Source organism: Gracilinanus agilis, chromosome 5 (assembly GCF_016433145.1).
Source record: "Gracilinanus agilis isolate LMUSP501 chromosome 5, AgileGrace, whole genome shotgun sequence".
Taxonomy (NCBI): domain Eukaryota; kingdom Metazoa; phylum Chordata; class Mammalia; order Didelphimorphia; family Didelphidae; genus Gracilinanus; species Gracilinanus agilis.
In genome coordinates, this window is record NC_058134.1 from 202664757 (window position 1) to 202736845 (window position 72089).

General features: G+C 38.3%; 3 protein-coding genes across 3 annotated transcripts in view; 1 reads left to right on the forward strand and 2 right to left on the reverse strand.

Annotated features, from left to right (window-relative positions):
• Positions 1-3142: 3142 nt before the first annotated feature.
• NDUFA9 (NADH:ubiquinone oxidoreductase subunit A9) lies at positions 3143-24690 on the reverse strand. Its single transcript, XM_044677266.1, has 11 exons — positions 24614-24690; positions 20482-20652; positions 19512-19609; positions 18469-18560; positions 16585-16726; positions 15468-15570; positions 12923-12990; positions 11520-11596; positions 8075-8170; positions 5715-5781; positions 3143-3434 (listed from the first exon to the last, which is right to left on the reverse strand). Exons 1-11 carry the CDS (start codon positions 24660-24662, stop codon positions 3264-3266), a joined length of 1134 nt encoding a protein of 377 aa, XP_044533201.1. The 5' UTR covers positions 24663-24690; the 3' UTR covers positions 3143-3263.
• Positions 24691-46384: 21694 nt separating this feature from the next.
• On the forward strand, positions 46385-60393 carry AKAP3 (A-kinase anchoring protein 3). The gene is made up of 3 exons (XM_044677514.1): positions 46385-46483; positions 50775-53138; positions 60238-60393. Exons 1-3 carry the CDS (start codon positions 46385-46387, stop codon positions 60391-60393), a joined length of 2619 nt encoding a protein of 872 aa, XP_044533449.1.
• A 2422-nt stretch (positions 60394-62815) lies between these two features.
• DYRK4 (dual specificity tyrosine phosphorylation regulated kinase 4) overlaps positions 62816-72089 on the reverse strand; it is a 41908-nt gene continuing 32634 nt past the window's right edge. Inside the window, exons 14-16 of the mRNA XM_044678437.1 lie at positions 69879-70008; positions 65531-65703; positions 62816-63093 (exon numbers count right to left, since the gene is read on the reverse strand). Coding sequence (XP_044534372.1) covers positions 62816-63093; positions 65531-65703; positions 69879-70008 — 581 coding nt within the window. The remainder of the gene's footprint in view (positions 63094-65530; positions 65704-69878; positions 70009-72089) is intronic.

The window sequence follows — 72089 nt, forward strand, 5'->3', positions numbered from 1 at the left end:
AACTATAGAATGTAATCCAGAAATCTACACCAAGATACACACACACACACACACACACACACACACACACACACACACATGAATATATATGTAATTAGAGATTTGAGGGAGATGGGAATTGGAATTGGGACTTCATTGGAATGAGGCATTTGAAAACAGTCATAATCAAGTCTTCATTTTTTTGTGTTCTTCTCTGAATACCTAAATTTTCATATTAACTGATGTTTGGTAATTGCAGAAAAATCAGAATAAAGGGGGAAAATCATTTTCAAAGTGTGATTCTTACAGATCCTGAACACACTCATGCTTGCTAAATGTGCAGTTTCCTTTTTAAACCCCTAGAGTGCAATTTCCCCTCAAGGAATAGAAGGATTAGCATAGATGCACAGGAATCAGGTGGTAAAAGGCTTCCTGGTCTTCTGAACTGGCCTTTTCCCACTGCAGCCAGATTAGCCACAATGTCTGATTGTCAAATTCTGATGTCATTGTAATCCAAACCTGCAGATTAAAATCAAATGTTCTGGGCTAAGCCTGACTTAGACTCAGGTGGAGAAAGACAGGATACTTAATGGATAACAAAAGGAAGTTTGCTGTGGAGGTCTTATTCTTTGTGACTCCAAAAAAGGGTTTTCTTAGCAAAAATGCTAGAATAGGGGCACCTAGGTAGATAAAAGTGCTAGGGCCCAAGTTCAAATCTGACCTTAGCCACTATCTAGCTATGTGCCCCTGGGCAAGTGATTTACCCCAATTGCCTAGCCTTGCTGGATTTAAACTTGGGTCTTCCTGACTCCAGGCCTCCAGCTTCCTAACTGCCTCAGTCAGAATACTCAGTATTATTTCCTCAGAAGTAATAATATAAAAAGGATATTCAGAGAGAACACAGCATGGATTCAGTTCGGTGTCACTACTCTGATTCTTCAGTGACCATGGTGGATCATGCTGGCTTTTGCCCTCAGATGACTAGGAAGCTGTGCCAGGAGGTCAAGTCTTAAGTCTACAGGCCAGTTAAGAATCAAGGATGTTTCAAGAGCTTTTAAAGAAATACTAGCTGTCTGTAGGGGTAGATGTTACTTCCATAACAGGGGAAATGGTGTGGGAAAGAAGCCAGAAGAGAACTGGATCAACAATGGAACTACAGTTGGATCTTTAGAATCTTGTTTGCCCTCTGGCTCGGGAACACAAAGGATTTTCTTTACCATGTGGCTATTTCAGACAGTTCTGAAACTCTTTAACTCTTCTGCCTATACTGAACCTAGGCCCATGTTCAAGTTAGCCCTGGCTAATGCTAGATACAAACATCCACTATCAAGAGCAATTTTTGAAAAACAGTTTTAGGGATGACAGTGACTATGGGGTTGAATGGCAGCCTAATTAAGGAAATTGTATACTAGGTTACTTGTTTTATAATAAATTACTGCTTAAATGGTTGTCAGAATATGGATGTGCAAGGTGATAGTCAAAAGATTCTGTTGTTTTTAAAAGAGCCATTCTAATGTGTGTCCATTGTTGTTTATGATAAGAAATGAAGTATAAAAATAAAGGTTTGTGAAACTGGAACTCTTCCTCTATATGTTCTGATAAGAGAGCAAGGAAAGAACTCATCAGGGCATGTTCAGTGAAAAGGTAATCTGTGGCAAAAAATTGGAAAATGAGGGGATGTCCTTCAATTGGGGAAAGGCTGAACAAATTGTGGTATATGATGGTGATGGAATACTATTGTGCTATACGGAATGATGAACTGGAAGATTTCTATAAAAACTGGGAAGACCTCCATAAACTGATGTGGAGTGAAATGAGCAGGACCAGGAGAACATTGTAACAGCAATATTGTGGGATAATCAAATATAATAAGACTTTGCTGCTAATAGCAATGCAATGATCCAGGACAACCCTGAGGGACTTATGAGAAAGAATGCTACCCACACTGAGAGAAAGAACTGTGGGAGAAGAAATGTAGAAGAAAACATGATTTATCACTTGTTTACATGGGTCTATGTTTTAGGGTTTTGGTTTTTAAAGATTACTCTATTACAAAAATAAATAATATGGAAATAGGTTTTGAGTGATATGTATAACCCAGTGAAATTACTTGTCAGCTCTAGGGGGGAGGGAAGAGGGGAGGGAGAGAACATGAATCATGTAACCATGGAAAAATATTTTTAAAAGAAAAATTACATTTAAAAAAGAAAAAAAAAAGAAAAGGTACACCCTGCAAGGAGAGGATAGACTTTAGGCATCTGAGGCACCTTTCTCTATAGAACACTATAGCACTGAGCAATGAAATGATGCAATTTGCTCACACTGAACTATATTTTAGAACAACGGTGTTTTCATTGGAGAAAAATTAAACTGCAATGAGGCTTGCCAACTTTAGTTCTTTTTTTTCCTTTTTTTTAAACCCTTAACTTCTGTGTATTGGCTCCTAGGTGGAAGAGTGGTAAGGGTGGGCAATGGGGGTCAAGTGACTTGCCCAGGGCCACACAGCTGGGAAGTGTCTGAGGCCGGATTTGAACCTAGGACCTCCCTGTCTCTCGGCCTGACTCTCAATCCACTGAGCTACCCAGCTGCCCTCCCCTCCCCTCCCCACTTTAGTTCTACAAATTCACTTAGGACATAACTAGTGTTTGAACTATGAAATGAACACAGGGAGAAATATTGACTACTACACTACTACTACTACTACTACTACTACTACTACTACTACTACTACTACTACTACTACTACTACTACTACTACTACTACCACCACCACTACCACTACCACTACCACTACCACTACCACCACTACCACTACTACTAGCTAACATTTATATAGTGTTTACAATGTGCTGGGCAAACAGGTGCTATTATCTCTATTTTACAGATGAGGAAAACTGAGGCAAATATAGGTTAAGTGTCTTGTCCAAGGTCACACCACTAGTAAGATATGACTTCAGATCTTCCTATCTCAAGTACAGCACTCTACCTGCTATACCACCTGGAGTGACTATGAAATCTTTCAGAGCAATCTTTACAAAGAGGGGTATATTTTGATCTGCCTGAAGTGATTTTGTAGTAGTACAAAAATAGGGGGACTAGGTTTTTTCTCAAAATTCTATAAATGTTCTATAAGTCATGAATGAAGATGCAGATGCTTCTAAAATTAATCTTATAAGCTTTAATTGAGAAATCTGATCCATTGGGCACAGAATTCTCTGAAGATAATCAGTTGTTGGGCAAGTTACACATGAACAAATGGAAAACACAAGACTGCCTGGGGAACATTAGAAGCTGACTGTTTTGGCTGGCTTTGTTTCATCTGGTTCAGCAGACAACCATCGGTAAGTGCGATGACGTCGAAGAACTTCAATGGCTTTGAGTTCTAAGGGAGTGGGCTCAACACCAAGGTCTTCTAAGCCAGGCAGATGAGGCAAATTCTTGTCACTGATGTGAATCTTTGAATATATAAGAAAACAAAAGATCCATGAAAACAACCAACATCATCAAATTGCCCATGTTTGTCCCCAGTAGTTGTGCCTCTTCATCAGGCAAGGCCTCTCTACTCAACTCCTAAATGATAGGTTGCCAGAATTTTATGTGGATTTTATCCTCTTAAGCATTTTTCTGTTGATCTTTCTTATGCTAAGCATACTTGAACTTGTTACTGTGGCCTGAAGAAAAGCCTTAAGGAGAACATGCTAATAATCTTCATGTATCTGAAAGGATATCATATAGAAAAAAGAGATATTAGCTCCACTAGGTCCCAAAGGGCAGAATGAGGAGCAATAAGAAGTTCTAGAAAGGTAAATCTGGACCCTTTATAAGGAAAACTTTCCTATCAGAGCTGTCCCAAAGTAAAAAGAGCTATCTCAGGAGGTAGTTCCCCAATTCTGGAGATCTTTTTATATGAAAGCTAGATAAACACATCTGGGGTATTGAGGTAATTTCTTTTCAGGTACGATTTAACTAAATAAACTATGAACTCTGAGGTCCCTTCTGACCAAGGAGAGTCTGTGATGCTTTAGATGTCATCCTAGTTAGATGGGGGAATGAATCAGGATCACAAAATAGACTTAATTTCCTAAGAGATCTCAGAAACTGTTTCCAACTTCCTCATTTTGTAGTTGAAGAAACAAAGGTCCAAAGATTGCCTACCTGGTGATTTAGTCAAGTTCACACAACTAGTAAATGTCAAAGATGGAATGTGAACTCTAATACTTTCACTCCAATAGCAGCATTATTTCTACTAGATCTAGATTCAAATCCTACCTCAGGCACTTAACAGCTGGGAGACCCTGAGCAAGTCACTTAATATCTTTTGGGCTCAGCTATTTCTGTAAAAAGAGGGGGCTGTCCTCAGTCTCTAATGTCCATTTCATATCTAAATCTATGATTCTACCTAAACATTTAAGTGGAGAAACTAAACAGGGGTAGGAGAAGAAATCTCAAATGGTCATGGGGTCTATGGCTGACCAAACGGGAAGAATGCCCACTTGACCATTTATATATGTCCCATAACAATACCGAAGTTCATCCTCTTGTTGGCTTTTAAAACAATTCTAAGAACAGTCTGGTTTCTTAACAATATCATATAAGTTAATAGCTCCTCTTGGGGAAGGATGCTTTCTATTTCTGCATTAATAAAAAGTGTTCAGAATGAGGGAGGTCATGGCCCCAGTCTTATTAGAACTGGTGAGATCACTTTAATAATGCTGTATTCAGTCCTGGGAGAAATATTTATGTCCAGGAAAGAGTGACCAGGATGGAGTGGGGATTTGAAAGTGGGTCATATGAAGTACAACCAAAGGAACTACAGATGAATAGTATGAAGAGGAAAAGATCTGATGGGACATCACATCTGTCTTCAAATACTGAAGGACTGCCATGTATAAAAGAGCTTAGATTTAAATCCTTATATGGTAAAGTTATAATGAAACAGACTATTACCTTCAATATAAGGAAAAAATTCTTAGAGTTGTTAATGAATGGCTTACCTCAGTTAAGAAGTGACAATACTACCTAACCTCATGGCAGTACCCCATTACTCTAAGGCAGCAATGGGCAAACTTTTTAAAGAGGGGCCAAAGGAAAGGAAATGCTCATCTGTCAGTCTGTTTCCAAGACAACTCTTTCGAAGTTTCATTGTATTGTATCCTACTCATTGTATTCGTCAGAATAGGAATAATGTTGCTGGGGCAGACAGAACATTTCAGGGGGCTGCATCTGGCCCATCGGCCATAATTTGCCCATCACTGCTCTAAGGGTTCAAGCAGAGGCAGGATACTCACTCAGGGCTACAGTAGAGCAGAGATTCTGAAACTAGTGTCTGTCAAGTTTTTTTCTTTTATTACTTTTATTAAAGTATTTCAATGTAATTGGTTTCTTTGTCAATTCTATTTTATTTTATGCATTCTAAAACATTATTCTGAGAAGAAGTCCATGACACAAAAAGGCTAGGACGCCCTAACAAAGAAGAAATATTGTGATTCTGGGTTTCAGGAATCCTTTGCAGCAGTAGAAAGCACAGCAGGAATGTAGTGATGGTAACTGACGATACTTTCCTTCCACTAGGTATGGAATGCCTGAAATTGTGACAAGGTAAGCTACAGAATCTATCTCTGCTCACACATCAGCAGCTAAGCCAAGATCAGAATAAAGTAAGAAGAGTATAAGTCAATGATTTTCACAGTCTCTCTCCTACAAAGTACAGAGGATTCCTGTAAATGCATACTTACTCGCTCTATTTTGTCCCTTGTGGTCCAAGGTTCAAAGGGACTCATCTCAAAGATTTTTGCCACCAATCTGGAAATAAACACAAGGTATATGAATGTTCTGTATCTCTGTGCAAAATAATTATAGCTAGCTGGAAAGAATCATGCTGAAAGGTTGCTAACTCTTCGACTTTACAAATGCTTTAAAATTTTTTTTCACTTGCGCAAAAAAAAAAGTTCTTTACCCCACCTTTGATCTCACGTCTACCACTTATTTACCCAGGCTATTTAAGCTTTGGGACTTAATACAACGAGGGGAGTTGTACTAACTGGCCCCTGAGGTCCTTTCTGATTCTGCCTGTAAAAGGGAATTCTTTGTTCTCTCTCAGTATCCCTTTCACAAGTGTAAACTCAGAGAGAACAAAGAATTCCACTTTGGGATTCTTTCTGGAGCAGTACTGCCCTGGACTGGCAGCCAAGTGAATCTCTTCCTAACTCCAACTCTATCTAGACAGCCCAGACCATGCTTCATTCCATCCAGTCATTCACTAGAGCCCAGACACCTTGCCAAGTGCCTGGCTGCCCCATGTATACCTACCACTTTCCCTTCCTACCTCTTACTAAGGGTACTCCCTTATTTGGTTATTATTATAACCAAATCAATATTAGCCTAGACCAAAGCTCCCTTTACCACCACATGACAAATGTTGTAACACCCAAGTAGAAGCTGCTTGAGGGTAGGGAATGTTCCATTTGTACCTCAGTGCCTAGTATATTGTCAGGCACACAGCAGACATTCAGTAAATGCTTGTTTACTTACTGATTGATGCTGTCCCAGGTACACTGACTTCTGATCCCCATGACCACCCCCTTCACTCACAAATTGTGTAAAGCCTTTAAAATAAATTACACCAAGTATTCAAACAGAAGGCACAAATGGATCTCTTCAAATTTAAGTCCTGGAAATTTGAAGTTTTTAGGTGTTCCACAAATGTGAATATATATGACTTATTCCGATGGCCTTAAGCCAACATATAATTTAAAAGAAAGATATAAAAACTAAGTATAAGCTAACCAGGACAGGAAAGAGCTATACTTTTTGTTGAATATTAACAAGCCTGTCACTGACGTAACCTGAAGTTTCCCCCTAGATTAATTTATTAATTCAACAAGCTTTTATTAAGCACCAGGCACTGTGCTGGCAATTCAATGTGAATTAAGGTTTTTTTCTTAGATGTCCTTAAATCAGTTTTAGTTGATGTACGGGAACGTGGGAAAATAAGAAAGAATTCTTTCTTGGCCAGGACAAGCAAGAAGTCCTTACAAGAGTGTTTCTGTAATATTCTTCAGGGGACAGAGTGCTCTATACGAAGTTGCAGAGAAAGCCCTGGACTTTGGGTCAGGAAGATTTAGGTTCAAATCCTGTCTCTTGACACTTACAAGCTGTGTGAACCTGGGCAAGTCACTTAACTCCTCTGTGCCTTGGTTCTCTCATCTGTAAAATGAGGGAGTTGGACTCGATGGCTTCTAATATCCCTTCCAGCTCTAACTCTATGATCCTATGATTCCAGCTTTAGAGAGTCCTAGAATTGAAAAGGGCAATTTATTAGGCTTTCAAACTCTCTGATTATGAATATTTGGGGAGATATTTCTATTTCGTTTGGTTCTACCTTCATCAAAAATTTTGTTTCGAGTTTGGGTTGAAATCATTCACAAAGGCCTAACAAAAATAATTAAATGAAAGTTATAAACCTTCATATCTGAAGACTGAACCCTTGAGCAGAGGTGAAGATATGGCAATCATGAAGCCTAGGTTGAAACATCATGGGTCCCTGATCCATTAACTCAATGCCATATCTTAGAAGTGAGAACTTGAAAATCAAAAAGTCGCCAAGATTACTGTCAAGGATTTGCTTTATTTTCTTTTCACATAATTCACTTATTTCCTGAATCTCTTCCTTTTGAAAATAATAGGTTAAGTTTTGGCACACCCAAGCATTTGTCTTATAAAGAAGGGACCAACTTCCCCCTGCTTAAAGGATATATGAAATAGCTGGAAGTCTCATTATACCCGATGTGAAAAGAGAAACTATTCCATAACTCAAAATCACTGGCTCTCCCAAAAGTTAAGACTCTAAGGGTTTGCAATTTTAGCTGTTCAACTCATATGATGGGTTAAATTTTAATATGCACATTGTTCTCCATTTCTACACTACCTCAGTTTCTTTTTTTCTGATAATCCTAAAATCCTTTTACTTAGAGCAATTGGGCAAAGTTGCAGAAATACAAAATTAACTGTGACTATGCCAATACCATTCTAAGAGATGGCAAATACTTGCATGAGTTTCTTTCCAGAAAAGGATTCCAAGAAATGTTATACTTACTGATAGGCAAAACGTGGTATGCTATATGGAAGGTATGGTCTGTGAGCCACAGCAAAGATATACTGCACGAAATCATATAAGAGGTACCGATTCGGCCTACAAAGACAAAAACATTTACATTTACTCCGGAATTGCTCTTCTTACCACACTTTTCTTTGATGCTTTTTTTTAACTACAGAGATTTCATGACAGGGGAGTTAGAATTTAATTAAGTAAGAGCTCTATGAATATCTGACATGATCCAGAATGGGAGAGATGATTAGCAAAGACAAAAAGAAACAAAAACTTAGTAGGTTCCTTCAAATTTACACAACTTAACAGAAGTGTTTTAAAATCCTATTAGGTTGTTAACATCATGCTGTGGAGGTGGTCATGGGTTCTCAAAATTAATGTAAGTGAAGCTCAAGCTGGAAAAGTTTCTAATATAAACTCAGTAAGTGACATACAGTATGTATGCCTGTCCCACTGTACAAAGTCCATCCTAGCTAAGTGCAATGAAGCTTATTTCTAGAAGTCTGACCACAAGATTATGACTCAGCTTCAGAAACTCAGCAAGACTGCCTTCAAAAGCAGAGAGGGGTTGCAATCTACATCAATGGAGGGAGTACCCATATCAGTGAAATGGCAGAACCATGAAGTAGAGAATGTATGTGTCATGCAATCATTCTTATAATAATTCAACTCTTTAAATGTGAGTTATTATCCTATCAGGAGACTGTCTTCTACTGTCTAGTTGTAGTGGGAAAATTTGTAACTTGAGACACCCTCTCTTTAGTTTGGCTGGTCCACACAGTTAACAAGTACTTATTCATTAATATGTGCCAGGCATTGTTCTAGGTGGGGATACAAAGATACAAAGACAAAAAAAAAAAAAAAAAAAAGAAGAAGAAGAAGAAGAAGAAGACAATCCCTACTTGCATGGAGATCATGTGTTATCAGTACATATATAAGTACTTACTGAACAAACTAAATAAAAGGTGGGGAAATATAAGACATTAACAATTGGGAGGAATTGTAAAAACTTCAAGGAGCAGGTAATGCTTGGCTTGCAAGAGAAGGATTCTGTGGGGCAGGGGTGTTAATGAAAAGGCACAGAGCAAGGAGAAGGAATATCATGTGTGAGGAACAGAAAGTCAATCTGCCTGGCCCTAGAGTGAGAGAGGGAAGATGAGGCATCACAGGGCTGGAGTGAGAAATTGGGGCCACGATGTAAAGAGCTTTCAAAACCAAGCAGAGGTGTTTGTCTTTGATCCTAGAGACAAGAAGGAGCCAATGAAATTTATGGAGTGGGAGGGCTGGCGTAATCATGTCTTCAATGAAAGAGAATCGCTTTGGCAGCGAGAGGGCACACTGGAGATAAGGAAATTGATTAAAAGTCCTTCTTCAAAGTATACCCAAGAGTTCAAAATTGTATGCTATAGCAAGCCCCAGCAGGGCCGAGGTATATCTGCATTTTCAACCTAAGTCTAACAAACAACTATTCTGGCCTCGGAGAACTGTGAAAAAATTAGTGAGATACTATGAGCTGAAGAGAGTATGGGAGCCTTAGAGTAGGCAAAGGATGACTGAGGACTAAGCAAGGTAGCAGCTATGTGATTAGTGAGAAGTTCAACCTGAGAGACTGGAAACTGATTGTATATGTGGAGCAAGGGGAGGGAGAGAGGGGGAGAGACAGAGAAAGAGGTAGGGGGAGGAGGGAAAGGAGAATTTGGGGAGTCATCTTCACAGAGAATATTCAGGAGGAGCAGAGAAGTCAAGGTTAATTCCTTTAAGGCTCACTTCAAATTCTACTTTATGCAAGAAGACTTTCCTGGCCCTCTAGGTGGCTAGTGTCTTCCCTTCTGAGGTGACCTTCCATGTACTAAGTATCTTATATGGACTTAGTTATTTATATGTTTTCTTTCCCAATAGAATGGGAACTCCTCAGGGTCAGGAACTACTTTTGTCCTGCTTTCTCTTTTCGGCACTTAGTATAATAAATGTCTGAGACTGACTGAATTCTAACTGTGGACCTTGGATAAGTTACCTAACTTGACTGGGTCTGAGTTTTCTCATTTGTAAAAAGAGAGGGATAAATTAAAAGATCCCTAAAGTCTTTTTCAGTTATAAAATTCTATGCTTTCTAGACCCCGATATCTTAAAGTTTATAGTTCTTCACAGAAAGGCAGTTGAGTTTTGTTCTTTTAGATATTTCATAACATTATCAATCCCAGTGATGAGCTAGAGCTTGGGATCTAAAAGTAGCTGAACATAAACTTTGATACAGCTGGTACACATTGAGAAAAACATATAACCTTTTTGTATTTAAAAAGGATGAACTCCTCACTTAACTAACAAAAGCCAAGTCTGAAGACCATGATGGTTCAGCAAGTCCAAATGCTGTTCTGTCACACTATGCCATCTGATCTGGGGAGTACTATGACAGTGACACTCAGTAAAGTCTGAAGAAGTATTGATAGAACACCACAGGCAACTGTTTGTTTTCTCCAGTGTTCATTCCCTAAAATTTAGCCCTTAGGAAAAGCATTTAGCATTACTAGGTTCTTAACTTTAACCCCTTGGGTATGGAATTTGGGATTTTACCAAAATGTCTTTATTTACACAGTTTCCTGCTAAAGACACTGAACTAGCTCTCTTTGTTACTGATACACCCCTGGAAAACTGATTAATCCAGTTTACCTCACTGGCATCTCAGGTGAAACTAAAGAGTCTCTCTTTCCCCCCTCTCCCTGTCTCTGGTCTTCCTCCCTATTCCCACAGGTTTGGCGTAAGGTTGGGGAACTGTATAGTCTCCAATTCCTTTGGAAGTTAACACGATGCAGAGAGACTAAACTAAACATTGAGTGGTCAATAATTCAAGAATCAAGTAATAAAAATCTTGACTGCCTAACTTCAGATAATCACTTAACCTCACTGAGACTTCAGTTTTCTATTACCTTTTTTAATGCAGAAAATATATATATTTTTTATAACCACCAATCCACTAAAAATTATTTTCTTGGAAATCTTGATACTTTTTGAGATATGAGCATGGGGGCGATGAAATGCATCATGGATTAGGAGTCAGAGGCCCTGGGTGTGAGTCTTAGCACTGCCATTTGATGCCTGTGTAACCTGAGCAGGTTACTGAAGTTGTCTGGCCTCAGTTTCTGTAAAATAAGGAGGTAGACTCCAGGGTGTCTTCTAGTTTACAGTATTTATCCTGTCCCATTGGGCATACGCTGAGGTATCCCAAAGGCATAACCTATAATCATTATATTGAACCCATTAATGACCTAAGAAGTATGAAAGTGAGGATCCCCAAATTAGTTCCCTGGAAAGAAAGAACAACAGAAATAAAAGGCTAATAACACCAGATAGACGAGGGGCACTGTTTTCAAGAGATGAGATTTCACTATACATTTTGTCCAGCAGAATTTAAAAATTTCAATTCAGAATTACCTACCCAGTGATGGCATAGGTCTTCCCTCGGGCATCTGGATCCTTAATAGCATTGACAATGGCTTTGGATACATCCACTACCTATGAAAAAAAGATTCATGTTAAAACAACCCAATTATAAAGATCACCAACAATCTGAAATGATTAAAATAATGACACTGCCTATTTTCAGAAAGCTTCTTTAATAAGAACATTTCACAAATAACACCTCACTTCTCCTCATAATAGGTATGTGGTTTTGTGGGAAGAGCACTGAATTTGCGGTCACTGGGCCTAGATGTAGATCTAATATTTATTTCTACTTTATTAGATTGAAAAATGAAACATACTCTGTAAAGCATATTGAAAAGACAAGTCTCCTCAGCACCATTTTAAAGTTTCTGGCCAAAACCCCCAACCAAAGGTGAATGAAGAATGATGAAGTGAGTCAAGGGGTTAGAGTGAAACCAAAAAACTGATAGCCACCATTTTGTCATACATTAAGTACAGTTTAAACTGGAACCTTTCTGCATTGTCATCCTTTCCATTCTGATCTCAATTTATGTTCATCTTAGACTGTAAGCTCACTAAGGTGAGTATCTCATATTTAGATGAATCGCTCATCTCAATAAATCTGGTAACTCCTACCCCAAATTGTATCATCCTTGGCAGCTCTTATCTATATCTTCCTGGAAATCCTCTGGAGGGATTACCAACATGCTGGAAGCTTTTCTCTGGTTCTCTTGACATTGTATAAGTTACAATGGAGCAGACAATTTGTCTCCTAATTATCCCTCATTCCTGCCCTATGACTGCTGGTTCATTCCTTTCTGGTCACACACATCTCTGATGATATCCAATATGTCACTTCTGTAATACAAGTCTCAGTTGGTAATATACCATAGGCTACCATGGGCCTATTATGCACCTCTCCATTGTCCTTGGGGTGACCCTCACCATATGAGATTAGGATCATATCTTTGCATTTGAATGTAGTGTAAAATCAAAATTTAAAAAGATGGAATGCATACTTGCAAAATAATTGAGTAATCTATCCTCTCTTCGAAAAATGTCAGAGGGCTTCAGGATACTGGCTATCAGAGTTCTGTTTCGAATGAGCCTATGATTTCACTGGTACACAGCTCCCTCAGTGAGGAAACATCCTCAGCCAAAACAATGACAACTGCTTTGCACCTTATAGTCTTAGCCACTTGATTGAACTGAGAGGTTGAGTGACTTGCATAGAGTCATACGGCCAGTATATTTCAGAAGCAGAAACCAAACCCAAATCTTTCTGACTTTGAGGTTCATCCTATCCATTATATTATATTTTCTCTTGTGGCCCTGTATTATAAAAATTAGGTGTTAATTGAACTAATAAAGGTTTGCAGAGGGAAATTCCTTCCTCTTTCCAAAAAGAATACCTACATATACTGGTTGTTTCACTGTATTTCTCCCCATCGAAATGAGAGGAACACCACCAAACCAACGGTTGTCTAGCAGAAAAGAACAGAGACAATTATAAGAAAGTGTGAATGACTGCACAACATCTATACATGTACAGTTGTGTGACCAATCCTACTGAAGATACTAAGAGAACTGCATATAGTTTTCTCTCTGAAGAAAAAAAAATTCTCTCAACTTATTCTGAAGACTTCCTTGTGGGTTGGGCAAAAGATAGCTTTTTCAGATGGCAAACTTAAGGAGGCAAAAAAGGCTTCCCAAGATGAAGATTCAGAAAGAGATCTATCTCTATATCTTATGTTCTACATGCTCCAATGCAAATTTTCCCAAAATAATTGGTCCACATCTTTCTTAGGAGCATCCAGAGCCACTAAGAAAAGAAGAAACTCATAAATTTTCATACTATCTCTATGCAAGAAAGTCACACTAGCAGGGGAATAGTAGAAATTAGAATCAGAAACTAAAGCCAGAAAGTCTGAGGCCACTTTCCTTCACCCTTCCCCAGTCATTCAAGTTGAATGACTCAGTAACACTAGAAATGCAACAAATAATTCATTCTCTAGAGCAGGGGTTTTTAACCTACTTTTTTAGTGTCACAACCCCGTTAGCAGATTCATAACACCTATAAACCCCTTTATCAGAATAACATTTTTAAATGTATAGAATAAAATACAAAGGGAATCAATTATACTGAAAGTGTTATCAAAATACTTTTAAAAAGTTAATAACCAGGAGAACATTATACACAGCCACAGAATTAATGCTAGATGAATAAGCTGAATATTACCTCTAAAAAGTGAACAGAAAATTGAAACGCAAAAGACTTAATTTATATGTACATGTAGTACTCCCTGACAATATCTTCTGTGATGTGGGGAGGGCTGGGACACTTGTGAATGGGATTTATTATGTAAATATGAAGAAAAGTAAGCTAAATATATAGATTTGTGATTTCTTTTGGGTACCTTCTTTCTCTTTGTATGTGGAAATGCTTGTTTTATAAAATGTGGAATAAAAAAATAAAAAATAAAGTTCATGGAGCCCAGGTTAAGAACAACTGCTTAAAGTATTCTCACAACTGCTACGACTAATTTTCTCTTGTGACTTAAGTATGATAGCTAAAACAGTCTTGTGAGTCAGCATAAAATATACCTCAGCCCTTGAAAATATTTATATGATCCTGCCCAAACATAGACAATTAATTGTCAGCTCTACAGCAATAACTTAACATTACTATTCCCCAGAAATTATTATTAAACAAGGAAATATACCATTATATAGGAAATCTCCAGTGTGTGTGTGCGTGTGTGTGTGTGTGTGTGTGTGTCTGTCTGTCGGTCTGTCTCTCACTTAAGATTTATAACCCTGGAAATTGCCTCTTTTGATGAGTAGCCATAAGTACTCTACTCTCCTATGACTCCTTTGGTTCCCTCACCCCGATACCCCACTCCAATATGCTGCCCCTTCCTTCTCACTCTGCCCCAGAATTAGAAAAAGGAGAATCTGGATGGCACAAATGAGAAAAAGAGGTGAGGCAGAACAAAGTGTAAGGTTAGATTTAACCCCTTCTCTTCCATTCTACAGCTCATTCAGTCCACAGCTTACCTCCACTTAGACAGTATCCACAGGCCCATCTTGCTCTTCATTGCAGAAAGTCTATCTCAAGCCAACCCTCCTATGAAGACATGCCCAGAACACACTAAACCTATATAAATTTACCTCTGAAACATAAAATTCTACTTTATACAATTTTACAATTGGAAGGGCCCTTAGATATAATTTAGTCAAAACCCTTTTATTTGCTCTAGGAATATCTTCTCCAGAGTCACTGACAAGTGATTGGTAGCTTTTCTTAAACACTTCTAGTGAAAAGGAACATGTTACCTCAGAAAGCAGGTCATATTTTTGGCTAACTCTATTAGAAAATTATTCTTTATAGTTAAGTCAAATATATTTCCCTTTACCTTTTACCTTTCTATCTTAGTTCTGGCCTTTGAAGCTATACAGAGTAAGTTTAATCCCTTCTTAATATTACCTTTCAAGAAGAAACTAAGGTCTCCTACTATAAATCACTCTTCTTCCTTGTTAAACACTTACATATCCCTCTAATAATTTCTTAGATGATATAGTTGAGTCTCACATCATGATCCCCCATAAAGAGTTTCTAATTAGAAAACATCCCTTTCCACATGCATCTGACATTATGGAATATTTATTTGTCCCTAAGACCTTGTCCTAATCTTAGCCAGGAAATCTAGATGCCATTCTCTTACTATTGATGTGAAATACATACTTATGAAAGGGGAGAAACATGAGTATAGAATTTTATATGTAATGTCAAATAATTTTGATGTAATAGTTGATTTTGCTGAACTGCTTTTTTTCTTTTAAAATATTTGCTATAAGACAAAGTAGGTAGAGGAGAAGGTCGTATTCACAAATGAATGTGGTGTAAAATGAAAAGGCATCAATTTTTAAAATTCATTTTTAAAAAAGATGAAATGCATACTTGCGAAATAATTGAGTAATCTATCCTCTCTTCCAAAAATGTCAGAGGGCTTCAGGATAATGGCTTCAGGAAAAGCCTCTCTCACTGCTTTCTCTCCAACAGCCTGTCCAAAAAAGAAATAAAAACAAACACTGTATAAAAAATGAGTAAAGCTTCTACTCTTTTTTAGCTGGTAGGCTAGGCCAAAATTCCCTCTGAGTAATGTACTAACACATAACTGTCACAGGAAAATTAGAAACCTTCAACTTCAACATCTTTAGGAGGTCAAAGTGCTGGCGAGTTAAGAAAATGAAAGGGTTCTAGCAACAAGAAACTTAGAATACATACTAAGAACAGCAAAAGAGGAGTGGGCCAACAGAACAAATACCACTGATTCCCAGAACAGTCCGACATGGAAAAGACCAGGGCAGAGAAAACATAAATATCAATCAATCCAGGAAAAATTCAATCACTTTCTGGTCTTTGGTACCAGCAATATTTCATGGTTACACTGGATTTTCTGTGAATACTCTAAACACGAATGAACAAGCTTTAGGTCTATCTTGGTTTTAATCAGGTTGGGTCCACTAAAATTCTGCCAGAACAAGAATGGCATCTGAAAGCAAAAAGGCTTAGGTGTCATGGGAAGAGATACTAGCCTCTTTCTTGAATGTTCCAAGTTCTAGTCCTACATTTTAATTCCAAGAATATTTTCTCATTATCAGTACCTGAAATGTGGCCCAAAGCCACAGAAACACTACTATATTATATAAATAGAGCCAAGAAAGAGAAGCATTTCTTTATTCTGGATAGGAGATCAAAAAGATACTGGAGCCTACTTGAAGATATAAAGAGTCCATTTGGACAATAAAATAGAAATACAAGAAAATTAGCCAGTCCAGAGATTTTGGCATTCTAAGTACATTTTCCATAGAAAAGCATATAGTTAACAAAGCTATTTATATAGGTGACTTCATAGGACATAGTAGTCAGACCAGAATTAAGAAATATAAAGAATCTCAGTGGGGGTTTGAGATGGTTGATGGGATCTGACCAACAGGAAGCTCTTCCTTTCCCATCATGCTTTAAAAGAAAGACACTAGCCCTATGACTCACTTCCCAGTTCATTCTGACTGACCTTATTTCTCAGGTATTTAGAAGTGCTTTTGATATCAGCATTGAGATGAGAAACATGAATAAATGTTTCTACTCCAGCTTCTTTGGCCACCTGGGCTATTGACTCAGGAATGTCTGCAAAGACATCTGTAAAGTCGAAATTTCTGAAGGAAGGAAAAAAAGATGTCGGTAAGAAGTCAAGAACTATGATATCATGGCATAGTAAAAATAGTGCTGGACTTAAGAGTCAGAAACCTATGCTTCATGTCTTGTTTTGGCTTTACCAGTTATATGAGTAAGCCATTTGAGTCTCAGTTTCTCTATCTGTGAAATAGGTATAATCATATCTACACTTTCTATTTCATGGGGTTGTTGAGGGAAAAGCACTTTATAAAAATTTTAAGTCGTTGTTCTTAATCTTTGTGTGAGTTGGACTCCTCAGAATGTCTTTCAATGCAAAAATAAAAGATTACAAAGGATACGAGTTATTATTTTTTTAAAAAGCTCATGGAACAAAAACAAAAATATAAAATATTATTATTATTATCATAAAAACCAACTTATGTCTATCTAAGACTTTGATTTTCACAGCAATGTTTATAGCTTTTAATAGACAAAGTGGCTGTCAAGCAGGAGGAAGAACATTTTTCTTTTCATCCTCTTCAATAAATCCAAATGTGCTGATAACCAATCTGACAAATCTAGCTTCTATCTCCAATCAACTTCAGCCGCACTATGGAACTCACCATTGACTCTCAAGATTATTCCATCTCCATAATCTTGAATTCTGAAACCTTCCTCTTGGTCCTAAATATTCTGAGAAAGAACACTATTTCCCCAGCATGAAAGGGGTTACAGGAAAGTGATTTAGTGGCCAAGATGGGAAAAATGAACAGGTCTTTGCAGTAAACCTCTATTATTTGTTTGATGTGAACTCCTAGAATTTTCACATTCAAATATCAAATTGACAAATATGTTCTAAAGCCAAATAAAGATAATTTTTGGATTTTCCATGACTGCCTAATTATTCAAGAGCTAACTATAACACCATGCCCCCAAGTTTCCCTGATACATTGAGTCTTTATAATGTAATCATAGGGTAAGATACACTGGGCTCTTAAGGCTCTATGAGACTTAGGACAAAGGACTTTCTTTTCTAGGACCTAGAGTGTCTTTGGCTAAAAAATGAAGCAAAAACCAAATCACAAATACCCAAAGGTAAAGTTCTGGTCATTCAGAGAAGAGAATGGCCTCTTTCTCTGAAAAATTTTTTTAATTGTTGCTACCAAAATATGCTGCTTCCTCTGGTAACTGAAGGAAAGGGGATTGCAGAACAATATGGCTAGGGCAGTTTCCCAGGAAATCTTGAAGCCTCAAAGCATGTCAGAACATCATATTATCTATGATACTGTTATTGTAAATCTGAGTTTCTCACATATTCAAAAACAAAAGTGTTATCCTTTACAACAGCCTGAAGATATAGATAGCTGACATTACTCTCGGTCCATAAAAGGCCATAAGGCCTCTAAGAACAAAGAAGTCTATATACAACTGCTACAATAATTAGTAGTAGGAAAAAAAAAGGATTAAGGAAAGATTAGTGTTTACAATCTTATTCCTTCCCATGCAATTTTGCATTTAACGTATTGTTAACAACCTGTTTAACAAAATACATATTATACTGTAATAAGTGCTGTTTGGAAATTGTCTTATGTTTTATCCCTATAACTACAACCACATCTTAGATATCTTAAAATTCTTTTGTTTCTCTTACCAGTTCAGCATGGTGTCAGGTAGAAGACCAGTACTCAAAATATATACTGACAAGACAACCCCAACCCTATTATGTGTTGATTAAGGAAACCTAGGGGGAAAAAGGAGCTGACCCTAAATCCAAAGCACTTACCTAGTTTCCCAGTCTCGTCCTATGAGATTGATGACAACATTACTGTGCTCCAGTGCCCTCTGGATAGAACTTTTGTCCTTGGCATTCCATTCCTGTTAATAGCAGCATCAGATCAGATCAAAGACCAATGCACACAGTCATATACAAAATAGCATTACTACACTTTGAAATCTGTTCAGCTGCTTATTACTGCATATGCATAAAAAAATGGCATTTTAGAAGGCTTATTTAATATGATGAGCATGGTTTCCTGGGGTCTTTATCATATAATCATAGGGTAAAACACACCAGACAATTAACGAATCCTAATGCTCTAGAAGACTCAGGTCAAAGGGTTTTATTTTATTTCTCTAAACTCCTCTTACATGCAGATAAAATCAGTATTTCCCAAGAGGAATAGGTAGGAAAAGGCATATATCTGCAGCAGCAGCCACTATGGCAACAAAAAAACAGGAATCAAAGTGGATGTGGAAACCATCAACTGTGAATAATCTAACAAGTCATGACTTATGAGTATAATGAAATATTACACCAAAAAGAAATGACAAAAACAAAGAATTCAGAAGCATTGAAAAACTTGTAGGAACTGATATAGGGCAAAGAAAGGAGAACCAAGAGAATAATATACACCATGGCCTCTGTAACGTTAACTAAAACCACATTAAAAAATGGCTGAACACAAGTTAATTAACCAATTTCGGTCCTTAAAAATAAATGGTGAAATATATTTCCCTTTTCTTAGTAGAGGTAGAAGGTCAAAGGAGAGAATGTTGCATAACCACTTCAGGCAACCTATCAGTCTCTCTGGCTAAGCTGCATTTCTTCATTATAAGGCAGGGTTAATGGGGAATAAGGTATGTCAAGAAATGACTGTGCCATTAAAAAAAAAGAAAGAAGAAAAAGTTAGCCTAGAAACTGAGTGAGCTTCTTCCCTTTGTTTAGAGGTTGCCTTTGCCCTCTGATCTTGGTGGGGGAAGCACTGCCCTGTTTTTTCACTTAGCCTTTGGAATACCTCATGTTTGTGATATTTATTATGTTCTTACCAGAAAAATAATCTGGCCAAGGTCACCCATAGGTCGAAGATATGTGAAATCGTAAGGTTCACACCGATAGGGAACAATAACCTGTGATCCCATGCGTCCTAAAAAGGCAGAAGAGATGGACTGAAATGAAGAGCAAAGTATCAATCTACATAGCTCTGAGCATAAGCAGGTAAATCTTTGGGGTCTACTGGGAAGAGTAAACTGGGAAATAGCTATTAAAAACTTTCTCATCTCAGATTTCCTGCAACCACGTTGACTCTCCCAGAGAGAGTGGGAACTGGTTCAATCCAACCTGACTTCAAACCTATTTTCTATTTTGTATACTTTATCACCTTTCTATCCTTCACTTAGGATGCTCACCAGCCCCTGGTTTCAAATTCCCAAATTGAAAATGTGATACCCTTTACCTAGAAGCAAGAGGCTAGTTAGATAGACAAACAATGAAGTTCCACTACCATACCTATATTAAGAACACTTTTTCAATAAATACTCTTGGCATATCAAAGACTGTAAAGAAAAACATTCCATAATTTTCCTTCATTGTCCATTTTTTTTTTTTTTATCTACCATCCCTTACTGTTAAGAAATAATGAACTCAGGGGTCAGCTGGGTAGCTCAGTGGATTGAGAGCCAGGCCTAGAGACTGGTCCTAGGTTCAAATGTGACCTCAGATACTCCCCAGCTGTGTGACCCTGGGCAAGTCACTTGACCCCCCCATTGCCTACCCTTATCACTATTCTGCCTTGGAGCCAATACACAGTATTGACTCTAAGATGGAAGGTAAGGGTTAAAAAAAAAAAAAAAGAATGAATGAATGAATGAACTCCATAATTCTCTAAATGCAACACAGAAGTAATATTTAACATTTCTGTAGCAAAGGCAATATGGACAGAGTTCAGAATTTTACATCAGGTAATACCATTAAATGACAGATGAACATCTTAGAGACTATGAGCTCAGACTAACTTACCAAGGTGATTGACGACATAACGACCCAAGAATCCTGTTGCTCCAAATACAGTAGCCACAATCCCACTGACTGAGGAGCGTCCACCTTTCCCATGAGGTATAACAGCATGATGAAGGTGGCGGTGAGACTGGGCCAGAAAAAGAGATGTGGCTACAGCAGTTATGCCAGATCCTTAAACATGACACGAGAATATACAAAAATAAGCCAGAAGTTAACATAGGAAAGAACATATAAACAAATATTCCCCCCACTTCACCCCTCCCCGAAGCTTCCAATACACAATGAACTTGTTACTAACAGTAAAGTACAAGCTGGGCACCCAATACCAAGAGCTATTAGACATGGCCTCCGCTTTAGGAAAGTGCAGTTTTGTTAAAAAGACTGAACTCATTAAAGACAACAATGAAATCCCACTCCCATGCTTGTTCCTTATCTCTGTTGTTTCCATCTACCATATTCAGTCAGTTTCCCAATGTTCTAAATAGCTTTGTCTCCAAAACTCTGTCTTTATGTTGATGGGTCACCAATGTGGTAAGTAAACAACTACTCAACCTCCAATAACATTCTCCTCCACTCCATTTTTGCCATAGAAGGGCATGATTCTCTATTCTTCCTCCCACTTATCACTGCCTTATTAACTTTTTTTTCCATATTTTCACAGACCTCATCCTTCTTGATCTTTCTTCAGCCTCTGACATTGTTGATCACTCTAGATTTTTGGGACATTACTCTCTCCTGGTCCTCCTCCTACCACTCTAACCATTTTCTCTCAGTCTCCTGTGCTAGATCTTCATCTTAGGTTATACCCATTAAACGTGAGTGTCCCGAGGGTTCTCTTCTAGGTCATTTTCTCTTCTCTACATATATTATTTAATTTGGTGATTTCATCAGCTCACATCAATTCAAGCCAAACTCCTAGAAAAATCTAACTATTCCTTACCTTCATTTTATCTCCTCTCATGTGGCAATCAAACGTTTTGACCTTACCACTCAACTAAAACTGCTTTTTCCAAAGTTACCAATGATCTCTAAAATGTCAAATTCTTTATGACCTTGCTGCAATATGTGCCACTGTTGACCAGCGTTTTTTCTCCAGGATAGGACAACACTGCCTTATTGGTCCTTCTATTGCTGGTATATCATTCTTGTATCCTAACTGTGCACATACACCAAAACTCTATCCTTGGCTCTCTTTTCTTTCATTTCTGATACTTGGAGGCTTCATCAGCTGGGATTTAATAATAAACTTTATGCAGAGTCCCCAGATATACATATCTAGTTTACCAATGCTGACTGAACATTTTTTGACTCGTGTTATATAAAGGGTAACATCATCTTTTCAATCACCAGGTTTGTGTCCTGAATAGTCCTCTAACACTCTTGTCACCTTCACCTGCAGAGTTGCCAAATCTTATCCTTTCTATCTCAACATCTCTCACATCTGAATACTCCTCTACTCATCAGCCAGTACATTAGTTGTTGATGCTTATGACCTCTTGACTGGACTACTTGATTATGTCCTAACTGGTCTCTTTGCTTCAAGTCTCTCCCCTCTCTAAACTGTCCTCCAAATAGCTGCCAAATGATCTTCCTAAATTTGTATAGGTCTGACCATGTAATTTCCCTACTCAATAAACAACAATAGAACACTTTCCTGCTGCCTCTAGGATAAACCAGAAACTCCCTTGTTTAACATTTAAAGAGAATCACAACCTAACTCTTCAGATTAGTTATAATTATTCTCTACTATACCTTTCTGACACTCTACAGGCCAGTCAAATTGGTTTCTTGGTGTTCCTCACATACAGCACCCCATCTCTAGTCTCTTAACTTTTAAATCAACAAGCATTTACTGAGTGTATAATATGTGCCAAGTACTGTGCTAAGGAATAATAATAGCTAACATTTATATAATGCTTACTCTCTGCCAGGTGCTATTATTATCCTCATTTTACAGCTGAGGAAACTGAAGCAAAGTGGCCAAAGTGACTTGCCCAGGGTCACAAATCTAGAAAGTTTCCGAGTTGGATTTGACCTTAGGTCTTCAGGAATCCAGGCTCAGCACTCCAACTACTGCTCCACCTGCCTTAAAGCAAGGAGCTAAATTTGTTCTAAGGAACTATGGAACAAAGACAGAGGATGAAACAAGTCCTGTGTAAATGGAGCTTGCCTTTATTGAAGTATAGACTGAATAAAGAGGATAAATACAAATAAAAACAAAATAACAATATAGAGAAGAATGGCAGCTAAGGAAATCAATCAACAAGTATTTACTAAGCACTTATTATGTTTGAGCCAGGCATTGTGCTAACAGCTGGGGATACCATGAAAAATCTCTTTTCTGAAGAGGCTTTCAAAGGTCTGTAGAATATATATAAAAAGAACATAAATACAAAATAGTTAATAGAAAGTAAACAAAAAGCTTAGTAAAACAAAGTTGTTAGCAATCAGAGAATCAGGAAAGGGTTCATGAAGTAAAACCTTGGATTTTGAAGGGAGAAGGGTTCTACAAAATGGAGACGAGGTAGGTATGCATTCCAGGAATAGTATCAAAACATTTTGACTGGGATGGAATGTTACGTTTGGGAAACAGGGAGAGGGGAATAATGTGTGGCCAGATGTCTGCTTAATAAAAAATTAGTTTGATAGCAGTGTGGAAGATGAACTGAAATAGGAAAAACAATCAATTAGAGGATCTTTGTAATAATCAAGGTGAGAGATGATAGTGGCCTGAATCAAGGTGGAAATGGTGTCAGATGTCAGAGGTCAGATGATGTGAAGGTAGAAACACAAGATTTAGGAAGTGGTTAGATACAGGGATATGGGAAAATGAACAATTAAGAATAATGTTGAGGAACCACCTATAGAATTACTTACTCTAACTGCCAATAAAGGGAAATGAGGTAAATCTGGCACAACTAAGTTCTTGGTGAAACCCACACTGATTTTTAGTGATCAAGGCTCTCATTTCTAAATGCTCAAAAACTATCCCTTAAATAGCATGTTCAAGAATTTGGGGAGGAATCCAAGTCAAGCTGATCTTACCTTCTTTCCCGTTCTGTGTTCAAATCTCTGGGAATACAGAAATTAAAAGGGCTCTTCCTGCCTTGAAGAAACACGATCTACAGAGGATGGAATCTGCACAATAAGTAGAATGCGTGCAGCTGGGTGGTTCAATGGATTGAGAGGGAAGTCTAGAGATGGGAGGTATTGGATTCAAATTTAAGTTAAGGCATTTAATCCCCTTTGCCTAGCTCTTACTGATCTTCTCTTGTAACAGAAAATCACTATTGATTCTAAGTGGCTTAAGTTAAATTCTAAGACTGAAGGCAAGGGTTTAAGAAAAAAAAAGCAAAAAACAAATTAGAATGTATGGTAGAGAATGATTGGAGCAAAGGTAAGATCGAGACAAAGTGCCTAAGAAAATTTGGGAAGGCTCATTTAGAGGGAGGGAAAACTTCTAAGCTAATACCCTCTCAATTGCTCTTTCTAACATTACTAATCATAGAGAGCTGGTAAAGTACCTGTGGGAAGAAAAATATCCAGCTCTAGAAACTCAACATCACTAGAGAATTGTGAAGAAACAGCACGAAGGAGATAAGAGTCAGAAGAACTGGACTCAATCCCTGGCTTTACTGTTTCCTACCTGAATGACCTTGGGCAAGTCATTTCACTCTGGGCCTCAGTTTCCTCATCTGTTAAAAGAGGGGACTGGAGCTGATGGTTCTATTTCTGTGGGAAGGACGGCTGTAGATCTAGAATGCCAATGGAGTGAAGATAAAGGGCATGAAGTAAAGTGGGGCAGACCAGGAATGGCCTTAAGTGCCGGACTTCGTATACAACTTAGAGATAACGGATTGGGGAGCAAAGGAAAGGCAAGGTCAGTCACTCTCCACTCCTTTTTCTTCCCCTCCCGATCCGTCCTCTCCTCCCGTTCTCTCCCACGGCCTCAGGACCAGAATCGGGCCGCCTGCAGAGAGGAAGAAGTGGGTCAAGGCAGTCCGAGGAGGGAAGGGCGGCCCAAACACGGCGAGGCTCGGTTCTGGGACTATGCCTCAAGCGCAGAGCGGAAGGCACGCGGGTCAAAGCACCACAGCCTGGAAGCCCGGCTTCAACCGAGGGTGATACTTACGTGACATTGTCAGGACTCTGGGACTCCGGGCGACCAAGGCCGCCGCCATGATCTCCCACAATTCCACTTTCCAAGGATGTACGTCACCTGATAGGGGCCAAACTACCTCACTCAACTCTCTGTGCGCAGGCGCTAGGGTCAGCTGGGCTGAAGCTGAAGCTGAAGAGAAGTTTGTGTGCGCCTGTGCGGAGGAGGTGGGAATTTATCTATTCCCAGGCTGGCAGAAGAAGAGACTTTTTTGTGGGACCGCGGCGGAATTGTTCCGGGACTCAGGGGAAGGTCTTCCCGATTTGAGAAATTTGTCTGCGCTTTGGGGAATTGCCAAAGCAGAGGCTAAGGCGTCTCTATTCGCAATCTGAGAGTGGAAGGAGGAGAAAAGAAGGGATTAACTGAAGGAAAAAAAGGATAAGAAATATATCCGAAAGAAACCCTAGAATGTCTAGCATAGTAGATTCTTAGAGCTGGGACTTCAAAAGTCAATCAATAAGCATTTATTGGGATTTGTGGGGTGTTCAAAAAGGACTGGGCCCTCTAGTTTTCAGAGCTGCTCAACTACCTTTATTGTCCGACTGTTACCCATCTCTTTCACCTCTAGCTCCAAGAAGCTGTAGCATGTGTAAAATCATCTAGGCAGGCTGGCTAAAACAGACTTTGAGGTGCTTAGAGCTTGGTCAGACATCAAAGAAGCCAAGGTCATCCACTTCATCCCCGTGGTCAGTATTTACTGCACCCCTGTGAACACTAGTTGTCGTGACTTGTCTTGCTAAAGATTTGATTGACTCTGGAAGAGAGAGTGAGGTTGATGACTTCGTGCAACTCTACTTCACAAATCCAAATCATAAACAAGTCAAAACATCACCCTACGATTTCATTGGTCTCCTTTGAAAATGAAGGATAAACAAGTATTTGTGCCAGGCAGGTAGTCTCTTCAGGCAGGCTTAGAACTCCTAAATTTTCAGTGTAAGATTTGTTTACATTTCAGATACCAGCAAATGCTACAAATGCAGGTAGGGGCTTGTTTTATGGTTTTGTCTATTGTCTAGATTTAAGAAAGTAATAAAGAAAATATTAATAGTGTAAGTTAAACTTAAAAATAGGTCTATAGACATTAAAAATGCTCTAAATAATTTATTAGATAAGAGCAATTTAAAAACAGACCCATAAGATTGACTAAAGTAGTGGGGGAATTGACTAAAGTAGAGGGGATGTGAAAAAATTGGAACTCAATATATTATTGGTGGAATTGTGAATTGATCTAATCATTTTGGAGAGTAAATTGGAATTATGCCCAAAGAGTTATCAAACTGTATATCCTTGACCTAACAATACTGCTATTAGGTCTGTTTCTCAAAGTCATCAAGGAAAAGAAAAGAACCAATATGTTATTTTTTATTTTAATTTTTGAAAACTTACCAGCCGTCTTAGAATTGATCAGTTCCTAGGCAGAGGAATGGTAAGAACCAGGCAATTGGAATTTAGTAATTTGCCTAGGGTCACACAGCCAAGAAGTGTCTAGGGCCATATTTGAACCCAGGATCTTCCATCCAGGCTTGGCTCTCAGTCCACTGAGCTACTTAGCTGCTCCATCTTCCTCTTTCTCTTAGCAGTAAACCTTTAAGGGAAGAAACCCATATTGTTTGGGTTTTTTTTTTTCTCTTTAATGAAAGAATTACAGAATCTTCTAAACTATTTCTAGCAGCTCTCTTTATGGTAGCAAAGAACTGAAAAGTGAGGGGATGCCTATCAGTTGAGGAATGGCTGAATAAGTTGTGGTGTATGATGGTAATGAAATACTATTGTGCTATAAAAGAAATGAGCAGGTTGGTTTTGTGTGTGGTTTTTTTTTTTAATCCTGAAAAGACTTGCATTTAAACAATGAAGAGTGAAATGAGCAGAACCAAGAGAATGTTGTTTAGTACAGTAACAGCAATACTTTTTGAACGGTAGCTGTGAATGACCAAGCTATTTTGAGTAATATGATAATTCAAATCAACCTCAAAGGATTTATAAAAGAAGATGCTATCCACCTCCAAAGAAAGAACTGATGGAAGTATATATTTATTGTAGGGTTTCACAAATATATCTATAAACAATGTTTGCCTTTTCTAATGTGGGTTTGGGAGGGAGAGAAGGAAATACATTAATAAATTGGAACTCAACAGTGTAACGAAAATCCTAATCATAAAAAGTTTTAAGTAGATTCTGCACACATTTTCCCCGCAGAAAGACATTGTTAAATATTTGCCAACCCTCCTATGCAAGCTCATAGCCTATTGTCACCTAGACCATTCCCATACTTAAAGTCATATGTTATGTAGGTAAAAATTAATAAGCCTTGAGAATAGATTGGATATGGGCAATGAAGGATAGTGAAGGTTTAAGAATGACTCAGGTTTGTGAGCCTAAGAAACTAGGAAGATGGTGGTTCCCTCAACTGTAATAGAGAAGTTTAAAAGGAGGAAAGATTATGATAATGTGTAATTTGGGGCATGTTATTTAGTTTAAGATGTCTATTGGGCATCCAGTTTGAAATTTCTCAAAGGCAGTTGAAGGTTAGGGCTGGATAGGTAGATTTGAGAATTATCAGCAGAAAAGAAAACTGAATTGAGGGGAGCTGATGAAAGCACCAAGTTAAATAGAGGAAGAAGAGAAGAAGACCCAAGAGAGAACTCTGTGGGACACTCATGATTAATGGGCATAAACTGGATAAGAATCTAGCAAAAGAGGCTGAGGAAGGAATGGCCAGATAGAGAGTAGGAAAAGCAGGAGAGAGTAGTGTCCTAAAAACTTAGAGAGAAGAGAATTATAAAGGAGTAATCCACAACGCCAAAGACTGAAGAGAAGTCATGAAGGATGAGGAGTAAGTAAATTGGATTTGGCAATTAAGAGATTACTGGTAACTTTGGAGAGAGTAAGTTCAGTTTAATGACAAGGGGAAAAGCTAGACTATAGAGAATTAAGAAGAGAATGAGAAGAGAGGAAGTAGTAGCACCTGTTATAAATGTCCTTACCAAAGAGTTTAGCCACAAAAGGTTGTCCTTGATAGGCCAATAGTTTGTAGGGATGAATGGATAGATTAAGTGAGAGTTTTTTGAAGATAGAAGAAACAAAAGCCTATTTGTAGACAGTAGAGAAGCAGCCAGTAGATAGGTTGAGATTAAAGATTAGTAGGGATGGCAGAGGAAAACATCTGCTGTAGGAGATAGCTAAACAACTACATATCCTTCAGTTCAACTCAACTGGCTTCTAAACACATTCTACCTTGTAAATCTTTTCAAAAATGAGTGCCCAGAACTGAACACCATACTTCAGGTGTCTTGCCACCTCTAAACCTTTAAATCTTTGACCAGAATGAGTATAGCAGGGACTATTACCTTTCTCTATATGAGTAAAACTTGCATTTCTTTGATGTGCTGAGTCTAAAGACAGTGACCCTAGAAGTCTTATGAAGCATTCCATGAAACAGGAAATTAACTTTCTGGCCTTAGACATGCATAAAGAACTACTATTTATTAGGCTCTTCCAAAGCACACCAATTCTTTCAAGACCTTAAGTATTTTTAAGAGAGGAAAATGAGGGATTGATTATATAGGTAGGCAGATAGAGACAGACAGACAGACAATTTCTAGTTTTCTTATATAGCAGTCATGCCATCTGTGAAAAGAAATAGTTTTATTACCTTTTGCCCATTCTGATTTCTTCCATTTCTTTTTCTCTCATTGCTTTTGCTAGATTTTCTAATACAGTATTAAATGATATTGTTGATATTGGACATCCTCATTTCATGTCTTATCTTATAGGAATAATTAATGAAAAAATGCAGAGATATGGATGCCAAACTCATATTTCAGTTGTCTCATATTTCATTGACTTATCTCATCTATTTTTTTTACTTGGAACTCATCATTAGTATATAATTATATAAAAAACACAAAAGAGTATGACATTTCATTGATACCTGACTTCTTAAAAATACTTAATTGATTCTTTTATTATTCCAGGTTGGGTGATCCCAAACTGTAAAAAATATCTTATAATTGGAGAGAGGAGCCAAGCAACTGGGGTGAGGGGGAAGAATTGTGGGTTTTATAAATGGAAGAAGAACATTTGAAGGGAAAATCTTGGAAAAGAAATGAGAGTTATGGAAGAAAGAATTAGAAAGGGAATTAATATAGTTAGCACAAGAGGTATAAAACCTTGCCCAAGGAACAAACTTTTTGAAATTTCAAATGGATCAGATAGAAGCCAATGACTCCATGAGACAATAAACAAATGTTAAATCAAAGTCAAAAAAGCTGGAAAATAGAAGCATAAGATTTTACAAGAAAAATAATTGACCTAGAAAACAGATCTAGAAAAAACAATTTAAGAATGATCGGATTATCTGAATGCCATGACAAAAAAAAATGAACCTAAACATTCTATTTCAAGAAATTTAAATCTAAAAAGAAAACTACCCAAATATCTTAAAACCAGATGCCAAAGGGAAAAACAAAAGAATCCACTAGTCCCCTCCTGAAAGAAATTCAAATGAAAGCTCCCAGGAACATTATAGTCAAAATCCAGAGCTTCCAGGTCAAAGAAAAAATACTGTAAGTGGCTAGAAAGAAAGAATCCAATTATCAAAGAACTACAATTTAGAACACACATAATTTAACAGCCACCAGTGTAAAGGTGGGGAGAACTTGGAATATGATATTCCAGAAAGTAAAGGATATGGACTTATAGTCATATAAACTTACACAGTAAAACAATGCATAAAGCTATAAGGGGGAAATGAACCTTTAATGAAATAGAGATTGAAGTTTAAATGCTGGTGTCAAAACAAATTATTTATTTGTTTTTTAAACCCTTACCTTCCGTCTTGGACTCAATACTGTGTATTGGCTCCAAGGTAGAAGAGTGGTAAGGGTAGGCAATAGGGGTCAAGTGACTTGCCCAGGGTCACACAGCTGGGAAGTATCTGAGGCCAGATTTGAACTTAGGACCTCCCATCTCTAGGCCTGGCTCTCAATCCACTGAGCTATCCAGGCTGCCCCCTAAGTCATGTCCAATTCTTTATGATCACTTTTAGGGTTTTCTTGGCAAAGATACTGGAATGGTTTGCTATTTCCGTCTCCTGCTGATTTCACAGATGAGAAACTGTGGCAAACAAGGTTAAATGATTTGCCCTGGGTCACATAGCTAGGAAGTGTCTGAGGCCAGATTTGAACTCAAAAAGAGGAGTCTTCCTGACTCTTGGACTAACATTCTATCCACTTTGCCACCTACCTTCCCTAAATCAAAGTAGTCATTTTTAATTTTTATTTGTTATTATTTGTCTCATTTGTGACATGACCCCATTTGAGGTTAAGCAAGCAGTACTGGAGTGGTTTGTCACAGAAGTAATAGAGTCTAATAAAACAAGGTCTAGGAGATCTTCAAAAAAGAATAGAAAGAGGGGGAAGAGAAGGAAGGTCAGGGAACATTATCTCACATATTTAAGATAAATAGAAACCTAAACACACAAGGAAGAGAGGATGGGGGGAACAACTTTATGATATATATGATGAGACATAAAAAGAGATTGAGAAAGAACAAAGAGGTAGGAGAGAATATCCAGAAGGAGAAGGATAATCAAAAGTATTACATGCAACAAAGTGGTCAAGAAGTCTGAAGGCCGAGAAAAAAATCAAACTTGGTAATTAACAGATAACTGGAGAGAGTAATTTAAATTGAATAATGAAGCAAGATAAAGAGATGAAAAATCTGAGAGTTGTTGATAGCATGGAGTTGAATTGATTATTAGATTTTGAAGGAAGAAAGGTGAAGTCAGAGCACAGGTAATGGCCTAAGAAAGTACTGAAAGGTAGAAAGATTGAAGGTAATGATAATATTTAGAAAGAGTGAGACATAAGGAGAAATGGATTGTTGGGAAGTTGTATCAGAATTTTTTATTTAAGAAATAGAATACTTGTAGGTAATAGTGAGATCTAGAGTGTAAATATCCCTGTATTTGGCTGATGTAGACTGAAGGAATAGATTAGGTCAACAGCACATAGAAGTTAACTACCATATTAACCTAGTGTTTGATAAACCCAAAGATTCAAGCTTTGGGGGGTCAGAACTCACTATTTGACAAAAACTGTGGGAAAATAGAAAACAGTATGGCAGAAACTAGGCATAGACCAACATCTCACACCATTCATCAAGATAAAGTCAAAATGGATGCTTAATTTAGAAACAAAGGGTGCCACAATAAACAGATTAGGGGAATACAGAAACATTTACCTGTTAGACTTATGCATAAGGGAAGAATTTATAACCAACCAAGTCATATAGAACAGTGATGGGCAAACTATGGCTCATGGGCCAGATGAGGCCCCCTGAAATGTTCTATCCAACTGAGCTATTCCTAATCTGAAGAATACAATGAGTAGGATACAATACAATGAAACTTTTAAAGAGTTGCCTTAGAAACAGACGGACAGATGAGCATTTCCTTTGGCTCCCTCTTTAAAAAGTTTGCCCATCACTGATATAGAATATTCCAAAAAATAAACTGATTAATTTAGATTATGTTAAATTTAAAAGTTTCTGTACCAGGGCTATAAATGGGAGATCCTGGGTTCAAATATGACCTCAGACACTTCCTAGCTTTGTGACCCTGAGCAAGTCACTTAACCCTCATTGCCTAGCCCTTACTGCTCTTCTGCCTTAGAACAAATATACAGAATTGATTCTATGATGGAAGGCAAGAGTTTAATCTTAAAAAGGAAGGGAGGGAGGGAAGGAGAAAGACCATTGAATTAGGTAGTAAGAAGATCATTGACAATGTTACAGAAGTTTCAGGAATGTGTTGGGAGCAGAAGCCAGACTGCAATGTGTTAAGAATGGTCAGTGGGGAGGTAGAGCAAAAATCAGATGGAGATCAGTTCTGCAACTTTGAAAGGGAGAAGAGGCAGGGTTAGCAGGTGGATAGGGCAAAAGGGTCTAAGAAAGGATTTTTAGAATTAGGAAGACCAGAACATATTTGTGGGCAAATATGAGAATCATTGAAGAGAAGGTACATGATAGGAATAGCTAGATGGCTCAGAGGATAAGGAGCCAGGCCTGGGGAGGTCCTGGGTTCAAATATGACCCCAGACACTTTCTAGCTGTGTGACTTTGGGCAAGTCACTTAACACCAATTGCCTAATCCTTATTGTTCTTCTGTCATAGAGCCAATACTCAGTGTCAATTCTAAGACAGAAGGTAAGGGTTTAAAAAAAAGATTCATCATAGAGAGAAGGTGACTATTGGAGTTTTGAGGTTCAGAAAGAAATGGGATCAATGTTTTCCATTGCTTTCCTTTACTGCATTTAGTCTACTGCTTTTAAAAAATAAATCAATCAAATTTGTGTTATAAACAGGCCTTGATGTTCTAAACTAATGACAGAATCAGAGCTGTTGGAGCTTGGGTAGATCATCTGGTCCAGCACTATTGTTTTAGTGTGGTAAGGTATTTCTGTTATTCCCATTTTACAGAAGAGCACACTGAGACTCAGGATGATTGGAATTAAGTTGCTAGAAGAGGTTTTAGACACTGAAAGGGCAGGGTTAGAATTTTTCCCAATTACATGTAGATACATTTTTATTCATCGTTTTCTAACATTTTGTATTTCATGTCCTCCTCCCTTCCTTCCCCCTTCTTCCCAAGATAGCAGGGAATATGATATAGGTTACACATGTACTATCAAACAATATATATTTCCATATTCATCATGTTGTGAAAGACACATATCAGTTATATAAGAAAAAACTCACGCAGGAAATAAAATGAAAAATGGTAGCTTTAATCTGCATTCAGACTCCATCAGTTCCCTCTGTGGCAGTGAATAGTCTTTTTCGTCAGGAGTCCCTTGGAATTATCTTGGATCCTTGCATTGCTGGTAATAGTTAAAATTCATTCACAGTTGATCATCATACATTATTGCTTTTACTGTGTACAACATTCTCCTGGTTCTACTCCACATTGCATCACTTCATATTAGTCTTTCCAAGATACTTCGTTTGTTTTTGTGTGTGTCTGTCTAAATTGCCCTGTTTTATCATTTCTTAAGACAAAATAATATTCCATTACAATCATATACCACAACGTATTCAGCCATTCCCCAATTGATGGATATCCCTTCAGTTTACCATTCTTTGTCGCCAAAGAGATGCTATTTTTTTTTTTGTACAAGTAAGTCCTTTTTCCCTATCTTTGATCTCTTTGGGATACAGCCCTAGTGGGGTCTTGGGTCAAAGAGTATCCACAGTTCAGTAACTCTTTAGACATGGTTCCAAATTGTTCTCCAGAATGGTTGTATTAGTTCACAGCTCCACCAACAGCATATTAGTGTACAAGTTTTCTCACATTCTGTCCAACATTTATAATCTTTCTTTTTTGTTATATTAGCCAGTCTGATAGGTATGAATTGGTATCTCAGAATTGTGTTAATTTGCATTTCTCTAATTAATAGTGATTTAGAGCATTTTTCATATGACTAAAGATAGTTTTAATTTCTTCTTTGAGAACTGCCTATTCATATCTTTTGACCATTTTGTCAACTGCAGAATGTCTTTATGTTCCTACAGATTTGAATCAGTTCTCTATATATTTCAGAAATGAGTCTCACCAGAGACACTTGCTATAAATATTTTTCCAGTTTTGTTTCTCTTCTAATCTTGCTTGCATTGGTTTTGTTTGCTTTAAACCTTGTTCACTTAACAAGGTAAAAGTTATCTATTTTACATCTCATAATGTCCTCTATGTCTTGTTTGGACATAAATTCTTCTTTATCTATAGGTCTGACAGAAAAACTATTTTGTGCACCCTTAATTTGTTAAGAAATGAACTAATTGATAAGACAGAGTCAGGGTCACCTGGCTGAAACTTGAAAGCATGACCATAGCAGCTCTAGGATAATACACAAGGTAAATAAATATAGGGATCCTAACCTAATATACTAGATATCCAGCCACAAAATCCCATCACTAGCAACATCTTATCTTCACTGTGACTTGCACATAATAGATTCTTAATAAATGTTTGGTAAACAATACCATTATTAAAGTACTTACTTACAAGAGTTAGATGGCATAGTGTGATAGAACACTAGATGTGAAGTCAGGAAAACCTCAGTTCAAATCCTGCCTCTGCTATATGACCTGGGGAAAGTTTACTTAACCTCTCTCTCAGCCTCCGTGTGCTCATCTGTAAAATGCAGATAATGATAGTATATTATATAGAACCTGTCTTACATTGTTATGAGGATTGAAATGAAGTAATGTTATGTAAATTGTGCTATAAAAATGCTATTCTTCTGAGCTGAAAACATGTCTATGTGTGCCATTTTATAAAGTATCTGTTTTATGGTAGTTTCCAAAGTAAAGCAAAGAGAAAGGACAGAGGGAACTTCCTAAGTAAGCACTAAATTAACCAATGAAATTCCATGAGAATAAATATATTAAGATCACAATGTACAAAATCAAGAAACTGAAAGTAGACTGTTGGGGAAGAGTAGATAGGAATGCTCCAATCAAAAAAAGGATTGGAAATTACAGCTGTAATATTTCTTCTTTGTAGAAAAAGAAACATAAATGGTTTTGTCTGTAAAGCACAAGATGATAATCATGAGAAAACAATAAGAGATTCCATGGTGCTTGCTTAGGAAATCTATCAGACTTTTAAAGATCCTCTTTATCCTCTCATTCTCCTCTGAAGTTTGTTGAGCACCTAGATCCTGCAGTAGATATGAGTGCCAGGCCTGGCATTAGGAGGACCGAGTTCAAATCAGGTCTCAGACACTTACACTTACTAGCTGTGTAACTCTGGGCAAGTCACTTTGTCCTCTTTGCCTCAGTTCCTCATCTGTAAAATGAGCTGGAGAAGGAAATGCCAAAACACTCCAGTATCATTTGCCAAGAAAAAAAAGACTTAAAAAACCATTGAACAACCATCTCCTCTATAGTATGACCATTTAAAGATCACAATTAATTGCCAAATCCTTCTCCTCTCCACTCTTCCTATTTTCACCATTTTCCATCCCCAGAGAATCAAACATTTTCTAAATAAAGAGGATGGCAACATCACAACCCTTCCAAATTCAGGAGCAATTACCTCTTCTCTTGTCTTTCTGACCAAGCAGCTCCTTATAGCATCATTGTTGCTATAGAGACAGTGATATCATCAGGTGTGATTCTGATGTCACTCTCTAGGCCCAACAAGGGGGAGTTGCATGGAAGGTTCAGGGAGGAAACAAGATCTAGAGCTGAACAAGAACATCACAGCATCTTTCATTGAATTTAAAAAGTATATTCTGGAGTCTTTTGTGGTCCACTGTTCCAGTGCTGCAGAGGTAGGTAGTCCCTCTAGGTGGGTCATAGGGCCCATCTCTCAGATTCCCTGTGATTCAAAGGGAAAATGCAGTAGTGCTAGAGAGACCACCCAAGTGACCCTACTCAGAAGAATTCCATGTGGTCTAGGGAACCAATTATCTTAGTAAGCTCTCAGGATATGTATGGGAAGCAAAGAAAGCCAATTTGTTATTCTTCTTCTCTAATAGAGGGGGTAGGCAGAGGTTCCAAGTAATGAAGAGCCAGGAATTCTGCAGGGACTTTGATAAAAAAGAAAATCAATACTTGTTTGTTGAAATCCTTTATTATTCTCTTTCCTTTTCCTTCTCAGGGCAGCTAGGTAACACAGTGAATAGAGTGCTGGATCTGGAGTCAGGAAGGCTCATCTTCATGAGTTCAAATCTGGTCACGGACACTTACTAGCTGTATGACCCTGGGCAAGTCATTTAACTCTATTTGCCTCAGGTCCTCAACTATAAAATGAACTGGAGAAGGAACTGGCAAACTACTCTAGTATTCTTGCCAAGAAAAACCCAAAACGGGGTCATAAAGAGTTGGACACGACTGAAATGACTGAACAACAACACTTTTCCTCAGTTGTGACCTTTTTTCTTTTATTTCAGATCTTAATCTTTCCATTTCTGTTGTTCTTATTTAATTCCCTGATTATATTGATAATGCATCATTAAATTCTATTGGCATATGGGATCTAGTCATCTAGGGAGACCTAGACTGAGTAATCTAAAGGTTCCATATGTTATCTTTGTTTTGCTCTGATTTCCTGTGATATTTGAGTAAACTATTCTCCTTTTGGAATTTCAGTTTCCTCATTTGCAAAATGGGGAGAAAAACTTATCTTCCTATTTCCTCCTATTAAAAGGAAACTATCCCATGATATATAGGGCCTATAATTTGTGTAGCACCTCTTGAGGTAGTACTAAACCTTTCCCTAGCCTAATTGCTTTAGTCTCTGTTCAAATCTGCTGATCTTGTTCAGCAGAGAAAAGAGCTTTAGGTAGGTTTGACATTAACCACCAATTGTGTGACCTTTCTCTGTAAAATGAAGGAATTGAACCTAGATCAAAGATTCCCAATCTTTTTGTTGCCTCCATACTTCCTGGTTTTCAGTTAATCTTCCGGACTCCTTTTCTCATTGTGAAAGGTAATACATTTTAGTTTACTATTCATGTAAAACAGATTAATTTCACTAGGATAATGTTATTTAACAAATATTTTCTGTATTGTTTGACAAGCTTCTCATAGCCTATATTGGGAACCCCTGGAATAGTATTTGTAAGATTCCTTTCAGCTTATTTTAAGTGTTGTGCTTATACCCATCCTCTTACTTTTTTTTTTTTTAATCTCAAAGAATCTCAGAATGAGAAAAGATCTTGAAGGCCATTTAGTCAAATTCTCTCTTCTGCTCTGTGAAATGTATCCTTTGAAATTCAAAACACATTGTTCTTGGAATGAATGAAACTTCTCTTTCCAGAATACCAGAAATTAAAGCAAGCCTACCATTCAGACTGCTGGGTTCTGTCTAGAGTTTCCTATGGATATCATCAGGCCTCTTTGACTGTTTTGACAAATAGTAGGGGTTACTCCTTCCCAGGTGATAGTGATGAAAGGTTGAGCTGCCTTTCAACTTTTCCCTTTCCTTAACTGAGCATTCTGAAGAGTATGTGTTTTCCAGGACTCTAGTAATAGGAAAAGTCTATAGAGTATACCTCTGGGTTTCCTTTCCTCCAATCTCCATATTTTCTTTCTCTCCAAGTTTAAAGTTTTACCAATTGACACATGTAAAACCCAGTGTGAATTGCACATTGCCTGTGGGAGAGGGGTAGAAGGAGGGGAGGGAAAGAACATGAATCATGTAACTATGGAAAATTTTTCTTAATCAATTAAATAAAATAAAAATAAAGTTTTATCAAATAGCTGATGGAGAATTGGGCCATCAGTGGTTCAGGAATGCCTTAATGGCAGAGAAAAAGAGATTTGTGCTTGAGCTTGGAATCTTTGAATAAGCAGGACACCCAAGCCCAAGGTGGTTCCTGCAAATGAGATTCTCTATATTTTAAGTTACTGTATATGTAATCTAACCATATGGGTATTTTGCTTATGTAGAGTTTGCCTTATGTTTTATAAATCATATCCCTTTCTGTATTTCTCTACCTGTTAGGAAACATCATTTTGATATCTGAAAAGGAGATGATTGAGGGAATTATTCCTTCCCAGGTGATAGTGGTGAAAGGTTGGGCTACCTTTCAACTTTTCCCTTTCCTTAACTGAGCATTCTGAAGAGTGTATGTTTTCCAGGACTCTAGTAATAGGAAAAGTCTGTAGAGTATACTTCTGAGTTTCCTTTCCTCCAATCTCCATGTTTTCTTTCTCTCCAAGTTTAAAGTTTTACCAAGTGACACATGTAAAACCCAGTGTGAATTGCTCATTGGCTACAGGAGCGAGGTGGGAGGACAGGAGGATTCTAAGCATAAGGGAAGGGGCAAAGAATAAGCATTTATTTAACATCTGCTTCGTGTCTGGCACAATGTTAAGCATTTTTACAAATATCATTATCTCATCTGCTCCTCACAACAGCCTTTACAATCTATTACTCCATTTTGCAGTTGAGAAAATGAGACAAACAGAGGTTAAATTTGTCTTGCCCCCAGGGTCACACAGCTGGTAAGTGGTTGGTTCAGATTTAAACCTCAAGTCTTTCTGACTGTGAACCCAACAAGTGTTCTATACAGTGCACCATTAGTTGGCTCTAGATTGAATATTTTAGGAAAACTAGACAACTTATCCAGTTGCCAGAAACTGTAGGGTTAATTTAGAGCAGTGATTCCCAAAGTGGGCGCCACCGCCCCCTGGTGGGTGCTGCAGTGATCCAGAGAGGGATGGTGATGGCCACACTTTTTTTGCATTACATTCTATTCTGAGTTCAATAAATAGTTTCATAATTTCCAGGGGGCGCTAAGTAATATTTTTTCTGGAAAGGGGGCGGTAGGCCAAAAAAGTTTGGGAACCACTGATTTAGACTCTTAACTGGCTTATTCCCTCTTTACTCCTAGATGACCTCTAAGATTCCTTCCAGCTTTACAATATGGAATGCTGTTCTTATCACCATGATTTTTCATTTGACAAATGTTACCCACCTTGAATTCTTTCATTTCTTCTCAATCCTTCTCCCAGAATATAGCTTGTTAACATTTGTTGTTAAAGCTATAGAAATCTATGAATCTATCCATTTTAGCCTCAGGAATCTCTTTGGTTTTTTCTTCTTTTCCCTTTCATAGTCAAGGCAACGTAATGGCTGACATTCTTAATCTTTATGGATAATTCTGATATAGACACCTTAACATGACCATTCCAAAGTATTTAGTGGGCATTTCCTTGAGTATTTTGGTTTTTTCCAATTACATAAAAGAACAATTTTTAACATTTTTTTTTTGTTGTTTGTTTGTTTGTTTTTACATCTCAAGTTCTAAATTCTCTCCCTTCCCTTTCTCATTGAGAAGTCAAGCAATTTAATATAGGGCATACATGTGCAGTCAGTAACCTTATCCTTGAACAAAGCTAGTTAAAAAGGCACACTCTACCTGTTAGGGACTATGTAGATGCAGGTGAACATGTAGAAAGACATAATCAATTGATAAACTGCCAAAGTACTTTCTGTATGCTGGGCCCAGTGCTAGGGGCTGAGAATACAATGACAATAATGAAACATTACCTGACCTCAAGGTTCTTATATTCTACCAAGAGATATATGTATATAAGAACATACAAAATCAATATAAAGATAATGGGGGCAGACATGAGGATCAAGAAAGGCTGCAAGGAGGATTTAGCTTTGAAAGACACCAGGGGTTTGAAAAGACAGAAGGAAGGAAGGAGAATCTAGGGGCAGCACTCATTCTGGAAGATGAGAGAGAACATTTGAAAATATATGAGAATGTAGTATCACAGAAGCTGAGATTGTCCCCCCTCATAGAGGACATTGTACAAAGGCAGAGAGACAGAACTTGGAATATTGCATTAGGAACAACAAGAAAGCTAATGTGCTTAGATCATAGAGGACATGAAGGAGAATAATTTATAAGTAAATCTGGAATATAGGGTTGGAGCCAGGCTGGGAAGGACTTTAAATGCCAAACAAAGGAGTTTATCTCTAATCCTCTTAGAGATAATAAGTAGCCACCGAATTCTATTGCATAGGATAGTAACATTGTCAGCCTGGTGCTTTAAGAATAACTTTGACAGCTAAAGGAGGGATGAATTGAAGAAAGAAATGACTTGAGGTAGTGAGACCATTAGGAAATGATGAGGGCTTCATGTAGAGCAGAAGTTCTTAACTTTAGGTCCATGGATAGATTTTAAGGAGCCTTTGAACTTGGATGGGAAAAAATTATCTTTGGTGTAAAAAAAAAGAAAAAAATTAATTTAGTCTATTGTTCAGGGATTTTTTTTGGTTATGTCCAAACACTTTGTGTCCTCATTTGGGGGTTTCTTAGCAGAGACACTGGAGTGATTAGCCATTTCCATCTCTAACTCATTTTATAGATAAGGAAACTGAGGCAAATAGAGTTAAGTGACTTACCTTAGGGTCACATAGCTAGTAAGGGTTTGGGGCCAGATTTGAACTCCAGAAGATAAATATTTCTGACTTCAGGTTATTGTCAGTAGCCTCTTGGTAAAATTTAGAACTTTCTAAAGTTGTAGGACTGTAGGCAACAAGATATTAATCTCAGTAGGAATTCATAGATTTCACCAGGCTGCCAAAAAGGGTCCATAGCACCAAAGATACAACAAAGGTTAAGAACCTCCAATATAGAAGATGAAGTTTGAGCTGTCTTGAAGGAACACAAATATCAGGCCAAAATGAAGAAAAAGTATATTTCAGGAATTATGGTTAAAGGAAATAGCCACTGTAAAGGAAGAGTGACAAGATATGAAATGTTGGGTATGAAGAAGCAAGTTTGGCTGGATTCCAAAATGCAGAATACAAAAATGAGCCTGAAAAATAGGTCAGGGGTAGGCTATGAAAAGCTTTAAGTCAAGTGAAGTCAAAATGCATTTATTGAGTTTCTGCTGTGTACCAGACAAATATAGTCTCTACTATTAAGGCATTCATAATCTAATGGAGAAGACAACATGAAAACAATTATATATAAACAATATATATTTCAGGATAAATTGGAAACAACTTTAGATGGAAAGCTCTAAGGTTAAGGAGGACCAGGAAGACTTCTTTCAGAAGGTGGGACTTGAGCTGAGAACTGAAGGAATTCAAGAGATGGAAATGAAGAAGTAGAGCTTTCTGGATATGGGAAACAGTCAGTGAAAATGCATGGAATCAGGGGAATGAGGGATTTGTGTAAGTAATAGCAAAGAGGCTTGTATCACTGAATTGCAGAGTACATGGAAGGAAGAAAAATGTAACAAGACTGGAAAGTCAGAAGAGGACATGTTAGTTAGTTAGTTAGCACTTGAAAAGCCAAATAGTTGATTTAATTTTTGATCCTGAAAGTAATAAAGGAGTCACAGGAGTTCATTGAATGGAGGGAGTGGGAGAAATTGACAGGATCAGACTTGCACCTTAAGAAGATCGATTTGCCAGTTGAGTAGAAAATGGACCAGGGTAGAGAATAACTTGAGACAGGGATGCTAACCAACAGACTATGGCAGTAGTCCAATCATGAGTGAGGACTGACTGCACTAGGGCAATAGCAGTGTAAGAGGAAAGAAAAGGGTATATAAGAGATGTTACAAAAATTAGAAGTGATGGGACTTGGCAAAAAAAAAATGGAATTGGAGTGGCCTGAAAATGAAGAGGTGAGCATAACGTTGGGGTTGCAGGCCTGGGTGACTGGGAGAATAGTGGAACCCTCAACAGTAATTGGGAATTCAAGAATAGGGAAGGGCTTAGGGAAAAGATAATGGTTTCAGATTGGAAATGTTGAATTTAAAATTAAGACATAAAGTTCAAGATGTCCAACAGACAGTTAAAGGTGTGAGACTGGAGACCAGGAAAGAAGTCAGAGCTAGAAAAATACATAGGAGAATCTATTGCATAGATATATTTGAATTTAATCAGTGGGAGTTGATGACGGAGGTAAATAATATAAAGAAGAGGACCCAAGTCCAAGTCTTGGGGGACATGCATGATTACTGGGGGTTACCCAGATGAAGATTCAGTAAAAGGCCTTTCAAATGATAAAAGAGAAGATTATATTTTTTCCTAGAGGCAATGAGAATCATTGGAATTCATTGAATAAAGGACTGATATAATCACATTAATATTTGTGGGAAGCCATTTTTTTTGAGACACCAATTAGGAAGAATGGTTGTGTTATCATTAGAAATAAGGATGTTTGGATGAGAGAGGTAGGTTTGAGGGGAGAAACTGGGGCTCAATCTATGAGTCACTGGCATAAAGATGATACATAAACCCACAAGCAAATGAAGTCACTCATCAAGATAGAAGGAGAAAAAAGAAGAGGACATAGAGGCAGAGCATTAGAGAACATTTCCAGTGAGGGAATGAGATGTGGATGATGAACCAGCAAAGGATATTAAAAAGGAATAGTCCAGTAATAAGTCATTATTAAACACTGCTAAGTGCCAGAAACTCTGCTAAGTACTGGAGATACGAAGGCAAAAATAACCCCTGACCTCATGGAGCCTACAATCTCATGGGAAATAAAAACATGAAAAATGATTAATGACATTCACAAGATATATACAGACTACATAGGAAATAATCTCAGAGGGAAAAGCATTAGAAGTTGGGGGACAGAAAAAATGCATTTCCTATAGAAAGTAGCATTTGAGAGAGAAATATCATCAAAAACCAAAGTGGAGAAAATATCCAGGAAGAGAGGTGGATCAATAGTATTAAATGCTAAAAGATGGGTTGAAAGGGTTGAAGAATAAAAAAAAAAAATAAACAACCCCTATATCTGGCAATTAGATCACTGGAAAGAGTGATGAGACTGGAAGGCATATTGAAAGGATTGAGAAGTAAGTAAAAGATGAGGTAGTAGAAACAGTATAGATGTCTTTTTTTAGGACTTTGGCTGAAAAGAGGGGTTACATATAGGCAATAGTTTGAGGGGATAATATGGTCTAGAAAAGGTTTATTTATTTTTAAACCCTTACGTTCTGTATTGCGCAACAAGGGCTAGGCAGTTGAGATTAAGTGAATTTGCTTAGGGTCACACAGCCAGGAAATATCTGAAGCCATATTTGAACCCAGGTCCTCCCAACTCCAGGCCTGGAGCTATAGCCACTGTGCTATCTAGCTGCCCCTTATTTTGTTTAAGAATGACAGAGATGGGGGCAGCTGGGTAGCTCAGTGGATTGAGAGCCAGGCCTAGAGATGGGAGGTCCTAGGTTCAAATCCAGCCTCAAACACTTCCCAGCTGTGTGACCGTGGGCAAGTCACTTGATCCCCATTGCCCACCCTTACCACTCTTCCACCTATAGAGCCAATACACAGAAGTTAAGGGTTTAAAAAAAAAAAAGGATGACAGAGATGGAGGCAGCAAGGTGGCACAGTGGATGAAAAGCCAGGTCTGGAAATAGGAGGCTTCTGGATTCAAAATCTGGTCCCAAATACTTCTGAGCTGTGTGACCTTGGACAAGTCCCTTAATCCCTTACTGTCTAGCCGTTGCCATTTTTCTTCCTTAGAACCAATACATAGTATTGATTCTAAGATGGAAATAAGAAGGGTTTTTTTTTTTTAATGAGAGAGATTTGGGTATGTCTGAAAACAATTGGGAAGGAAGAATAGATAAGGAGAGATTAAAGAGTTCAGGTGTTCAAGGGGCAATTTACGGGAGAAGGCAGCAAATGGAATCAAAGGCACAACCAGACTGATTATTCTTGGCAAAGAGAAGGGTCACCTAATTGTCAGAGAATGGGGAAAAGGTAGAGAAAGTAGGGGAACTTACCAAAATGTTCTAATTTTCTCGTAAAGTTAAATGTTATGAAATAAATAATGCTTACTACATTCACTTTCAAGATGGTGAGTGAGATGGTAAGAGCATGTTTGAGTTTATAGTTCTGGGCATTTTATGGAACAGAAAGCAGGTAGAAGGTAGCAGTAAATGTGTTAACAATAAAAATGAGAACTAATGCAGTAGAGTGGAATATGTTCTGGAATTGGAATACACGGTCCAGATCCAAGCTCTGACAACTCAAGTAGTGAGCTAGGTGAACAAATGGCTTTCTCAAGGTTTCGGTTTCCTCATCTGTAAATTTATCACAGAAATGAAAATGGCCTTTAATTAGAAAGAATAAATCTATCCTAGACTCCGAGCTCCTTGAAGGCAGAGAATGTCTTTTGCCCCTTTTTGTATCTCCAACATTTAGCATAATGCCAGGCACCTAATAGGCATTTAATAAATATTGACTGATTAGCTTGAGTATACAGATCCAGAGTAAGGTCTACCCTTGGAATAAACTTGGAAATTAATTTATCTTCAGATATTTCAGTATTTAAATGCTAGTTGGATCTATGTTCTAGAGACTGAGTGTTGTTTAGTCATTTCAGTCACATCCCAGACTTTGTGACCCAATTTGTGGTTTTCTTGACAAAGATACTAGACTGGTTTGCCATTTTCTTTTCTAGCTCATTTTTACTGATGAGAAAACGAAGACAAAACAGGGTTAAGTGACTTGTCCATGATCACACAGCTAGTAAATATCTGAGGCCAGATTTGAACTCAGAAAAATGAATCTTCTTGCCTTCAATCCCAGGGCTCTTATCTGTAGTATCACCTGGCTCCCAGTAGCCCAAGGAGTTCTTGAGTACTGCCTTGTCACACGTTCATGAATACCTAAGTAAAGCCATATTCTGATACTGAAAGAGACATCTAGTTGGCTTGGAGTCAAAAAGACATGAGTTCAAATTTGCCCTGAGACACTAGCTATGTGACCATAGGTAAGTTACTTAACTTCTGTTTGCCTCGGTTTCTTCATCTGTAAAAATGGGGGTAATAACAACATTTACCTCCCAGAGTTGTTGTAAGGATCAAGTGAGAAAAAAGAGTAAAGTGCTTAGCACAATGCCTGGCACCTAGTAGGCATTATAGAAATGTTATCTGCTGCAGCTGCCGCCGCCACTACCACTAATTACTACTACCACTTTTACTCTGGGGGGATTTGGAGAGCATTGTGACAGCTATCTGAATCAGATGGGCAATGACAAGTTCCGTCTCTCTGTATCACATTACTCCAGCAAAATACGCAAACGTTAAATCACATTTAGCAGAACCAAAGGACATCTCCTTTCCCATGAGGAAAGCTACATTCTTTTGGCTGAAAATAATGCATTAATACTCTTTCCATTGAGCATATCATAATTTTGGGCTTGTTGCACCTATGTCACACAAAAATATTATTTAAGGATTCTGAATATTAACCAAAAAAAAGCTATTCTTTAACGCAAGCCATTGACAAAAACAACTGGTCATTTTGTATTTGTCTTTTTCAATGCAGGTTCCTGATATTACATGGCAGGAGGGGTGGGTAAGCTTAAGAATTGTGAAGACAACAAAAGTATCCGAGATCCTTCTTCAAAACTTAGGACCTGCAATCAGTAACAGTAGGTGTTTTTCAAACTTTGTCTTCCTTCCTTGTTTCTGGCCTCTCTGTAATTATTGTTGATCCAACTGACCCTAAAACAGAAGGTAAGGGTTTAAAAAAAATTAAAAATAGCAAAGTAATTTTTCTGAGAAGGTTTAGATTTAGTCTTATTCAGAGGAAAGGGAATGAACCAGATGTCCATCCAAGAAATCTACCATGGTTATTTTGTTGTTGTTGCTGTTGTTTGGTGGTCAGAGAAACACAGGAAACTTGAATCCCAGATCAGTGACCACTGGGAAGCAATGATGGGAAACTTAAGTTAACTTTAATTTAGTCTGTAATGTCCTGGGGTTGACTAATGTATGATTCTATTTCCCAGTCCTCCTAGAAACTGAGATAGGATAGCTTTTTAAAACTTTATTATCTTTCAAATCTGGCCTCAGACACTTCCCAGCTGTGTGACCCTGGGCAAGTCACTTGACCCCCATTGCCTACCCTTACCACTCTTCCACCTATAAATCAATAAACAGAAGTTAAGGGTTTTTAAAAAAAAACTTTATTATCTCCTATATTTAACAATTACCCAAAATGTTATAACTACTATTCAAAAAAGTTAGTCTTTTCCTTAGTAGAACTGGATTCTCCCCCACATGGGACTTATACATCATTTACTTGTCACTCTACTTAAAGAAACCATCAATCTACTTTCATTGTAAGTTGATTGATTGGGGATGAAGATAGGGGAGAGAGGGCACATTTTTGTTTTACAGTGCAAATCTCATTACATCAAATGTTTCTGTAGAATTAATGATTTTGAACTCTCAGCCAAACACCCAATTATTTCAAGACATCCATTTGACACTAAAGAATCTCAGGGCTGTAAGGGTAAAGAAGATGGTCCTACCTAATTTACTTTGTTGTAATAAAATAAAGTCAATTGAAATCAAAATATCAAGACTTAGTTATTTTATAGAAATGTTGGGGAGGAGATGAAAAAAAGAAGAAGAACAAGGAAAGGTGGTAGAAGGAGAACAGTTGGGTCCCTTGGCTCTACCTTTCTTAAGAAGAGGTATTTGGGGTCAAGGAAGTGGCACAGTAGATAGTGCCAAGATGGGAGTCAGGAAGACTCATCTTCCGGAGTTCATATCTGGCCCCAGACACTTACCAGCTATTCCGCCCTGGGCAAATCACTTAACTCTGTTGGCCTCAGTTTCCTCATCCATAAAACAAGCTAGAGAAGCAAATGGCAAACCATTCCAGGATCCTTGCCAAGAAAACCCCAGATAGGGGGTCACAAAGTGTCAGTCATGATTGAAATGAATGACAAAGTTGAAGAAAAAATTAGAAAGAAGGCATTAGCTTTCGTACCTGTATAATAAGAGCCTGGAGTAGGAGGGAAAGAGCTAGGCACAGGCCAAGATGAAGTGTACAGTATTGAACAATCGATAGATATAGATATAGAGATATAGATATCCTAAACAGTCAAAGCCCACTGGTCACCTGAGTAACACAAATGATTTCTAGCTGGCCACAATGCTTAAAGCTACCAGTTCGATGACTAAAGCAAATGAAGATAGAGAAAAAGAAGAATAGGGAATAGAGACTACAGCTAATTTTTATAATGTTCTTACCTGATGGTCGTGGTAACACTTATAAATCACTGGAAAATGATAATTCTCATGGGGGATCCTGAACAGAGCATTAAGAAAGCTTTACTGGGAGTTTTAATTTCTCCTGCCTCGATTCTCCCTCCCCTCTTATTCTCACTCCAATTTCAAAATCTAACTTTTTCATGGCATAATTTCTTCTTTCCCCCCTGCTAGATGTCTTCTGACAAAGTTGACTGGTTACAAAGCCAAAGTGGAGTATGCAAAGTAGATGTTTATACTCCCGGAGAAGGCCAACCCCAAGACTGGAAAATGGTAAGGGGCAGCTTCCTTCAGGATACTAAGTTTAGAATTTATGAGATTGCCATTAAAGGGTGCTCTTGCCAGGACTATGCTGGTAAATGTTTAAGAACCAGATCTCCAGGGAATACAGAAGATACTCTTAAAAGTTTAATCTGCATTACTAACATTCTCTCCATCACTTTCTGAAGTTAGGACAATCAACTAAACAATAAATCAAGCCCCAATTTGTAACTTAAAGATTTCCAAGGTGTAAATGCTCACACAGAACATTTAGCAACTGAGTTCTCCTGCATCTTTGAACACATCTCTGCCTTTTAGCCTTCCCCCTCCAGTTTTTCTGCAAATGTGGGTCCCTGAGAAAAGACTGAATCCCCAGAGAATAAAGAATTCAGTAGATTAAAGAGGATCTCCTTCTCTGGGATATATTTCTTAGTCAACTCTAAAGAGGAAGAACATGTATGGGCATACTCTACATAAAATTATCCATGCAATGTTATGTAGTACTATACATTGCTAAATATATTTATAACCAAGTTTTACCCTAAAGGCAGTCTTCTCCCTTAGCATCTCTCCTCTATCCTCCTCCTCCACTAAAGATAATTTTAAGTAAATGAAACCTCTCTTTTTGTTAACCCTTACCTTTGGTCTTAGAATAATTATTGTTCCAACTGTATTGGTTCCAAGGCAAAGAGGGATATGCAACTTGCCCACATGTTCACACAGCTAGAAAGTCTGAAGTCTAATTTGAAGCCAAGACCTCCCATCTCTCAGCCTGGCTCTCAATCACTGAGCCTTCAGTGGCTGCCCCTTCAGTAAAGTCTTTGTTTTTCAGTTGGGTTGTAAAATATCACAGAAAAATGTGATTGTGCAAATAAGTGATATATAGGATCCATATAATAATAACTAGCATTTATAAAACACTTTAAGACTTGCAAAGCTCTGTACATGTGCTATGTCATTTGATCTTCACAACAGCCCTGGGATTCGGGAGCTATTATTCCCATTTATAGATGAGGAGGCTGAAACTGAAAAGAGGTTAATTAATTTACTTGGGGTCTTACAGCTAGTTTCCTCCTGACTCCAGGTGACTGACCAGTGCTCATACCTGCTAATCTACTTGGACACAGTAAATCCTTATAAAGTATTCACTTTTTAAAAGTTTACAAAGTCTTATTCATCTAAGGATCATCCTGCAAAAGTAGAGAGTGCAAATATTCTTAACCCAAATTGGAAGATGCAGAAACTAGAGGAGAGAGGGTTTATGTGACTTGGCCAAGGTCACACACTAAGTAGAGCCTGGACTTCTAAGTCTATTTCACTCTTTCTACAGTACCATCCCCCTCCCCCATTCATAAACAAACAAAAACCTTGATTACCTACCCTCCATATCTGTTTTGAGGACATGAAAGAAAGGATCAAAATTTGTAGAGGCTTAAAAAAACAATTTTGGTTCAGTTCTAATCAGTGACCCTTCCTGTCCCATTTGTTATGCCAAAGCCCAGCTCTTTTACATGCCCAGATACTGGAAGGGAAGATAAGTTGTGCCAGTGGATATTATTTATTTTCTTGAGAAAAGAGCTCATGCTCTTTCAAGACTCCCGTCTTTATCTAGGTCTTAAGCAGAGGCTCTTAACCTGGGACGTGTAAGCTTGTTTTATTAATATTTTGGTCACTAAATGTCAATTTGTTTCTTTTATAATCCTGTGGATTTTGTTTCATGCATTTAAAAACATTCTAAGAAAGGGTCTTGGGGTATTATACAGCAAGACTCAACAAGTCTTAAAGTCTGACTTCATCAGACACACACTGTACACACACAGAATCCCTGTCTTAATGGGCTTCCCAGAGAGTTCCCATCCCCTTCCAGGAAATCTCTTCCTCTCCCCCCACCTTCTGAAGACCTCTGGTCTCTAGTGAGGGAATGGCAAGTTTTCATACATTAGGTCTGTTAGAGTAACCAGATAGCCCTGCCTGCCTTCTTATGGTCTCAGATTCTCAGATCACTGTAAAGACTGATATGTGATTTTAAGCTTTTTGTCCATTTGACTCCCCAGAAAAAAATACTCTGTAATATACGTCATTCTTATGAGATCATCTTCCCCCATGTTATTTCACTTAAAGTAGCTTTTTCATGAAGCCACTCAAAAACATTAAGTGGGCATGCCTATATTTTGTTGTCTTCTGCATCTAAGAATGAGGGATGGGGCAGGGAGAGGAGATTCTATAGCTGAGATCCTGTCTGATTTTTGTTCTAGTCCTGGGGTGAAACAGGGTGACCTTCACATTGAGAATGTGAATGTAGAGTCCAAATATGTATCAAAGGTAGAAGCTATCTTTTTTAGAATGTCTAAAAATTTCACAGAACTGTTGGAGTTCTAATCAGCATTACCTTCACCATCATAATCAGGGAAGCTAGGGGACACAATGCCTCAAATACTTACTACTTCTGTGACCTTGGACAAGTCACTTAACCCCTGTTTGCCTTAGTTTCCTCATCTGAAAATTATGCTAATATTAGCACTTACCTCCCAGAGTTGTTTCGAGGATCAAGTGAGATGATAATTATAAAGCATTCAGCATAGTACTTGGCATACCATATGGACTATATAAATGTTAGCCATTACTATTATAATAATCAAAATTTTTAAGGATGTATTAAACTCTTAATTGCATGGAGTACTATAGAGTGCTGGGTTCTATATTTCTCTAATTAAGTGGACATGATCCATGGTCCCTATGTTTTGTCAAATCATCCATTTAGTCTATTATGGCTCTTTAAGACAAACATTGATAGATCTATAAATAACTCACAAATGAAAATGTAATGAAAAGGAAAATATTTATATTACAGGGTGTATCTATATAAAACCTAGATTCCCAGTTGGGCTGCTCACACTAATGGTTATTTGTTGGTTTGCATTATTTCTCAACTCTTCCTTTCACAGAAAGGAAAGGTAGGTTCAATTCCAGGTTCTGTGTCAAACCAACAAATATTTCTCTGTACATAAGAATATTATAAGGGAATCAACATGGCATGGTTAAAAAGAATGCTGGATTTGGAACCAGCAGAGTTGTGTTCAAAGCTCAGGCCTGCCGCTTAGTACCTGTGTGACCTTGCACAAGTCACATAACTCTCTAGCTTTGATTCCTTATCTGCAAAATGAGAGAATTGGACTAGATGACCTCACAGGTCTCTTCCAACAACTTTGACTCTTTGATCTTATGAAGGCAAAGAAGTACAAGCATGTTCCCTATATTCATTTGGGCTTTAGGGGATACTGAGAATTTTTAAACTATATGTGTGTGTTTAATCTTCTGATATGCATGCATGTACCATAGTTAATGGCTATCAGCACAATATAATATTACAAAGAAGAATGGCTTTTAAAATAAGATCAAGTCCTGGCTTTTATATATTCTAACCATATGACCTTAGGCAAGTAATTTAATCTCCTGGGGACTTCTGTTTCCTCATCTGTAAAATAAGATTAGTTATACTTGACCTACCTTCCTCATAATCAAATAAGATCATATGTTTTGAGAACATTTTGAAATGATAAACTATTATGATTTATGATAAAAATGTCCAGTGCTGAGCATAGTACTCTCTTTGTATTAGGTGTACTTAAGTATTTGTTGAAATTAAATTAAAACATCTATGAATCAATCAATTACTAGATTGTGCCTATGTTAACCCTTCATTTCCAAAACTAAATATTTTGCTTTACTGTTGATAGCCATCTCCATTAGGGGGCTGCTAGCATTTCAAAATAATGCTTGTTGAACATGACAAAGTAACTGTATTTATCTTTGGCCCTTTTCCCCTTTTGAGATAATTTTATACATCTTTTGGGATGAGCTATTACTAAATGAGAGCCATTATCTAAATCAGTGATTCCCAAAGTGGGCGCTACCGCCCCCGGTGGGTGCTGCAGAGATCCAGGAGAGCGGTGATGGCCATACTTTTTTTGTATTACATTCTATTCTGAGTTCAATAAATAGTTTCATAATTTCCAGGGGGTGCTAAGTAATATTTTTTCTGGAAAGGGGGCAAAAATGTTTGGGAACCACTGATCTAAATGAAAACAGCCTGTCTATAAAAGTAGTTTACTGATTAATTTTGTTTATCTACCAGTTTACAAGCAAAGTATTATTGGATTTTAGCTGGCTTATGTACATTATGTATATAGAATGAGTTAGTGAAGATTTGGAGAGGGTAGTAAGTTTCTCCATCTGTGAGGCTATTCTTAATGTACATCTGTGAGGATGTTTTTAATGTACTTCGGATATGTTTCTATTCTAGTCTGACGAGTCCTTGTCTGCCTTTAAGGAAGCCTCAAATGATCCCGTCAGAGTTCTGAGTTGGCTCCGAAAAGACCTAGAAAAGTGTACATCAGGATTCCACGATATGAAACCACCAAGTGGGGAAATGGCAAACAGAGGCGAGCATTCAGGAGAGAGTCGTAGTGGGTTCACTGTAGACTATTACAATAATCCTGGAACTGGAGGCAGAAGCACCCCAGGCAAAATGCATCTTGAAATGTGTCACACCGAAAATTCTTCTAGAGGTTCTAGTGCCTGGACTGGTGGTAGTAATGAGAGTACAGTAGATGAAGTCTCTTTCTATGCCAACCGGCTCACCAACCTGGTCATTGCCATGGCACGCAAGGAAATCAATGAGAAAATTGATGGCTCTGAGAATAAGTGCATCCACCAATCAGTCTATATGGGTGAAGAACCACCTTCACCCAATAGAACCTTGAGTAAGGTGGCATCAGAACTGGTGAATGAGACTGTCTCCTTGTGTGCCAAAGAAACCCCAGACAAGGCTCCTGGCTCTGGAGATAGAGCAACACCCTCCTCACGGAGTCCCCCAAATGTGAAATATAAGAGCACACTGAAATTTAAAGAAACAAAAGAATGCAAGGCAGATGACAAGCCTAAAAAGTCATTCTTCTACAAGGAAGTGTTTGAATCCCGTAATGCGGGTGATGGTGGGAGGAAAGTATTTGGGGCAGAACCCAGGAGAGATGACTTTACAGCCAGTGTGAGTCAAGGAATCATGACCTATGCCAACAGTGTGGTGTCTGACATGATGGTCTCCATCATGAAGACACTAAAGATCCAAGTGAAGGATACAACCATTGCAACCATCTTACTCAAGAAGGTTCTGATGAGGCATGCCAAAGAGGTAGTATCAGACCTGATCGACTCCTTTATGAAGAACTTGCATAATGTCACAGGCACTCTTATGACAGACACAGATTTTGTCTCAGCTGTGAAGAGAAGCCTCTTCTCTCATGGAAGTCAAAAGGCCACAGACATCATGGATGCTATGTTAGGCAAACTACACAGTGTGATGTTGAAGAAGTCCAATGAGCCATGCAAAAAACCTCCTAAGGACAAGTCTGAGAGTCTCTCCCTAGTTTCTATGAAAGGAGCAATGAATGACCCCAGACACAGAGGTATGAATTATGCTTCAATGAAAGCTGAAGCCAAAATAAGGGAAAAACCCTGTACTCCCTGCCCATCCAAGACAGATAAGGAGAAGACCTGTGCTGAAACCCTGGGTGAACATATTATCAAGGAAGGGCTGACTTTGTGGCATAAAAATCATCAGAAAGAAACAAAATCTCCAGGCCTCCAGCGTGCATCCTTTGCAACCTCCAGCAGATCTGTTGGTAAATCGAACATCAAATTACCAGAATGCCATCCCACAACAACCTCCCCAGGCCCAATTAACATCAATGCCCTCAGCTGCCAAGAGAGACAGGACAATTTCCTGTATAGTTCAGACACTTGGGCTAAAGACCTGATTGTGTCTGCCCTGCTTCTGATTCAGTATCACCTTGCACAGGGAGGAAGTATGGATGCCCAGAGCTTTCTGGAAGCTGCTGGGACAACAACCAAGTTGGCAGCAGCCACACCTAAGTCCAACCAGAACTCTGAGCAGTCCAGCCTTGGGTCTTCTCGGTTGGGGGGCACCCATGAAGAGGCTGAAAAAAAGGATCTGATGAGTGTCTTTTTTAATTTCATCCGGAATTTACTTGGTGAGACTATTTTTAAGTGTGATGATAGCAGTGAAGCAAAAGCACCCAGCCACCACAGTAAGGAAGAAGAAGGCTGCTTTCCTGAACCGACCCTGCCTAACTGTCCTCAAAAACATTGTGGTGGTTTTGGTGGTGGAGGAGGAGGTGGTACTGGCGCCATTGCTGGGCTGACCAAGATGGTGGCTAACCAGCTGGATGGTAACATGAATGGGCAGATGGTGGAACAGTTGATGGACTCAGTGATGAAGTTGTGTCTCATCATTGCCAAGTCCTGTGACACTCCCTTGGGAGATCTGGGAGATGAGAAATCTGGAGATGCCAGCAGGCCGACTTCAGCCTTCCCAGATAGCTTCTTTGAGTGCTTACCAGTCAAGGGCACTGGGACAGCTGAGGCCCTCTTACAGAATGCCTATCAAGCTATCCATAATGAATTAAGAGGTATGTCAATACATCCTCCTGAGGGAACCAATACACCCAAGGTGATTGTCAGCAATCACAACATCGCTGACACCGTTCAGAACAAGCAACTCCAGGCCGTTCTCCAATGGGTGGCAGCCTCCGAGCTCAACGTACCAATTCTGTATTTCGCTGGCGATGATGAGGGGATCCAGGAGAAGGTAAGAGTGAGGAAGTACTGAGAATTCGGGGGAACTCTTGAATGAAAAGGTTTCAGAATCACTCTTCTTTCTGAGGCCCAAGTCACAGAAAGGGAAGGACTAATGAAAATAAAGGTTTTAGGTTAATACCTCTCTCCCTTGGACAAGTAGTCTTGGGAGAGAAAAAAATCAGTTTGGCATCCAGTGTTCATTATCTTTCAGTAGTAATAATAAGATTTCACATTTATATAAATGTTTTAAATTCTACAAAGAGTTTTTCTTAGCAATGCTATGACATAGGCATGACAATTATCACTGTCCCTATTTTACAAATGAGGAAATGGACCCAGAGTGAACCTGTCTGAAGTCACCCATTTGGAAAGTGGGATAGCCTGGACCCAAAGCCAAGGTCTTTGGAGTCTCACTTCCAGTCAATGTGTCCCCTAAAAGGGCCTTCCTTAGAAGGTAAATGTGTAAATATTTTATGTACCTTAGTTAAATTATGTTTAAAACGATCCACTGGGGAGACTGGTTTCCCAAAGGATCATGGGGGGCAGGGGGATGTGCAGGTGGAAAATTTGCCTCTCCTGAGCTACATTCCCAGCATCCTTTTAAGTTCATCCTCATTTGATGTATAGGGCTTGGGAGATAAATTTGGCTGAGACCCATGCTGCAGGGCTCTTTTTTGGGAGCTTTTGCTTTGCCTTGGTTAAAGTGTGGCAGGTGTGGGTCTCTGGCTCTGTGCTCTGCTCACTTGGCTGAAGGAATCCCTTTCCCTCTCATTTTTTGTTATTATTAAATCCTTTAATTTAACATATCAGGAGTATTCATTCATTTTTCACTCCTTACAGAAATGAGAGGTGATCCATATTTTTCTCTGAATGATGAGAAGCAAAGAAGGGAAAAAAGAAGGCTTTTTTAGGCATTTCTAATATTAATTAAAGGGAAATACATGGAACAAAAAATGGGGGCTTCTATTAGGCTTGATGAGGAATCAGATCTAATCTAGTATCTCTGGGCTGAGATCGGAATAAGCCATTTCTTCTCCAAGAGGGCAAATTGTTTATTATTTGATAACAGGGAAAGAGAGGGCCTGCTCCCCATTTTTCAAAGTAATACAGGAATGAGAAGGATCTATCTCTTGAGCTTCTCATTACCTCCCATTGCTTATGCAAAGAAAATATTAGATACACTTTTCATTTATACTGGTGCCTAAGAAAAGAACTTCTTTAAGCCAAAAATTAGTTTGGACTTTCTAGCACTGAACAAGGAGAAAATAAAATCTAGGATTAAATAAGAGGACTAGATTCCAGGCTTCATTTTACCCGAATTTGAACTTGAGGCTTCCTGACTCCAGGCCCAGTTATGCACCCACTGCAGCATCTAGCTCCTTCCTAGAAATATGAGCCTTATTATTTTTGGTTCTAGGAGTGTGTGTCCCCACTTAAAAAACCTTCTAGTCTGTATTGCTCTAAGTGAAAGGGAATCTCACAGCCAGACTTTGAGCAGTAGACACTCATGAAAGCTTGGCCCACTCTAATCTGCCTAAAATGTAGTACTGAGTCCCCATCTGTTTCTAATTATGAGCACACCTATAAAAGAAATCGTCATTTTACAAAGTAGAAAGGGCTAGTACTGGGCAAAGACCTCAACTGAGTTTGAAGGTTCAACCTGCAAAGAATGACAGGTTTTCTATTTGATGGGTGTAGCTACAGTGCAACCAGGGTGTATGGTTATGTAACTAACAGATGGTTATGAACCAGTCTTTTCAGTTACACATACCCAAAGACAATTGTATGTCCTCCTAAAAGGGGAAGGAGAGAAGAGTATTCAGAATCTCAGTGAAAAGGGACTACTTCAGAGCCATCTAATACAAGCTATAAAGAATTTAGAATGTTCCAGTAAGGCTCTCTTGCTTCATTCCAGCTTCTGGTCAAAGATTTCTAGAGATATGGAATTCAATTCCTCTCATTATGCTTCTGGATAACCATACTGGTTAGGAAGATTTTTCTACGTATCAAAGCAAAATAGTTCTCCCCACAGTTTCCACACATTGTTCCTAATTCAGTCCTGTGGAGTTCAAAGAAAGTAAACCTATTTCCAATTCCAACTACCTTTCAATATGTGAAAGCAAATAGCATGTCTCCCACTCACCTTCAAATGAAACATCAACAGTTTCTATAATTAGTCTCCATGTGAGAGTCCATTAACCAATCATTTGCTGAATTAATAATTATCATTTGCTGGAAACAACATCATCTGTCAATGTCCTTCTGACAATATGGCACTCAAAATTAAACACAATACTCCATATTGGTCTGATTAGGCAGAAAAGATCAGCAAAATCATCTGCCTCCAGATGCTATTCCTTTCTTTTTTTTTTTTAAACCCTTAACTTCTGTGTATTGGCTCCTAGGTGGAAGAGTGGTAAGGGTGGGCAATGGGGGTCAGTGACTTGCCCAGGGTCACACAGCTGGGAAGTGTCTGAGGCCGGATTTGAACCTAGGACCTCCTCTCTCTAGGCCTGACTCTCAATCCACTGAGCTACCCAGCTGCCCCTGCTATTTCTTTCTTAACTCAGGCTAAGACCCCATTTTTTTTTGTCTATCACGCCAAACTGTTGACTCATATTGAGTTTATGGTTTACTAAAACCTACACAGGTCATTTTCATAGAAATTTTTGCCTCCCCTAGCATGACATGTTACAATTAATTTTTTGAATTGTGTAGAGCTTTCCATTTGTTTCTGTCACATTAGAGTCTTCTATCATGTTAACCCTATTAAGATCTTTTGGGGGGCCTGTCATCCAATATATTAGATGTCCCTCAAGTTTGTGCCATCTGTAAATTTGATGAAGCATTCCTTCTAGACCTTCATTCAATTCATTGATATGTGTTGAACAGCAGTAGGCCCAAAGACATATGCCCAGGGCCTCCCTCCAATTTGACACTGAACCATCAATAACTATTCATTATGGGGCAGCTACATGTCATAGTGGAGGTGGCAGGCCTGAACAAAGGAGGTCCTGCATTCAAATCTAGCCTCAGACTTCCTACACTTGTGACCTTGGCCAAGTCACTTAACCCCCCATTGCCTGGCTCTTACAGCTCTTTTGCCTTAGAACCAATGCACAGTAACGATTCCAAGACAGAAGGAAAGGGTTTTAAAAAAAATCATTCATTAGTTCAGTTAGTTCTTGACCCACCTAATTTTAATATGTAGGTAATATCTCTGCATCTTTACCACAATGATACTATGAGAAACTTTTGTCACTAAAGTGTGGGTAAATAATCTCTATAGTATTTCTCTGATTTACTAGTTTAAGAACCCCATTAAAAAAGAAAATGAGGCTGAAATGAGGACCTGCTCTTGATAAAAGTCATATTGATTCCAAGAGTACCTCTTAGTTGCTCACTAACCATCCTCTTTATATATTCTAGAATTTTCCCAGGAATCGGTATCAAGTCTACTAGCCTAACGTTGGAGACTTCATTCCCCTCCTTCTTCTTTTCCCCATATCTATAGCATTCCCTCAATATCTAGTAATTATGTAAAAAAGAAAAAGATTAGTCTGGCATGAAATTCTAGAGGAGTCAACATAGGCTTTTAGTTACTACATCCTTTTTTGAATGTTTACAAACTACCTAATAATTCATTCAAGAATTCTCTCATGGTGGGAGCAGCTGGGTGGCTCAGTGGATTGAGAGCCAGGCCTAGAAATGGGAGGTCCTAGGTTCAAATATGGCCTCAACACTTCCTAGCTGTGTGACCCTGGGCAAGTCACTTAACCCCCATGGCCTAGCCCTTACCACTCTTCTGCCTTGGAAGCAATATATAGTATTGATTCTAAGACAGAAAGTAAGAGTTTTTAAAAAATAATGATTCTCTCATGGATTAAAGTCAAATTATTGGCCAAAAGTCAAAAGATTTCAACCCTTTGAAAATCAAAGCAACATTGATTTTTATCTTGTTCTAGTACTATTCTCCACAAATGTTCATGCTCATTTAATTCTACCTTATCAAGTCTCTATTATAACTGATAAGCTCAAGCTAACCCTCCCTCACATTAAGAGTCTATGATCAACTTACTATTACTCATATTTTGTGCATAAACACCTGAGGCATAGGGTTTGATTGTTAATGATCTTCTTAGATATTGTCTCCTATAAATTACTGATCTTCTCTTTTGATCATCTTCTTCCAATATTATACCTACAGCTTTTTGTGACATTTGGGTCAGCAGATCTATGGGGGCAATTTTCTTCCTCCCTCAGCTTAAAGCTCTCTCTTCAATAGATTCCCGAAACTCCATGCAAAAACATATTATACTGGTGTTCTATCCCTGATCAAGAGCCCATATTTCCTCAATTTTAAGTCATCAAGAAATACAAATCTCATTCTTAGACACCATCTTCCAGTTTGCCTCCTTCCTCATTCTTTTACCCTCCACAAACATACCTGCCAATTGTCAAAATAAGACAAGTAATCAAGACCTCTAATGTTGTCAAGGAGGAAAAGAAAACAAAAACCAAGCATTATCAGGCAGGTTCCATCTGCAATTTATAAGTATTTGGATTAGAGAGTTGATCATTTTTATTTTAGAAGTCAGAATTTAAATTATAGTCTCATAAAAATCAGTCACCAATCTGTTTCAAGGAAATGTGTGTGTCCCATTATAATAGCCTAAAATAATGTGCACTGATAACTTGGCATGTCCATTGGTAAAGCTAAGTGACAATTTCCATTCACAACAATTTGACTCAAAAATAGTGTATTCCCTGGGGGCAGCTGGATTGAGTAGATTGAGAGCCAGGCCTAGAGACAGTAACTGGTCCTAGGTTCAAATCTGGCCTCAGACACTTCCTAGCTGTGTGACCCTGGGCAAGTCACTTAACCCCCATTGCCTAGTCCTTACCACTCTTCTGCCTTAGAATCAGTATTGATTCTAAGACAGAAGGTAAGGTTTTTTTTTAAACAAATAGTGTATTCCCAGTGTTATATATGTCTAAGGTTCAATTTCATTACAACATAGGATTTTAGAGCTTGAGGTGATATTGAATGCCATCTAGTCCAATTCTTCATTTTATAGCTGAAGAAACTGAGACCAGGGAGGTTAAGTGATTTTTATTTAGTATCACTCACAGTAATAAGTAATAGAACTGGGATTAAGCCAGGTGTTCTGGCTCTTCATATATCTTTCCACTATTCCAGTTCAATTCAACAAATATTTTGTAAAGTATCTACTGTGTTCAGGGCACTGCATGACGTCCTAGGGATGATACAGGGATGAAAAAATGACAATAGTCTTCTTTTAAGGGGTTTACAATCTAGTAGAGGTACAAATCCTGTACAAAAATTGCCATGATGTAATTTAGAATGTAATGTATATAGAAGTCAAAGGGAAATGAGAGATGAAGGAAGTATGGAATCAATTCTAGCTCAGAAGAATCACTGAGGATTGTGGAAGAGGAAGAATCTGGATAAGATTGCCCAAATTTCAGGTTATAAAATCTCAATATTTTAAGATCATCTGATCTCATGCTTATAACACCACCCCCCAAGAAAAGAGAAAAAAACCAGACATACCCACTTTTGCCATTTCTCATCATTCATTCTTTTAACAACTATTATAAGTGCTTTTTGTATGCAGAGATCACTGTAGGTTTCTGCGGGAGTTACAGCTTTGAAACAAGATAATTCCCTGCCCTCCGTGATATCAACAGTGTACTAGGGGAATAAGATATTAACACAATTCATTGTAATAATATACAAGACCCATCATGAAGAGATGCCATTTATTGAGCTTGCATGACAGGTAACTCTCCTGCCTTTATGTCCTTTACAGGGTGCTCAATCTTCCTTTCTCCCCACTAAGGGCAGTAGACTAATTTGCTTGGTGTTCTTTAAGATAACATGGATTTTTAGGAGAAAACATGTAAAGGGGTGAGGAGGGTATGAATAGCCTTGTTTAAAAGCTTTGCTCTTGAATCCCTTTATAAATGTTAGCTATTATATTTTTTTAGTAAGAAGAAAAAGTCTTATTTTCTCAACCCCTAATATCTTGCTCATGGTCCAGAGATGACAATTCTCAGATGAGTTTGGATATTATTTCTCAAAACTACCCATAAAGCTATTGTCCATAGCTGATGAAGGCACATTCCGTATCCTGAAAGGGAGAAAGTAATAAAGAAGGTCTGAAGACCTAGCATGGAAGGGGGAAGAGTTGGTTAGAGAATCTAGGATCAGGACCTCTTTTCTCCTAGACACTAGTAGAATAAATAGGGCATGCAATGGGATAATCACTTTAAACTTATATGAATTGGGCCAAGAGTTTACAAAACCTTATGGGGTTTTTTGTTATGATCTTTTCCCCTTTGTGTTCCAGAAACAATTAAGTGGAACAATTTACTTGCCGCTTCTTTGAGAATATGCTAAGGATCAGGGCTGGGTTCTTAATATATAAAGTTCTTTCCATCCCTCTTTGACAAGTGGCAACCCAAAGGAAGAAAGTCTTAAAATGGACACTTGGCCTGAGCTGAGCTGGACTTGTCATTAGGAGTTCAAGTTAATCTTGACTTTCTCTTAGGCACAAACTTTAGGGTGTGCCTCACTTATAACATACATTTCAGCATCAGGGTTTAGGGCAACTTCTTGTTGATTATGTCTCTAAGTTGGTGTAGGCTTTAAGAAGAAATGATATTTGGTAATTCAAGTTGTAAGGACAGGGAAAATTTGACAATAGATGGATGATTGGGTAAACACTAAGAATAAGCAACACTAGGAAATCATTTTAGTTCCTGTCCTCGAGAAAGATGAAATTCATTAGAGAAATATTTTCCTACTCCAAACAAATGAATCAACGTTGTTTGCCTCTTTGAAGAGGGCTTTCCAGAAAGGCCCCTCTAACGGCCCTTAGTAAACCTAGCAACTCTGACAAATACAGCATTCTGAGTTCTAGCCTGAACTCTTCCTGTTTTATATTACCCAAAGCCTGGGTAATGGTGAGCAGCTAGGGTTCTGTATTTTAGCCCTTAGTTATGATCCCTATAGGGTAGTCTCCTTCTGGCCCTATAGAGTCATGACCATCCGACCTTCCATTACTCTGCCTTTCTGTCCCCAGCTCCTCCAGCTTTCTGCTGCTGCGGTGGACAAAGGTCGAAGCGTCGGGGAGGTCCTACAGTCAGTGCTCCGCTATGAGAAAGAGCGACAGCTGGATGAGGCAGTGGGGAATGTCACTCGGCTGCAGCTACTGGACTGGCTGATGGCGAACCTGTGAGCAGTGCAGGTCCTCTGTGTCCCCTTTCCCAGCAGTGGGGCCGGAGGCTGGACATCCCCCTAATCCCACTCCGTATTCCCTCCCCATTTCCACCTATTCCCCCTGCCTGCCTGCCCACCCACTGTCACAGAGCCCTGACATAGTCTCCATACCACTCACGTGAAACACATGACATCTTATGCTGGTCACTGAATTTTGCAGATTTTCCTATCCAAACGAGCATGGACGTAAAATAAACACATTACAATTAAAGGGCTCATGATGTTTGGTTTCATTGGGAGCTTGTGGATGACAAAGGTAAGACATCTCTGTTTTGTGAAAACAATCTTGGCCACATTATCAATATATACATATGCAGGCTGGGAGGGAATTAATATCTATCCATCCACCTCCCTGCCTCCAAACCAGTGTTACAATGGGGTCCTGCCCAGGTAGGTGAATACCCGGCCCTTTTCTTAAATAACTCCCTCAAAGGAGACACCACAACCTCTCAGCAACACATTCACCATCTTTACAACGCCTGATGGTGAGGGATTTCTTCCAACTACAGAGTTAAGACCGTTCCCTCTTCCTCTGTTCTCAGTGGAGAGGAAATGTGGCCACCAACTTTATATGGAGTTGAAGATGAGTTACTCCTCTCAGCTACATTTTCCCACTTTGCTGAAAGGCGGCCAGTAATAGTGAATAGAGTACTAGGTCTTGTCAGGAAGACACTGGGGCCACCATGAAGTGAAGGTAAGCGTAATTTATACACCGACATCTACTGAAGAGGTAGAAAACATCTAGGAACTCAGTAAGATCATCCGCACCAAGTCAACATTCCCATAGGAAGATGGACACAAGGAAGGAAAGCAAGAAATATGTTGAAATATGAGGTTTGGGATTAAGAAATCAAAGAGATGACTGATCTACGGAACTCTCAGTAGGTTCACAGTCGCACTTCTAGATTCCGAGTATTTTCTTTTAGAAGACTTTCCTCTTCAGGTTGTTGTGTCGCTGCTCTCTCCTGGCTCTCCTCTTCTCTTTTCCCGGTTCTTCCTCCAGATCATGCCTGTTAACTGTGGCTGTGCCCCCTGGATCTATCCTTGGGCCCTTTTCTCCCTCTACGTTATCTCGGTGACCCCATCAAGTTCAATGAATAAGCTAGATGATAGTATAGCTGAGGTAAATTCTGAATTAATGATTCAGTCTAAAGACACTGATCCATTCATATGACCAAGAGGTTCAATTATCCTCACTGCATAGATGATTCCCAGATCTATAACTCCGCTCACTTCCTTGAGCCATAGTCTCAGAATACGCTGAACATGTGCCAGATGACATGAAAAAATGAAATTGCCTACAGAGCAAGAGTTACACTACTCAGCCATATTTTCCCTCATTTTATCAAAAGGCAGACAATAATTCTGGATTAAAATACTAGGACTTGTCAGGAAGATATTGGGTTCCAGTCTCACCCCTGATACTTAGCTGTGACCAAGTCATGTAACTGCTCTAAGCTTCACTTTACTCATCTGTGAAATGGGAATATCTCTAGCTTATACTTCATATGAGAGGTGTGCAAAGTCCTTTGCAAGTTTCAAACCACTCTAAAAATATCAGTATTATTTCTCTCAAGAGGCTCTAAAGAGATAGTTGAGAAAAATGTCGCCCCTGTAAAGGTGGGAAATATGGATGTGAAACATTGCACATGCTGTCAGATATAGGTACTATATTGATTAGTTTTGCTGAACTGTTCTTAATCTTTGCTACAGGAAATGATTTGCTGGGTGAGTTTGGGGGAGGGATTTTTTAAAATTAATATGATGTAAAATTAAAATAAATATGAGATTGATTTTTCCCCAAAAAGGCGTGGAGGGCATGAGCATAGACCATTTCCATTTGGGGGTAATATAGTAAGTATGAAAGACCAAAAGAATCTGAATGATTGATCCCTAATGTTGAACCTTGTCAAACAGCACATCTAGACCCAGATCTAAACACTCCAGAGTGTTCCAAACACATAGTGTTCTCTCTCCATTTTTAAGAAATAGCTTTAGTTCTGCTTTGGATCTCTTGCATGTCTGTCTTTGTCCTTAAAAATCAAGATATGTTTCATTTATAGACATGAGCCAGCATTCAGTTTAAATGACATAAAAATGTTTGGGAAAGGGCCTGGGAAAGTAATCCTGACCCAAGTTGAAAAGTACCCAAGCACTGGTCCTTCTCTGGTTGTATGTGGGGGGGGTGGGGTATGCTCTTATGGGGGAAGGGATCATACCCCTAGCAAGAGGAATCATGCCAGCTGGCTGTGTGAATGGACATTTTTTTAATGAACCTATATAAATTAAAAACAACAATCTGAAATATTGTACAATATAAGAGTTGGTCTCTAATATAAATCACTGGTGGAAAGGAGAACAGAATCCATCCCCAGTGAAGGTCATACAATGGGTGGTAAAAAGGATGTAGGGTTCTTGGGAGATGTCTCTTTGCTACTTTCTCCCTCGGAGTCTGTACACTCCTCTGATTCCTCATCTGCCTCTAGTTTTCCTGGAGCGTCTGTTAAAGGTGGCAACCAGACACTGGTTATCCCTGCGAGTTCCATTTTGCCTTCACCCAAAGGTTGGGCGGGGCCCTGCTCGTCACCAGGCTCTTGATCATTCTCAGTAGCTCCATCTTTGGTTGTATCTGTGACCTCTGCCCTGGGGGGCTTTTCTGCTAAAAGAAAGATAAAGGGCAAAATAAATTTACAAGTGTTGATATATGAGTGTGCCCTTCCTGTATTACCTGTTGGGTCTCTGGGTGGAAATTGTGGTGGAAATGATAATAACTAACAATAGAATGACCATTCTACAATGACAGCTCAGCTTCTAGACCAGATGGAGAAGCAACCTAAGGATCAGATTTCTTCTACCTCTTAAAAGCAGTACCAAAAAGCTTAGCTACATTTGTGCCCTACGCTTTCAAAAATCCAACAAAGTTTTAAGAGTTCTTAACAATAATAGCCTAAAATTAGGCCATTTGTTGTGAATGTGTCTTCTCTGTTTCTCTGTGACTGAGTTTCCCTGTATTATGCGTATAGCTATCACTTTTTCCCTTTATGTCAACTCATTTTGGCAACTTTTTTCTCTTCTTGTACCTATTCATTTCCCTTCTATTTATCCTTCCTTCCGCTATTTCTCTTTTTTACTGGTTTTATTTAGGACAGAATATTTTTAAATAATTTGTGTTTTAATTGAAAAGCTCCATGGTTTTACATGATGAGCAGAACACTTTATATTTCATTCTAAAAGAAGAAAATCTAGATGAAATTGGCTTTATGCTTATGTGACCCTTGATTGATTTTGTCAGGGGCTCTCAATATTAAAAAAAAACCCTCTTCCCACATATCTGTTCTAGACAGTAATCTCACTAAAAAATTTAGTATCAATAAAAATCTGATTATTAGATTTGTTTAAATTTTTTAAATGAATTAAGTAGCAGCTAATTTATTTTTATTATAATTTTTAACCTTTAAAAAGTGGCAGCAACAGTAAATCATTTTCACAAAGTTACAGTAACTTTATAATTTACAAAGCTGTTTCTCTTTTCTCTACATTGGTAGGGATAGTTTCCTTACCCAAGGGTTCCCTATACCATTGAAATCATCACAGATAGTGATAGTCTAAATCACTAATAATTAGAGGAATGTAAATTAAAACTTGGAGGTACCACCTCCCACTCTATCGGATTGCCTAACATGACAGAAAAGGAAAATGACAGATGCTGGATGGGGTGTAGAAAAATAGGGATACTGATACATTGGAACTATGAATTAATTCAACCATTCTGGAAAACAATTTGCAACTATGTCCCAAATGCTGCAAAACTGTATTCTTTGACTGAGCAATACCACTACTAGGTCTGTATCCTAGAGATCAAAGAAAAGGGAAAAGGGCCTATATGTATGAAAATGTTTATAGCAGCTTTTTTTCTGGTGGCAAAGAATTAGAAACTGAAGAGATGCCCATCAATTGGGGAATGGCTGAAAAAGTTGTAGTATAGGATTGTGATGGGATACAATTGTGCAAAAGGAAAAGATGAAGGGAATGGTTTCAGATAAACCTGGGAAGACTTCTGTGAGTTGATGCAAAGTGAAATGAGTACAACTAAGAGACTGCTGTACCCAGTAATAGCAATATTGTAACAATATTCAATTGTGAATGACTTAGCTCTTCTCTCTAATCGATACAATGATCCATGACAATTCCAAAGGACTCATGATGAAAAATGCTATCCACCTCCAGAGAGAAAATTGATAAACTCTTGAGTACAGATTGAAGCATATTTTTTCACTTTATTGCTTTTTCTTTAATAACATAGCTAACATGGAAATATGTTTTTTTTAATTTTTTTTTTATTTTAAACCCTTTAACTTCTGTGTATTGACTTATAGGTGGAAGATTGGTAAGGGTGGGCAATGGGGGTCAAGTGACTTGCCCAGTGTCACACAGCTGGGAAGTGTCTGAGGCCGGATTTGAACCTAGGACCTCCCGTCTCCAGGCCTGGCTCTCAATCCACTGAGCTACCCAGCTGCCCCCAATGGAAATATGTTTTGCATGACTTCATATGTATAATGGTATCATTTCTTGCCTTCTTATTGAGTGAGGGAGATGGAGGGAGGGAAAGAATTTAGAACTAAAAATAAAAATTAAAAAACATTCATCTTAATTACCCTCTGAGATAAATGGTAAATGACTCCAGAAGGAAACTCAGAGGTTAGCTGATTTGCCAGAGCCACAGAAAGTGGTTAGATGTGCTGGGAGTATTTCAGACCTCCTAGCTGACCTCAGGCTGTTTCCATTCAACAAGGATTCAAACAGTTGAGAATAAGGGGATGTGTGTTGCCCTTACCAAAAAAGGAGAAAATACTAACTGGGAAAAGGTAGGAAAATCAAAAACACTGAAGCTATAAGCTATGGGGTGGGTGAAAGCAACAAAACAGGAATGACCGAGACTCAAGAGACATGGTAAAGGGCTGGAATCATTGAAGTGGCACTCAGTGAATTGATTAGCCAAAGATTTTAGTCCAGAGAACTTTATGTCCGGAAGTCCTCCACTGGTGCCTGACTCACTGGACTTCTGGGCTACAGACTAGGAAGTTGTAGGACTGCACCTGTTTTTCCCAAGCGGGGTTGTTGCTGGACTTTATCCTTCTTTTCTGCAAGGAAGCAGAGGCTGGCTTTCTTCATGTTCTGGGTTTTGGACCGTGCTTTAAGGCTCTTTGACTCCTGAATCCAGGCATGCTTGAGAGCCTGGTCAGGAGTCATTCGAAGAGCAGGGTCCCATCTAGAAGCCAGCAAAGCCCCAAAAAGAATTAATTATTTTTCAATTGTTTTTTTTTTACTAAAATGCTTTAAAAAATAGCCTACTACACATAAAGATACTTCTAATTTAAGATGAATCAAAACTCAAAAGTATCATTATAAAATAGTGATTAGATCTGTTAAAATATAAAGCCTCTTTGAATATAAGATATTCCCTTGAGATTTGATCTATATGTACTGAAAAACATCATGGAATTATGAAAAACCCAGGTTTTACATAAACCGTATGTTCATGGGAATGGAAGGAAAGTAGATTCAAGACTTGGACCAATATGATAATGGCTCCTAGTTATAAAAACCAAATACTTATGCAACATTTTAAGAAAAAATAGGTCCCAGTTGTATGGGCTTCTCAAAGGTTTAGCTATATGATATTTAAAAGAAATAGTAAATGATATCTCTACTCTCCCATCAGGAAGGATACAATCCATCTAAAAGATTTTATTCATTAAACACCAAAGAGGCTTCATTTAAATTTTTGAATCGGATTTGAAACTCGAGAAATGACAAATATTAAAAATAACTTATAGAAGGGAAGCTAGATAGCTCAGAGGATGCAGAGCCAGGCCTAGAGATGGAGGTCCTGGGTTCCAATGTGGCCTCAGACACTTCCTAGCTGTGTTACCCTGGGAAAGTCACTTAATCCCCAATCCCTAGCCATTATCACTCTTCTGGCTTGGAACCAATACTCAATATTGATTCCAACATGAAAGGAAAGGGTTTTTTTTTTAAATAATGATAATATAGAGAAATGATGAATAACAGGCTCAATCAGGTCTACTGTTTCTCCATAAACCATGAAAACAAAATGCAGGTTTTATTTGACCTCTCTAAAAGTGAAAAGTTTTGATACAGTAAGTGAATAGGCAATTTCTGGGAAAGGGTGGAGTGGGTGTATTGGCATTAGGATTACATTCAATATTTGTAGATGCTAGTCTACATGTCCAACTCTTTGTGACCCCATTTAGGGTTTTCTTGGCAAAGATACTGGAATGGTTCGTCCTATCATTCTATCATTTTACAGCTGAGGAAACTGAGGCAAACAGGGTTAAGTGACTTGCCAGAGGTCACACAGCTAGTGTCTCAGGCTGTATTTGAACTCAGACTTACTGACTTCCAATTCTAGCATTCTATCTATTGTGCCACCTATCTGTCCCTACATCCAATCATGAATCAAATTTGATTAAGACAATAATTTTTTTTGTTGTACTCTGTAAAATAAATTAGTCACATTAAATCAATCAGGTGATTTCAATCCTATCCACTCCCACTCTACTGCATGTTCTAAAAGCTATTAAAGCTTAAAACTGCCCTAAAACTTTTAGGACAGCCTGAAGTTATAAAAATGTAATTTGACCCAAGCCAAGAGCATGAAATCAATTCACTGAGCTGAGCTCTGAATTCAGTAATAACTGGTAAGATTTCTTGAGAGCCAATCTTAGAGCAAGTTCTATATTAAATTTATTATCACATTGTGTATAGCAATGCACTATTTATCTAACATTGTTAGAGAATGAGGTGTTCTACCTATATGAATTTTCTAGACAATTGAAATTAGCCCCTTTAATGTTAAAATTTAAATTTTGCCAGTTTAACCAAAGCAGAATACATTCCCCCCTACACACCTGCCTGAAGAGATTTTAGTGGACATTTAGGTAACTCAGTGGATAGAGAGCCAGGCCTAGAGACAAGAGGTCCTGAGTTTAAATGTGCCCTCAGACAAGTTACTTCCTGGCAAGTCACTTAATCCCCATTTCCTAGCCCTTTCCATTTACTCTTCTGCCATGGAACCCATATTTAATATTGATTCTAAGACAGAAAGTAAGGGTTAAAAAAATTTTTAGAGAGATTATAGTGAATGTAATTTAATCTTTTATTAATGGTTCAAGATCATCCTTATGAATCTTTTTCAGCTACTGCACTATAGTTAATATAGGAATGCTTCCAGAGAAGTTTCTAGGCTAAATTACAACCCCCCATTATTATCACAACTCTATCCTGCTTCTCTTATGGGGTTGCTAGGTGGCACAGTGGAGAGAGAGAGCCAGGCCTAGTAATGGAAGGTCCTAGATTCAATTCTGGCCTCAGATACTTCCTAGCATGATCCCTGGGCAAATCACTTAATTTCAGTTGCCTATAGCCCTTATTACTCTTTTTCTGCCTTGGAACCAATTCTTAGTATCAATTCTAAAACAGAAGTTAATAGTTTAAAAAAAATAAAATAGGTAAATGACCCCAGCTACTATTATTTTAGTCTCCTCTCAGAAGGCTATTTTAAAATAAAATATTCAATTTTATTATAAATTATATTATTTAAATAAAATTAAATATATAGGTAATACAAAGGAAACCAATTCTATTAAAATAGTTATCAAAACATTTAAAAACAAATTCACAGACTCCAGTTTAAGAACCTCTGCTCCAGAACCACCCTTTAACCGACTTCTACTCTGTTTTTGATAAGTTTGGGTCTAGAATTTAAAGCTTTATTTAAAATTATTAAAACAAAGTAAATAGGCCAAGAATAAAGGTTGAAATGAGTCTAGTATAAATGAGTTGCGTGAGTTGTAGGGAATAGATTTTACAACATTTTTGTGATTGCTATTTCTAAATTCTCAGCTCTTCAGTTGTAGAGTTCTTAGAAGATCTCTAGTGATTTTCTAAAATTACTTTAGTAAACTAGTGGTCATCTGATCTGAAGGGTCCTTGGAGCTCATCTAATACAAACCCTTCTTATTACAGATGAGGAAACTGAGATTTAGGGGTAAAGTCATTTGCTTGTAGAGGCTATCATACCTCCAACTAAGTAAAGTTTCATTGTAGTTCATGAAAGTTAAGCTCATTTACTCTAGCTTCCCTAAGAGGAGAGAACAGTCTCCCTCTTTATTCTATACTTAGTATATACCTATATTCTATACCTAAGGAAGCTGATACATAGATGGGGAAACCACATAATTTTTTGGTCTGGTCTAGGATTGAGCCAGTAAGATATCCCAGACATGGGGCATGGAGGTGGTTCAGTGGCTTAAGAGTCAAGCTTAGAGATAGGAGGTCCTGGGTTCAAACTTGGCCTCAAACACTTTCTAGCTGTCTGGCCCTGGGCAAGTCACTGGGCCCCCATTGCCCAGCCCTTACTTCTCTTCTGCTTTGGAACCAATATGCAGTATTGATTCTAAGATGGAAGTTAGGGTTCGCAAATAAAAAGATATCCTAGACATTTGTGCCACTGTTCAATGAGATGAACCTACCTCTATTCTACTGACAAAAAAGAATGGCACTAACATCACGTGGTATAATAAAAAATTAAGAAAGGGAGCATGTTATTGTGAGGAGGGAGATGGCTTTTGAGCCTGGAATATCTGAGTCGAGACTTATCTCTGACACATGCTAGTTATTCGTATAACCAGGTGAGTTACTGATGTCTATCAGCAAAGGAAGTTTCTTCAAAAATAAAAAGTTAACTAGATTCTAAGGCAAATGACCTGAAGTTTGAGTCTCCTCATCTCTAACACGTACTGGTTGTGTGAATTAAGCTAGTCACTTACTTAATGTTACTGAATCTCAGATTTTTCATCTGTAAGACAGAGGTAATAATATTTTTTTCACCTTCAATGGATACTTCGAAGAAAAGCAATTTGTAAATTTTGAAACATTAAAGCATGTGATCTGCAGTTTCCTTTAGAATCTGTTTCCATATCTTAGTGAAAATAAGACAAGGAAACCTGTCATTTTGCTATGCCTGGTGAATTAGGCAGTTCCTAGTTTCTAAGATTCTAAGATTATTGGTTCCTGCCATATGCAGACAATTAAAATGGTTCTTCCAATAGCTATGAAGCACCTTGGGTCAATGGGGTCAGTTATTCCCCTGGAAAATGCATAAGGTCAGGAGTGGAGAAAGCAGAAGAACTAACAAGGTAACCTAGAACTGTTGCTTTTGGCAAGTAGGCTAATGTTAAATTCTGTGGTCATTTGACTGAAGCAGAGGAGACTTTAAGAACTTGATTTGAACCCAGGTGCCAGGGGAAATGAAGATACAATCTATATTTCCTAGCCCCTGCTCTGCACAGCTATGGAGGAGGGCCCTGGTAACAAAATTAAAGAGCAAAAGCTGAGGCAAAGATGCTCCAAACAACTCACATCAAGCACTTTTTCAGAAAGTCCAAAAAGCCGGTATCACAGGTTTTCAGCACTGTAGTGAGATCCTTGGAATCTGGATATCTTTTTTTCCCCCTGTTGTTGGTTATATTTTTAGGAAAACCTTTGGAATCTTTAGAGATACAACATTCTGTTTTTAGTTCCAGGTGCAAACATTCCTCACAGTTAAAACATTCTCCCAACTGCTCTCCCAAATGGGTACCCGATCTTCTTTAGCCAATTGGAGACATATTTAATTAATTATCTAATTAAACTCCACCCATTAGACCTAGTTACTCAATTCATTCTAAGAAGCTCCACCTTCATCACCCTGCTACCTATGCCCAGCACAAGTACCCATATTTGTAGGTGAGTAAACACATAACACACACACAGAGAAAATTTTGAATTATGGCATTTTAGTGACACCCCACAAACTTCTGAACCTCCCTTGTGCCATCACTATCCCCACCTTCTCTCCTTCCAGCAGGTGCTATGTGTTCAAGGAATGCACTTCAAGCTCAAAACTAACTTAACCAAAGCATGATTTTGAAGATAACTTGGCTTATCCAACACTGGTCCTGATCTTCAGCACATATAATTGAAATATGAATGTGAAATAATGTGAGTAGTGTAGGATTTAAAAACAACAATCATATGCCAGAAGCATTTTACCTGGTAAGCACTTACCTTTGCAGTTTACTTGAAATATAATGTAGTTTAATGGAAAGAGTGCTAGTTTTGATGTCAGATGGCCTGAGTTAAAACTTTAGGCTACTCTTGAGTGTGATCCTTAGAAGAGCTATAACTGATTCTGCCACAAAACATGACAGAAGGAGCACAGGCCCATGGGTAGGCTTTGTGAGGGGGAGATTAGAGCTATTAACCTTTAAGGGTAAAGAACAACATGAGGGGTGACATGAGGACAGGATCAGGCCGGGGAAGAACTCACCTATTACATGGCCACTAGGTATTGGAGGGTAGATGAAGGGAGGAAGTATGATATTTAGCTGCTTCCTCTTTTAGATGATTATTCTTACCAAATATCTGCTACTTGCTAAAGAAGTCCACATGCTATTCCCCTAAAATTTGGCATCCAAGTTGTCCCACCCTAGTTATGATGCTAAGACCTTGGGCTAGTCACTTATCCTCCCTAGTCATAGTTTCCTCATTTATGTGATGCTGCTGCTGGACTAGATGACCCATAATTGTGGTGTGATGGAAAGTACATTGCATTCATATTCAGAAAATGTTGGTTTGAATCCTGGTGATACTACATATTACCTGTGTAACCTTGGTGAAGTGATCATCCCACAAGTTTCTTCATCCATAAAACAAAGATACTAGCCTCCAAGATCCCATCCAAGGTCATACATGTGTGTCATATGCCCATGTAGAAATACATATATGTGCATATACATGATTTGTACACATGAAAAGTGATTTGTGGTCTCATCAATTTAGGTGTTTCCTTCTAATAATGTGGATCAAAACCCAACCACACCTTCCTATTATGGACAACTCATATTTGGCCTCCCAAAAGTTTATTACAGAGACTCCCCCCATCAAAATTCTAGATGCCTTCTTTACTTTCTCCTGTCAAAATAAGGGTACAACTGGAACACTCTGGCTGCCCATCTTTGATAATTTATTCTTGACACATGACTAGGACATTTGCTCTTTTATTCATATACATGCATAAGAATAATGTGCGTATACATATGTGTGCATGAATATACATGTATAAACTGCCATTCTGCTTTGTATTACCTATAATTTGATAACTGTTCCAGTCTCTGTCCTGGGCTCCAATCTGGACATGCTGCTGGTCATCTTCAAGCAAATGTTCCACAGACATTCCAAACTCATGCTATCTAAAACAAACCCCATTTTCTTCCCCTCAAATCTATTCCTCTTGCAAACTTCCCTATTTCTACTGAAAGTACCACCATCTTTCCTGGCTCCTACATTTATAATTTCAGAACTATCCTAAACTCTTTGCTCCACCTATCCAACCAGATGTCAGATATTGTGGTTTCTTCCTCCACCACATATGTGGAATCTGAAAAAGCCATTACTGTACATGATGTCTCTCCAATCTATACTATATAGCATGGTCAAAATAATCTTCCTACAGTGTAGGTCTGATCATACCATTTTCCTGCTCAAACATTCTTCTCTGAGAAAAAACACTATGTGCCCTGTGCTTGGCAT

Bases quoted from the DNA above. Each gene is read 5' to 3' on its own strand.
- NDUFA9 (XM_044677266.1), bottom strand. From the start codon at position 24,662: ATGGCGGCGGCCTTGGTCGCCCGGAGTCCCAGAGTCCTGACAATGTCA. The intron at 18,561-19,511 runs GTAAGAACATAA...TGCTATTAACAG, and splicing joins TTGGCCAGATTATTTTTCTG to GAATGGAATGCCAAGGACAA. The intron at 12,991-15,467 runs GTATGCATTTCA...CTTTTCTGCTAG, and splicing joins ATTACTCAATTATTTCGCAA to ACAACCGTTGGTTTGGTGGT.
- AKAP3 (XM_044677514.1), top strand. From the start codon at position 46,385: ATGTCTTCTGACAAAGTTGACTGGTTACAAAGCCAAAGTGGAGTATGC. The intron at 46,484-50,774 runs GTAAGGGGCAGC...TTTCTATTCTAG, and splicing joins AACCCCAAGACTGGAAAATG to TCTGACGAGTCCTTGTCTGC. The intron at 53,139-60,237 runs GTAAGAGTGAGG...TTCTGTCCCCAG, and splicing joins ATGAGGGGATCCAGGAGAAG to CTCCTCCAGCTTTCTGCTGC.